Genomic DNA, 72,089 nt, shown 5'->3' on the forward strand with positions numbered 1-72,089 from the left:
GTGGGAGGGAAGGGAAAGTAGGGGGAAAACAATGGAGGAGGTAACAATGCTTGATAGGAAATGTACTCATGACCTTGCTCATGTAACAAACCCCTCTGTACAGTATTTTTTACAATAAAAATGTAAGCCAGGGGTGCAGATGAAGTGGTAGAGCACTTGCCTAGAAGTACTAGACCCTGAATTCAATCTCTAATACTGCCATAAACAAATAAATAAATAAGCAAATAAATAATTGCCACTCTGTAATTTCACACAATTGGCATACTGGTTATTTTTTATATTTTTGCCTTTCTTTTTGCATTTTATAACACAGAATTTTTTGGAAGCGCTGAATGTCATTTAATGGATTGAGATGAACTATAAAAGTCTGAATACTGCCCTAAGACATGTTACAAGGTAAGCTGACAGATCACTCTTGGCTTTTCATAGCTAAACCCTCCTGTGCCAGTAATTTTGGGTCTCTTAATCACCTATTTGAAATCTGCATTTAATTTTTCTAAAGACCTCTATCCCAATGTTTTTTTGGTTAGGAAACTGGTTAGCAATGTTCCCTCCAGGAGTTTTAGGGCATATCTTTTTCTTTATGTTACATACTGGTCATACCCTTGATCTGTCAACACTGCGGTCAATGAGCTGTGGGCTATGTCACAATGGCCATGACTCTACAATGCACAGAAAAGATTATCATCTGGAAATAATGACATGACTGTGCACAAGTTATACTGAAATAATGTAATGACCTATTTAGACAACTTTCATGTTCAGGGCAGGGTGTGACAAAAAGCCCATTTATCCAAAAATGGATACACTGAAGTTGCATTTTTTAATCTATCAAATAATAATTACAAGTCTTGGTAAGTACTTTCATTTTCCTGTACATCTATCCTGTTTATCTAAGGGACTTCCAAACCACATCGTTGAGTGAGGTCCCCATCCTTGACCATGATATTCAAGTCCATTTGGGAAATAAGTGGCCATTTGACTCAAAGAAATATTTGATAGATAACTAGTATAAGCTGTAGGAATTGAGAACATAATTTTCCAAGATACAGACATGTTTGGGCTCTACCTTCTATTGAGCTAATGAGGGAGGAGGGGGAGATAAAGATAATTAGACAGAAAAGCTCATTTTAACCCCAAGAAAGGGCTCATCCTTGTTTCCATCAACAATATCCCTGCCCTAGGTCCTGTCTTTCATGACACTTACTCTTCCTCCTCCTGGCTTCTCTATTACTCCTTTGCTTCTTTCTTTCTTTCTTTTTTTTTTATTGTGAGAATACCGTACAGAGGAGTTATAATTACATGAGCAAGATAAGGAGTACATTTCTTATCAAGCATTGTTGTCTCCTAGTTGTTTCCCCTTCCCATCCCTTCCCATACTCCTCCCCTCCCCCCACCAGATCCTCCTCCCACCCCCCCACCAAAGTTGTTAAGTTCATTTTTTCGATGTAACAACTTGTACATCTCCTTGTTCCTTTGCATCTTTCTATAGATATCTTCCTTGAATTGTACTTTGCCACTGAATAGCATGAGACATAAAAAAAGAGATCTAAATCAGGTGCCAATGTCTTATGCCTATTAATCCTAGCTACTCAGGAGGCTGAGACCTGAGAATCATGATTTGGAGCCAACCTATGTAGGCAAATTCTCAAGTGTCTTATTTCCAAATAATCAGCAAGAAGCCAGAATTGAAGATGTGGCTCAAGAGACAGAGTACCAGTCATGAATATAAAAGCCAAGTGAGAGCTCAAGGTCCTGAGTTTAAGCTCCAGTGCTAGCATGTATAAAAGGGGGTGGGGAGAAACCTCACATGCCCAATAAAAACCTTAGATATTCAGATTTACCCATTGTGTTTGCTTCCCTTGCTATACACAGGTTGACACATGACATTCATGCAGCAGACTAAATTACTCAATTCCCCAGAGTCTGGGTTTTCTTTCTTGCAAAGTAAAAAAGTATGAGGAGGTAAGGATATGAATGGATTTTGTGACTTAAAGTGTTGAGTGGATTGATTTACTCAGGACCATGTACCACAAGCAGTTTCTTGGGCCATGAAATCCATGACCCTTATTCCCTGCAGAGTTAGGGATCTTGCAAGAAAGATGGGCTTTCAACTCTGATTGGTTGGCTGTGGCTGTCTAGGGAACTCTGTTGAGATTCTGAGGACTCATCTGGAAGAATGTGAAAGTGTTGAGATTGATTGGTAATCTCTGTCAGGATGTGCAATCACACTTTTCCTCCGCACAGATGATTTGCCATCTCCGAAATGGAGTTCTTCTCATGGGGCTTCTAGACTTGCAAAGGTCTGACTTATAGACTTGGGTGTGGGAGGGAGAATCCCAATCAACTGACTGACTTTTCTCCTTAGTGGCGCAAAAGGCCAGACTGGAAGAAAGCAGAGCAACCGCTCAAAGGGGAACACATCACCTAGAGGCTAGGCCTCTCCACTTCAAAATGAGCAAACCCTGTTAGACTGGCTCTACTCTAACAGGTGCTTGAGATGTTGCTCTTCACTTTTCCTATAAACTTCCCTGTCAAGCATGATAGTGGAGGGCTGACACTGAGCCTGCCCTGAAACCCAGACATTCATCTGTTCCGTGGGCTCAGTGCCTTTGGAGACACTGGAGTCTCAGCAGCTAACAAGCTCTGACACAGGGCTGCCAGCACAGTCATTCAAAACCACAGCTCCTTCCCCCGCTCTGCTGGCCTTGCCTGGTCCTTGTTTATTTTCCTATGTAGAGATGAAAAGGCATCTACATGTCTCCAGGTGCAAAGCCCAAAGCTGTCTCCTCATACATTCTTGCTAAACTCGTGGATCGCAGTGTTTATTTTTTTCTTAATTTGGTTTCCTTATTTTACATTCTTTTTGCAAACCCTTCAGCAAGGTGCAAAGCAAGTCCTTTGTTTGTAAAACAACCAAACCCTAGTGGTTAGGCTGCCTGCCTTCATTATTTCAACCCTGAGATTGACAGTAAAAGACATAATAGTTCAATAAAAGTATTGTCAGAAAAAACAGGTATGATGACATACCAAGATGCAGCCCTATGATAAACTAGTAAAAAAAATTGATGAAAGCCAGAAACACATAAGACTGCAATTTAATCTTTTTATTTGAAATATAAATATTGTTACTATCAAGCTTGACAGTATAGAAAATGTGTGCCCTGCAGCCTTTTGACAAAACAAAATTTATATTTAAAACTTCCTGAAATAATACTTTTCATCCATAGGTTCTTGTCACCTTGCAATGGCTCTGTGTCTATTGTATGGCCCTGCACCTTTAATTATTTTATGCCTAGGAGACACATTTTAAATAGAAGAGGCGGGTTACAAGAGTTTTGACAGCTAAAGCTGATTAAAATACTGACAACACGCACTCTATAGAATTCCCTGAGGTTTTAGTCAAAGATCCATAAGAAAGTTAAAGATGAGATTCTAAAATTAAAAAAAAAAACAATTAAATATTTTTATCTACCAGAACAAATATTCAGGCAAAGCTCATGTTATTTGCTGCCTGGCCCTTGCTGGAGAAATGCTCAAAATTCCCTTTTTTCAAATGTTACAAGGCCAGGACTGGAAAGCTGGTCAATGGATTGAGTTTGCTAATCTGTTTCCAGTTAACAAAGCAGGGCCTCTGTCCAAAGCCAGCTGTTTCATCTCATTTGCCCGAGGAGAAGACAGGCTGGATGGCTTGCTTATTTATTTATCAGTCTCTTTTACAAGGGTGTTACCAGCTGGGCAGGTTTCCTGGGCCATGGCTGATCTAGTCCTCATGTTGTTTCTCATTAAGTCACATTAAGGAGTGTGACTTTTACAGCACCCAGTGAAAATCTTGTCTCTACCAGCTCAAATGTCCTTGTTGTCCAATACCAAGGCTAGTAAGCCAGAGGCCACCGCAGAAAAGAAACCAGAAAACTGAAAGTTATCTCCGAAAGCAAGATGGTCTCTTGATATCTGAGGCCCAGATTTCAGGGCTGGGTCTTCATGAGTGGGCTATACCTCATGTTCATGCATTCGTTCATTCACCATTCATTCATTGCACTGATGTTCAATGTATACCTATTTGGTCCCTGCCATAAAGAGGGTACCATATAAACATCATGGCCAAAGGAAACCCCACAGGTAGATATTTCTATGGTCATGCCCCAGAGAGAGAAGCAAGATGATTGGGGGAGACCAGTTTCAGCTCCATAGGCACACAAGGCCTTGGCTTTGGCTTCTGAATGATTTATGGAGACCCACGTAAGGTGACTGAAGGCAAAAGGTCACCACTAGACTCAAAGATCTTCTGACCTACAGAGCCAGGTCAGCTTCTAATAGAAATTCCTTATTTCTTCTAGAGTCCATACATCAGTCTGATACCTCTACCTTCCAGATGCACTAACACGTCTGTCTCATCACAGAGGGAAACAGTTATTCCTGAGAAGATAAAAGTAGACCAAGTACAAGTTAGGATACCATAAGGATGAACTAAAACCTGTGGCATTACTGCAACCTATGACCTTGGTGACGGAATTGGCTTTAGAAGCCAAGACCTGTGTCCTAGAGCTAGATAGATTCCTGGTCCAGGAGCTAGAGATGAAAAGGGAGTCTCAGGGGAGATAGTGTTGGCAGGATTGGTCTCTGCTTCATGCCAGCACAGTGAGTTGGCAGATCAAGGCTGAGTATGTGAGCTGCAGAATGGCTGGAGCACATCTGTTTCCCTCCATAGATCCTGAAGATCTCCTTATCCAAACCATCAGCATGCAAAGACAGTTGTGCAAGGGGTATTTCTACCTAGCCCTAGTGGACACATCACAAAGTTATAAGGACTCAAGAGATGCTCAGTACATCTGAAACAATGGAGAAGGAAGGAACAAGAAAAAGAAGGGAAGGAAGGGAAGGAAGAAGGAAGAGAGAGAGGGAGGGAAAGAAGGAAGAGGGGGGAGGGAGGAAGCAAAAGAAGGAAGGAAGAAAAGAAGGAAAGGGAAGGAGAGAAGGAAGAGGGAAGAGAAGGAGCACAAAGCAAGGCAACCAACATTGTTGTTCAAGACATTCTGTCTAAGCCCTGACTCTTACCCCCCACAAACTTCCTGAATTGGGTTGATTTTCTAACATCTTTGTGTCCCTTTCTTTCTACTTCAGGGAAGCCCACATTTAGAGTGTTAAATCCATACAATGAAACAAAGACAAACTAGAGTGTCAGTGAGCACCAAGATTCATCCCTAACATATGATACATATAACTTTCCTTGGGGTTAAAAAAGCAATGGAAGAGTGAGAAGTGGGCTACCAGGTCTCAGCCAGCTTAGATACCTCCTAGACCTAGGTCATGTCCAGAGATGACATCTGTGCACCAACTCTCCCATATACATTGCTCAGTGCAATGCGTAATAACACCTTCAGCTACTGCCTTATCTTCCCACAGAGGATACTATACAAGATGTTCTTAACTTTGTGATGGTCTGGTTTAGATCCAGACTTAGGGAAACTGGACCAGCAGATTCATTTGATGCCCAGCACTCCCAGTGTCCAATCATAATCAAAGCATGGCATGTCACCAGGAAAACATCACCACATCTAGATGCGGGAAATCTTATCCTACCTAAAATCTCATCCATCTTCAGGGTCCAATTCAAAATCAATAATCCCATCTAGACCTTCAAACCCCCTCTCTCCACAGGTAGGATCAGAAGTTCCCAGGATGTTTTATAAATCTTACTTCCATGAATTATTATATTACATTAACACAATAATAGTGTGGTCATGTATAGCTACAAGGTGTTGGACCATAAGCTACACACTTTCTGTCTAGATTCATATTCAGTCTTTACAACAAGGATTGTGGGAGATAAACCTCATTTCTCTCCATTTTACAGATGTAGAAACGGAGACTCAGATCCTTTAAATCAATTGAAATGCACACAGCTGGTACGGGGACAAGGCCACGTGTCTGGCAGTGGAGTTTTATCTCTTCAGTGCTTAACAAAATGTCTGATTCACAGCAGATGTTTGGAAAGAGTTTGGTAAATAAAGAAATATTGAATGAGCTGCTGAGATGTTAACTCTAATCTTTCCACATCAGCATGTTTACTTTCCTTTCTCTTTATGAACAAATCATCCAGAAATACAGACTTTGTAAAGAATTACACCCCCAGGGCCCCATTTAGGACTAGCTGTATACTTTGTGGGACTCAGGGCAAAATAAAAATACATGACCCCTTTTTAGAATTTATTAGGAAATTCAAGATGGCAAACACAATATCATTAAGCACTGGGCATGTGTATGCATGTGCACGTGTATGCAAACACACACACACACACACACACACCACAACCCTGGAGGCACTCCTACCCCCATCTCCCATCTGACATGTGAGAGATTTGGACAAGGGCCTTTCACATGGAACTAATTGGAGTCCTTAGCTGAGTCATACTTTCTCATTCTCATACTCTTTGTCCCTGACTAAAAATAACTTCCACATTCTGAGCCCAAGAGAAATCCACTATTATCCTCTTTATACTATGTCCAAATACACATGGTCTTAGCATTGCAAAGAAGTTTCTAGATAGCTCCAAAACTGGTTGAGTACCCATGCAAAAGATACAATGGGATCCATCCTCTTAGTGACCACTCTCATCTGATTGATTTCAATGCTTTATTTCTCAAGAAAAGACCCATCAAACTCATTGCTGAAATCTGGAACCTACCTTAGTAGTTTTGGTTTCTACCTTAGGGCCTAAGAAGAAAAATTTGACCTCCTCAGGCTGAGTTGAGTGGGACAGGGACTCAGACATCATCCAAAACTCACAGAAACAACCATGTCCTCCCAGAGGACCCATGGAAACAAGGCAAACAAGGGGAAAAAGACTACAAAAAAGGTTCACACTCAAGGAACCCAAGGCTGCTATTCTTCAAGATGGATGGCCCTCTTGCAACTTCCCATCAGTTCCTGAGAAAAGATGTCTTTTGAGTAGCAACGCTATGTCCTTCCAACACAACAAGATGACCTGCACACTCCAAAAAGAACAGTGACACACAACTTCACTTCAGCCAGGAATGGTGGCTCTAATCTTTAATCCCAGGCACTTTGGAGGGGAATTTGGGAATAGAGATTGAAGACAACCCTAGGAGTGAAAAGTTCACAAGAGTCTATCTCAGGCAATCCTGACCATCAATTGTTCCTAATCCAGGAGTCCCAACTTCCTCTGCCGCTTATCTGTGAAACCCCAGCAGTGTCCATGGTAACTCAGATACTGCCCCGTGTTGGCTTTTTCTCTTCTTTTCATCTGAAGATTAGTTTGCTTTTGGTTCCAATACTAAAAAAAAGATGAGCAAGGAGGGGAAATAAGATAATGGATGGATATGTGAGAAGAACTCATAATTGGCCTTTGAGGTCTTTAATTATTTTGGCATAATTTAAAATAAGTATTAAGTAGGTGAGGGAAGCTCTCAGGGGATTTATCCTAAAAAAAAAAACTCAGCTAATGTATAGGGGTGTTAAAGGGCTGGTTAATTGAGAACTCTCAGGCATAGTGAGACTGACTTCCTCCTTCCAGTCAACCCAGTTCTGCTGGCTTCCCACCGCAGTCCCTCCTGCCCCAGGAAACCTTTCAGTCCTAGACTCACTAGGATGCTTCGCCATCCTCTTGGGCTCACTGGAGATGGCGAGTCACCCTGATTAGACACACCAGTTGGTTAGACAACCATTTCGTGTCATTTTCAGATATGGGTTGTTATAAAATTTGCTCCCATGAATATGGCCCGACATGAATTCAGTGAACATTGGTCCCCGTATATCATAACAACTTTGCAAGTCTATGCCAGATACTTACCCATACACTAATGAAGGAGATGCACTTCATCCTATCTAGCTCTTTATAGAAAAGTAGATCATGGGCCCAGGTCTCAGTGAGAGGGGGAATTCAGAGGGCAAGGAGCTACACCTCAATGGGCAGGTGGACAAGATTCAGGGAAACAAACACCCTCTCCAACCTGAGTCAGGCAATCCAGCTCATTATTGCCTTATTGTGTTTTCATTAACACTTAATATCATTCTGAATCTCTCCTGTTAAGCTATTCTTCTCCCCCGTTAAGCTATTCTTCTATGTTTCCCCTGCATAATGCCCTAAATAGAAATAAATTGCAACATTAGTTAACGGCATTACATCATGTGAATTTTAAACACCACAACTTGGGGAAAATAAAGCTTTATTAGGATTCAAGTTATAAATCTGCATTAGACAAAGCTGCAGATATTTTTGGAAAGCATTGGCTATTTGAGCTACTGAAAGAAAATCAGTTTCTTTGAATTCTTCTAATGCTGTTGCGGCTTTCATTGATGCCACTGACAATATTCCAGGTCCTGTCTATGATACATGGCGGAATCTGGCTTCAGAAAAGTGGGAGGTTAGGGAAGAGAAGAGTGACAGGGTTGGAGTTTGATTAGGTTGAACTTAAAGCTGACCACAAAATATGAAAAGAAGAAGGTTCTGTCGTAAGGAAATTAAAGCTAAATTTTGTAAAATCTATTGTATGTACTATGTCACATTCAATATTTTTAAAATCTCAAACTGTCATTGTAGGGACACCATGAATTTTATTTATTAATCAGTAAGTCTTTTGTTAAAATAGGAACAGAATTCAGAGTCAAAACCTTGGTTTACAATTTGTGAGCTTGGGTAATTTTGTTGGCTTTGCTGAGGGTCATCATATAAAGTTGTACAGGTTTCGCAGTACACAAGAGCTGTCTAGCAGGCAGAACAAGTGAGGGTTGGATCTCACTTGTACCCCTCTTCGCAAGTCTACAGGACACCATTTTAACATAGTGAATCTTACCCTTTTGGTGGTGCTGTCTCTGATGGGGTGTCTCTGACCGGGCTACCATGTAGGAAGTAGACAGCTTGTCCATGTAAGTAACAGAGAGAGAATCACCAACATCACAGGATTACTGTGGAGATTTTTTTTAAAGCACACAATAAAGCATGTGACAAACTGTCTGATATCATATCCTTTATTCGCCGTATACTTTGCCTTCCCAAATATAACCTGAAAACAGAATATGTGTTATGAGCTTCACTTTGGGTGCATGCCTTGGACAATCTCCCATACAACCATTTATAATGAGTTCTGCAGGGATTTGGAGGTGGGGAGGGGGAGTATTACTTATAATCACACATCACATTATCATCCTAGCTGTGGATATGATGATAGGTGTTAGATGACATTATTTATCAAAAAAAAGCATCTTATAAATCAAGGCACAAATCACAACAAATGATTGTTAAAGGCATCCTTGCAATCTTATTGGAAAAGAGGACATTTAAAATAAGGACACAGTCTGGCTTTTACTAGATGACTGAACTGACTTCTTTAGGTCAAGTTCTATTCAGTGGATTGGATCCTAGGTATTCAATCTGATCCAGTTACAATCACTGAACTGTTAACAGCCACCAATGATGAGATACCATCTCATCTCTGCTATTCAAACTACTCACCTATTGTTCACCACTTGACAGTTGGACTAACTAATGTGATTAATATATGGTTGAGTGAGTGGCAGCAGAGAGATACCATCTATGATTGAATCAAGAGGAAAAGTATACAGAGTGCAGATGTACAAGACAGGAAACAAAACTGACAATGCCTGAGGCCCAGACTTTGCATTATATTAGCAGATGACCTGTCCATGGGACAAATCCTAGCCAATTAGGAAAGACTGCAAAGGGGTATCAAACAGAGATTTCCCTCCCACATCATCTGGAATTTCCTCATGCTAAAATCTGGGGCATGGAGCTGAAGTTTCAAGTCATAAACTCAGTGCATTTTGTTAGAGAAATGAGAGGAGAGATGGCATAGAAAATCCCAAAGGCAAAGAGAAAGCATGAGGGACTAGTAGATCAAAAGGGAGCCATTTGTTTCTGCTGTAATCTTACATCTGCTGTGTGTCTGTGGCCGACATCTGCCCGAGATTGATTTTATTGTAGCCCACGATGGATGGGTGAGAGTTTCAAGTGGGGAGATTTAAAAGGAAATAAATAAGTTATTTAAAAGAACAGTGTAACAACTGTTACAGAGTCAGGGTGTGGGTAAATGAGGACAGTAATAGAAAACAAGAAGAAAACTAAGCTCAAGAAAAAGGAGCTGTGTGTGTGTGTGTGTGTGTGTGTGTGTGTGTTGTGCCAATCTTTCATTTTATTTAAACCCTGGAGTGTTCCCCATGTTTACTTGTATTGATTTTATAATTAAAGAGTTGAGCTTTTGAGGTAAATACCAGACTGTAGAAATTATTCCCACCTTAGAACATATATGAACTTAGGAGAAGGGTTATTCTTGGTGAGAGAGGAGATTGACATTGTAAATGAGGTAGTGTAGGGTCAGGAAGTGAGCATTGCTGTTATTGTACTCAAATATCTAAAAATAAAACATTGAAAGAAATGATGGTTGGACTGGGAATATGGCTTATTGGTAGAGTGCTTGCCTAGCATGCATGAAGCCCTGGGTTCAATTCCTCAGTACTACATAAACAGAAAAAGCTGCAAGTGGAGCTGTGGCTCAAGCAGTAGAGCGCTAGCCTTGAACAAAAAGAAGCTCAGGGACAGTTCCCAGGCCCTGAGTTCGGGCCCCAGGACTGGCAACAACAAAAAACAAAAAAGAAAAGAAAAAGAAATGATTGTTGTACTTATTTTAAGACTTTTAAAAGATTTGTTTATAGTAAAATTGGCTTTTGGGGATGGACAGTGTATTTCTCCACATTTTTTTTTGGTCAGTTATGGGCTTGAACTCTGGGCCTGGGCGCTGTCCCTCAGCTCTTCAGCTCAAGGCTAGCACTCTACCACTTGAGCCACAGCAAACTTCCAGTTTTCTGGTGGTTAATTGGAGATGAGTCTCATGTCTCTTCTGCCCGGGCTGGCTTTGAACTGTGATCCTCAGATCTCAGCCTTCTGAGCAGCTAGGATGACAGGTGTGAACCACCAGTACCTGGTAGTTCTGTACATTTTTAACACATTCATGTTGTGGTTTCCACTACAGCAGTCAAGATGCACAACAGCTCCAACACCCCCTAAACACTCCCGTGCGCTCCTTTCGTAGCTGCTCCTCCTGCTCCCCTGGCAGCCATTGTTTACTCTTGGTCGCCATTCTTTTTTCAGGAATGTCACGTAAACAGATCATCATATTTTTCCCTGACATTTACTCGTGTGCAAACGTGCACATGCTGTTTGGTTTCACTTCCCTCGTCCCTATACGTGGCACTGTGTGGTCTTGTTTAGAACAGCAATGTAGAAGTGTCTGGCACAGAGCAGATGTACAACTCACTTACTGTATCCTCCTCCCCTTTGCCTCTTCATGTTGCTGTCCTACAGCAGTGAGGGCGTGACACTTCTTCTGGGGTGTGAGAAGCCTACATCTTACATCTGAGAACTGACACGAAGGGGGAAAAAAGGGTTCATAGCTGGATAAGTATTAGGTGACTCTAAATATGAAACCATTGGTACAAAGAATCATTAGAATGGAATAAAACTTTCCAAGGAATAAACCTTGGAGACCACCACGATGTTCAAGATACCAATGGCAAGATTGTCATTAATATACTATAGCACCTATTGAGATTTCATCATAATGTTTAAGCTGTAATAGCAAGAAAATTATGTGTTTACGTCTAGTCTCTGTTTTCTAGCCCTTGAAATTAAATGAATATAGAAGAAATTAATCATAGAGCTAGCTGACTTTTGAAAGGCAACCAAAAGCAAAAGAAATATAATACATAGCATAACAATAGTAAGCATTTCAAAACATAATGTGTCCAGACTGTGAAATTAGCTACTTCAAGATTAAGATGGAGTTTTTACTTAAGAATCATTCAGAAGCAGGCGCCGGTGGCTCATGCCTGTAATCCTAGCTATACAGGAGGCTGAGATCTGAGGATCATGCCAGCCCAGGCAGAAAAGTCCCCGTGAGACTCTTATCTCCAATTAACCACTCAAAACCTGTGGCTTTTTTATTCTGGCTTTTAAAATCTCCAATTAACTCCTCAAAAGACGTGGCACTGTGGTTCAAGTGATAGAGCAGAAGCCTTGAACACAAGGAGGCACCCGGAAAGCACCCAGGCCCTGGGTTCAACCCCACAAACAACAACAACAACAACAAAAGAATCATTCAGAACCAGGCATGGGGTGCACATCAGTAATCCCAGCTACTCAGAAGGCAGAACTAAGAGGATCTCAGTTCAAGAGTGGCCTAGGCCAAAGGGGAAAACAAAGGAGGAGACAACAACGCTGGATAAGAAATGTGCTCATGCCGGGCGCTGGTGGCTCACGCCTGCAATCCTAGCTACTCAGGAGGTTGAGATCTGAGGATTGCGGTTCAAAGCCAGCCTGGGCAGGAGAGACCATGAGACTCCTATCTCCAATAAACCACCAGAAAACCGGAAGTGGCGCTGTAGCTCAAGTGGTAGAGCGCTCGCCTTGAGCTGAAGAGCTGAGGGACAACGCCCAGGCCCAGAGTTCAAGCCCCACACCGACAAAAAAAAAAAATGTGCTCATTACCTTGCTCATGTAACTGTAACCCCTCTGTAACCCCCTCTGTACAGTATTTTCACAATAAAAAACTTATTTAAAAAAAGAAAATAAACTAAAAAACCCATTGCAACAATGAGCTATACAAGACGCTTTGTCGAAAAAATGAACTTTGCAATTTGTGGGGGGTGGGGGGTGTTGTGTAATTGTGGAGATGGAAGGGAAGGGATGGTAGGGGAAAAACAAACAAGGAAGTAACCGTGCTTGATAAGAAATGTACTCATTACCTTGCTCATGTAACTGTAACCCTTCTGTACAGTATTTTCACAATAAAAAACTTATTTTTTAAAAAAAAAGAAAATAAACTAAAAGCCAAAGTACTGGGAACTCAAATAGTAGAGTACCCACTTGGTAAGTGTGAAGGCTTGAGTTCAATCCTTAGTATTGCCAAAGAACAAAACAAAAGAACACTCAGGAAACAGGAAGTAGGGCCATCAACTGCTCTGTTCAGTCTTCCCCAGGAGTTCTAACTTCCAAAACCACTGGGTGAATTTGTCCACTGAGGTCAGTGACAGCAGTTCTGTCAAGCTCTGAAAATCTCCTGCATGAACATTCTGTTTTCCTTTTATAACTTCTGTGAATCACATGCTCTTCTCTGTATTGGCTGCCAGAACACTCAGATGCCAGTCTTTCCAGGGGGCTAGAACGCTCGGCGCGAATTTGTATACTTTGTGTGCTGACCTTAGAGCTGGCTTGTTTGTCTGTGGTAAGTGTGTGTGTCACTCACCCTCTTCTAGAAGGAAGATTCTGGCAAGAACCCTTCTGCTGATATTGAGTTTCATCCCCCTAGAGGCAGCTTTCCTCCTCCCAACCACCAAGATGATTGTTCTGTAAGGTCTGCAGGGGCTCTGTCCATCTGTCTACAATTGTCTCTCAGGTTTAAGGCCCCCAGGAGACAGGGACGTTGCAGCTTGATGTTAGGAGAGTTACCTGAGCCACCTTCAAATCCCACCAACTATGGGCAAGGGTCTCCACTTCCATAACAAAGGAGCCGGTACAGTTAACTCTCTAACATCCTCTTTCACCAGTCTATCTCCATGCTGTTCCCTACATCCAACACTCCATCCAAATAGGTATTCTTTTTCTTCAGTTTATACTTAACAGTATCTCCTCTGAATTTGATCAAAGCAACCTCTCCCAACTTCGCCAAATGGCCATTCTCACTTCCCTCCACACAACACAAGTTACTCTGCAAGTGTCAAGTCACAAGTTCACTGCCACTCTCTGGCCACGCTTGTCACACGATGCTGTGACTATCCCTCCATGAAAACATTTCTGCTACTTATAAATACTAGGGGCGCAGTGCCTATGATACACACAGAGCTCTGGATAAATCTTTGGGAGACTCAAAGAAAAGACAAAAGCATCATTTTGATATAGCTTATAGTCAAGAATGGAAAAGATAAAAGTGCTTGAGGGGAGGAGATTGTGCGAATCTCGTCATGAAATAAAATGAAGGATGACTCAGGATGCTCTTGTCTCTTTCTGTATATGAGTGGATACTATTGCTTTTTTCTAATTGTGTGTTTTTCATCTCATAGAGGGATGAATGATGATGTCATGCTTTGTGTCAGGCTTCAGGCTATTTGCTTCATATTAGATGTTCTCTACCTTTGCTACATATTACAAAAACATGGGAAGCCTGTAGGCATTGCCATCCATACCCCACCTATTAAGACAGGCACTTTGGGGTCCCAGTCACTCACCGGCATCCTGAAAACACCCCCAGCAACTTCAATGTACAACCAAGGCTGAGAGTCATTACTTCCTCTGTACTACCCCTGTATGGCTGCAAACCATCATCGGGAATATGGTCAAAACAACAGAACAAAGTCTTGGGCCCTACAGGCACTGAACTAGAATTTCCCAGGGAGAAGATCTGGGAAGATCTTCTTAATGTGTTGCTTATCAGCAAAGAATCACAGAACAGTCCTTTACTGACATTATCGTTTTTTTGTTTGCACAATAATCCCTTTCATACCTTTTTTTGTATTAACAGTATACTTGCACAGATGGAAAAGTGAGAGATACTAGCCCATGGTAATTCTGAGCCGGGTTCAGACTCAGGTGGGTTTATATTAGCCCTTATATCCTGAACCTCTATGGGGTCAGATTGAGACACATTGAAGTAGAAGGAAGCAGATGTCCAAGTGACAAGAGCAGAAATCTTTTAGACCTGGCCATGTCTTATTCCCCAGACAATTGACCTAATAATGTCCCTAAGATCCTGTAAGCACTTCATGTTAGTTGAATTCATAAAAGGAACAATGGGTGAAGTATAACCCAGTGACTATTTCCAGGAAACATTGGCCTCAGCAGAGGATCAAATCACTTCCATGTCCATTGAAGGGTACAATAGTCTGGCTTCTCCACTTGGGCCTCTGAAGTGCCTGTCATCTGACTGTGTGACTTGAGGCCACCAGTTAGCTTGCTTCAGCCCCAAATCTATGCAACTGGAGAGATGCCGTTCATCCACCTCCTTGGGTAGCATTTTGGAAATCTCAAGTCGCATGCAGACACCAAACAATGCTACAAATGTGCCAAAGGCAGACGGCGCTGCAGAATCTCCGCACATGTGCACCGTGCACTGCTAAATTGCTCATTAGGAGCATTGTTGGGAAACCAGTGCGCCTCTCCCACCCTGTGATTTCCGCAAGTTCTGGAGAACATCTTGTAACTTATCATCCAGTCTCACTCCCCATCTCTCTGGGCTGTCTGGGAGAATTCTTGGGGGGAGGTGTAGATGAGAAGAATTTTGATATGTACTGGAGAGAGAAGGTCCAGGCATTTGATTTAAATCTCCAGCTGGTTTGCCTCGGCTAGGCTTTCAACCCTAGAGTCTCCTGGCTGTCCTTGTCAGGCACCAGCAATACTTCACTCTTGCTGCTAGAAGAATCTGATCATCAGACTGCATTTTCTCCAGAAAATCTACACAGCTCCCATGTAGATGGAAGAGGATTCTTCCTACCAGCCCTGAAATACCAGCACATATCCTCACACGTACCTCAAAAAACCCCAATATTCTCAGCCTCTTCATCTTCAGCATCATTACATAAATCATTGTCTTCATCTTCATTATCATTAAGAATCAAATCCAAGAAGGGAAACTGGTTTTAACTTCTAGGCTTAACCTCCTTCAATGGTGTTTTACTACACCTACTGCACAGTTTCAATCAAAGGTGCTACAGCATTTCATCCCTGCTAACTGGTCCTCCCTTTGGCCCATCAAGTCCCGGCCCACTAGACTTCAAGTCTTTTGAACTCAGAACACTTATTTTGACTGCAAGCCTTTGTTCTTACTCCTCCATCTTCCTGGAATGCTCTATCCACAGGCCATTCATTTTGTCCTTCACATCTCTGCAGAAACTCCCAAGTTCCAGCCATAAAATATCCAGCCCAAAGCTATATGCAATCCCACTCATAGTTCAATAAGAGGTTCTATCATATGACTGCTTTCTCTAAAATATGAGCTAATATATTATCTTCTATGCTTGTATCTACTTTTTAATCCTCTTATTGCTAGAATATCAAGGGAAGGAGAATGTATGGTGTGTTTGCCACATACCCTCATGAGTCTAATAAACCACTTTTGTGTGTGTGTGTGTGTGTGTGTGTGAAAATACCGTACAGAGAGGTTACAATTACATGGGCAAGGTAATGAGTACATTTCTTATCAAACATAGTTGCCTCCTCCTTTGTTTCCCCTTCCCATCCCTTCCCCCTGCCCCCCTCCACACTTCCCCATCCCCCCCTCCCAGCCAAAGTTGTAAAGTTCATTTTTCGACATAACATCTTGTACATCTCATTGCTGCAATGGGTCCACCTGTATCCCTATTTAAGCAATTTATAAACCACTTATTCTATAACAAGTGTTCAATAAATACTTACTGAATGAATATGAAAGCCTCTGGCTGCCTCAAGTCTATTATTTAGTTACTATTATTTTTATTTTTTAGGTGGTACTAGGTTTGAACTCAGAGCTTAACACTTGCTAAGCAAGTGTTGTACCATTGGAGCCATACTTCCTGCTTGTTTTACTTTACTTTTGAATGTAACGTCTCATGTTTTTGTGCAGACTAGCCTATGATCCTCCTACATAAGTACCATGTTGCTGGGATCATAGACACACCACTTTTGCTAGCTTTTTGGTTGAGATGATATCTCACCAACATTTTTCCAGTCTGGCCACAGACCATGATCTTCCTAAGCTCTGTTTCTTGAGTGGCTGAGCCACCATGCCCAAAATGCTGACTCAATTCTATATTGAAAATAAATATCTGATGCTAGATGTCTGTAATTGAAGAAAATGGCAGCCATGGTTCCTCACTCATTAATTTTATATTTCCAAAGCCTCCACGGGATCTTGGGAATAAACAGATGAGGAAGTTCATCGGCTAAAAACATGGGGTGAATCCAGGTTACTGAGCCTCAACCAGGTGTCAGGTACTGCCTTTTGTGGTCTCCATGGATTAACTATAATATACTTTAGAGCTTATGAGAAGGAATTGCTGCTTTCTTTATTTGATCACAGTCACCACTGAAGCCTAAGACATTGAGAAACTTCACCAAGATTTGACAATGAGCATCAAAGACAGCAAAACACAGACTCCAGAAATCCACCTCTATTTCTCTTGCTCTGCAACTATCCGATTGTGATGCTCTATCTGATGGTACTAAAGTCCTGGGAAAGCAAGGGTGACTTTCAAAGGAAATCAACAACATCTTCAGAGAGAGAATATCCTACGTGTACCTTGTTGTCTGTATAAACCACCAGCTCCTCCCATCTAGAGAGCATGTGCCACAGGCTGCAGGAAGACTTGGAAGAGGGTGGCCCTGTTCCTGAATCGTGATCTTGCTGTGACTAATGGAGTGTGACAGAGTGATGTGTAAGTTTTGGAATCTGGTTCTTAAGAGGCCTGGAAGTTTCTAGTGCCATTTCTCTTGGGACCTATCTGTCATATAAAGAAGTTCAAACTGGATTCTTCAGTGAAAGAACACAGAGACAGAGTCCAGCCACTCCCAGTCATTTCAGTCCCCCAGTAGAGTATTACTGAGTCACAGGACAGCAACACCACCTGGGGCAGAGATGAGCCACCCCCACCCAACCTTAGTGAAACTGCAGAGCTCTCAGGCAGTACATGCTTGTTGTCATAAGTCACCAGATTGTAAGTGGTTGAATGTAGATTCCAGTTTAGTAGATAACTGAACTGAGAACATGTCTATCTTAGCCAAATCTATTAAGCAGAGACCCATGTTTTGGGCTGAGAACTAGTGACCTAAACATGAAGCATAGCATTTGCTTCTGTATTTCCCTAAACAGTATCTTAGAGGCAGATATTGCCTTAACCACTGCTTATATTATATGATATCTTTTTAGCTCCTTTCTCTTGCCCTTCCACATACAAGCTCCAGGAAGACAGTACTATGGAATATGGCTATATTGAATCATGGACATTGACAGGTTCCATACAAAACTGGCTACATCTATAGGTGAGATACAAGTCAGCTGAAAAGAAAATAGGTTTGTAAAAGGAATTAATGTTCTTTCATTTTTTTTTGGCCCCTGGAACTCTCAGCTCAGATTCTAATACTTCCCTTCCCCAGGTGGAGGAAAATGACTGATGTGCTGCTTATGCAACAGACGTGTACTGGTTAACCAATCCACACTGCACATTACAGTGAGGGCCATAGGGTGCTTATTTCAGAAAGGAATATAATACACATTAGAGTTTTCAGCTGGAAAAACAGCCCCATGCTTAGACAGCTCTAAATATCAGGCCTAACAGCTGCCTCGCCAAGTCTACCCATAAAAGCCAAATGGTTCAGAAATTACACTAAATTATCCATATTGACTAAACTAATTCAGAATCATAAACTAGGACTTGGAAATCTTCAGTGTCTGGATCTGTGCGATTCATATCAAGTTCACTATAATCTTTATTATCTAGAAGATGCCAATTGGACAAACTCAGACTCACATTTAATTCATGCATAATATTACTTAGCTTTGGAAACTTCTTTGCTTTAACAAAGGTATAATTGAGAGGTATAATTTCAAGCCAAAAAAGAAATGATGCCACTATAATTCAAATAGCTAGGTGTACAAAAAGAAAAGCCAGGTTTGAAAGCTGAGTCCATGAGTTGTTTTTCAGTTACTTGTAAAGGATACAAATTTGTTCAAGTATTTCAATATTTCTGAGTATGTCAGGCAGGAGTGGTTGAGTGACCCAAGCCTGTTCCACAGCTCCCTCTCTCTGGCCACTTCCTAGCTAGTGGTGTCCAAGTAATACGCTCAGACCAACAAAATGAATGAAGAAAGTCTGTACTCTAGGCTGTGGAGAAAAATTGGTTTGAAGATATAAAAGGACACACTCTGCAAGCCTGGCTCCTCACTCCCTCACCCTTCATCCTTTCTTCTTTTGGAAAAACTACAAGATGGCAGCAAGGAAAGAGAAAGGAGGATGTATTTTTGACAGATTTGCCACCAGACTTCTTTGTTATGGAGGACAAAGAAATCCCTGTCTGTTTCATCACTTCAATTCAGATGTCTATTTCTTATACCTGAAAGGCTATGTGCCCTAATGATACAGAAAATTTCTCAACTTTACCAGTCTGTAAAATGGGCATGGAGATTTCAGCTCTGCAGAGACAGTTCATGGGAAGTAAATGAGATGGCAGCAAGGAAGAAATGCACAACCACAGGAACGCAAGTCACTGTGTTATACTCCTAGATGAGATTAGAGAGGACATGTTTGTTGTGTTTTAGTTGTGTTCCCACTACTGTAACGACCTTTACAAAACAAATACAAATAATTTCATTTTAGGAAAGGAAGTATAAAGAGTAAGTATTGATGAGAAGAAGGAAATGGAATTTTTTAAAATTAATATTCCACATAATACATTTATATTTTCCTATCTTTTTTGTTAATGCTGAGCTTTTCTGGTAAATTATCTCTGTATATATACATATAATATACATATACATATAGTATTAATATATAATATGTACATAATATACATTTAGCCCCATAACTTTATTATCACTAAAACACACACAAAAAATATATGGATACAATGTGCATGCACACACATACTAATTGGACACAGGGAAGACGTTGGAAGCCGAATTCATCAGTAAAACTCCCCCCAAAAGGTTTTTAAGATATTAAAGCTTGCTATTCCTGTTCAAATACTCTGGCAACCTCACAGAAGGGTGGTAACCATCTACATCTCTAAGACTTCGTCACATCAATTTACACTCACAAGCTTAACAGTATGTGGACTGACCACGGAGGATACTGGTGGGTTTTATTTTTACCAGCAAATGGGAAATCAGCCTATTCTATAAGCTTGGCTTTCGGGAGAGTATTTCATTAGATTGCAAGGTAATGTTATTAGCAGGCAGAAAATTCTTTTTGGCTTCTGAACGTTCTTAATCTAACTCTGGGACTATAATACATTCCTAAGGTAGTTTGCATTGTGCTCGATATACTAAAAACATTGACTTCAACTTGTAAAGTCATAAAACACTTGCAGTTATTTTCATGTAACAATACCAGAAAGCCTGCATCGTGCTGGGTTAATTCTTATTTTATTCTATTTGGCTTCATTTTCTCCCTCTCTACCCCCCAAAAGTAGAGTCTGAGACAAGCTCAAACTCCCAGCTGCAGGGGGCAATCAATACACAATGTGCTCTCATGTTCACTTAGCGGTGTGTGTGAAAGATTCAAGGAGCTCTTCTGAGAAAAGAAGCCATTCATCCTCCAAGGACCCAGTAAAAGACCCAACAGTGCAGTCCAAGAGCCAGTCGCCTCACTGGGGATCAACCTCAACCATTTCCAAGGCAAACCAAAGCCCAATGTCACTTGGACAAGTTCCCTGTCCTTGAATTGAATTATTGCCCTGTGCAACCAGGAAGGCAATTATTGGTCACATTCTGTATTCCCAGAGCTCAAGACATTTTGGTAATTCTCCAAGGGAAAAAATCAAAACAAAGCTTTGTGCAAATGTAAACACCCTCTGCGGAATTCTTGAGAGCCTGGGTATTTAGGGTCACAATGTCAGCATGCCCCTTGGACCCGCCGCTATCATTTTCCTCTGGTTTCCTGTTCCTGGAAGCCTGCTCTCTAGATTGTTTTGATTAAGCCTAGTTTGGGGAGCCGGATTCTCAGTGCATTCTCCACCGTATTTTATGATAAATCTCATTCAATTTCCCGTGTAGGGTGGCAAGCTTTATTGCTTAACAAACATTGCATCTCCTCTGCCATAATTTATATCTGAATGGGTTTATTATAGGCATTGCATTTCATTCATTGTGCAGCTAATTCCATAACATGCTTCCTGCCTTCTGTATGGCTGTTTGGCCATTATCAGCTTCCAAGACAATTGAATCTTTCCCTTGCAGTTTCACAAAATGGTTTATGAATATGTAATACAAACTGTGTTAACAAGGCAAATATACTTCATTTCTTTTATGGCTATTTCCAGGCAGAGGCAGGGAAGAGGAGGCATAGCAGTGTGTCTCACTTAGAATATGCTACGGCCTTAATAGAGAAACGTGCTCCCCTTCGCAGCTCCCTTCGAAGGCCTGTATTGTCTTGGAGGGAGCCATGTGCTATTGTGCGGTTCTCTGTGAAATGAGCCCCAGTCGACCTCCCATGGATTCAATTATCTTCTCTACACGGATGGCACGCTCTTCCCCTGGCTTCCCCCAAGCTTATTCTCCTAGAGTGGTCCTACGCGGTATTGTGACTACAAAATAGCTCCATTTGGGCGCCCTGCCGTCATAGTGGAAACAGAATTGCTCATTTTCTGCATATGGTTTTTCTCTTAGTACTTTTTCTTATGACCTTCACACCCCAGGTTGCTCAAGAGCAAGGACCTGTCCAGCTGCATGGGAGATGCTTGGGAGAGATGGCTTACCTGGTCAGTAGGTATTTCTGATGCTGACGTGACTCTAGCTCAAATTCATCCTCTCCAGAGTATCCAAAGACCATTCTATGTTGGAGAGTTACAAAGAGGATAAACCATATGCTTTGTTGAAATCCTACTATGCCAAGGACATCACCTCGTAATATCCCTTTGGCAAGAGGAATGACCCACTCACAAGTGGGAGAAATGAAGCTTAGAGAAATGAAGAAAAGGGCCCGAGTGAGACCGAAACTTCCCTATGTCTGAACGCCAAATTCCATGTGACTTCTTAAATGGACTTCAAATCCATTCACTTAGGTACATGTCCACTGCCACCACCCCACACTAATGAATGATCATGATTCAGAGCTACTTGCAAGTGCAGATGCAGGCTAGCACTTGCAAGTAGCTCTGAATCATGATCATCCTCCGTTTATGCCATCTATAGCCAGGCACCTCTTCCACGGATGCTCTGGGCCCCGCAACTACCACAGGCCGAAAATGTGCTAGGCTCATGCTGCCTAGGTGGCACTTGTCCTGCGTTTGATGTGACTGAGGAGCGTCCATCTGGAAAGCATGGGCCTTTTAGTCACTTCAGTTCATGCAGCCTCACAAAGCCAGTGGCTAGACAGCACAGTTCTAAAGTATCCCTTTGGGTTAACACCATTCAAAATACTTCCCGCTCTTCTGGGTTAAGAAACAAGGTTTCTAACCCAGTGTAAGAGGGCTGTTCATGATCCAACTTCTGTAGACATTTCCCAGGCTAAGTTTGTATGATTTCTTCCTTACAACTCTGGGCACCAGGCTCTCTACACTTCTGACACTTTCTAAATTGGATCACATTCCTTCCCAGCTTGGAGTTCACTTAGAGAATACATTCCACAAGGCATGCTCCCCCCTACCCCGGCTCCTGTAGCAGAACCCAACTGCCTCCTCCCTCAGGGTAACCAGTGCCAACCAGTTGACTCTAGATAAGAATCTACTTTCTTGCCTTTTCCTGGATGTCGCCTGCACTCCACAGCCTTCTGGTGTTTCTCCTCTCCCCTTTTATCTTATAGAGCCTTATGAATTCAGTGTGCCTACCAGGGTCATTCAGGAGACTCTCCATCTCAGGATCCTCCACATCTACAAAGTCTTAGAACAACAACAAAAAAATGAGACAGGATCTTGCTATGTGACCCAGGCAGGCCTGGAACTTACGATGCACTCCAAGCTGGCCACAAAGGCCTAACTCATGGTCCTCTTCCTGCACCATTCCACAGACTCCTTCAGCACCCTGCCAGAGGACCCGTAGTGTTTCATGCTGAGCTGATTGCTTCCTTGAGTAAGAAGGGAGCACAATGAAATGGACAGCGTGCCCCATCAGCCTCTGGTCTTATTTCAGACAGCAGCACTGCTGGAAAGCTTTGCAAGTTTGCAAATAGCTGTGGCAGGTTGTAAAGGTCACCCCAGCACAGTTGCTATTCTATAGATCAGGGGCTTCAATGGATGCACACACACACACACACACACACACACACACACACACACACACACGTATCATGTATGCATACATACAAACACAAATTTCTGTAAAATCTATTTTAAGACTTGCAAGAGAAACCTCATGCTGGCATCTGTTCCCTCAATCACTGACTTTCAAAATATATGTTTTTCATAAATTCTATAAAATTTCAGGAGGAGGCTACAATGCTTGATAAGAAATGTACTCATTATCTTGCCCATGTAATTGTAACTCCTCTGTACAGTATTTTCACAATAAAAAAAGACACACACAAAAAATTTCAGTGTATTTGGGGAGTTGAATGGTCATGGCAATCACTTACTCGATGCTAGTGTGTCCAGCCCCTTCACAAGCAGATGAAGAACTTCAACCAGAGCTGGGGCTGGTTTGTCTCAGGCCTGCCCAGGCATGGATGGCTGTGTGGATAACTGGTCTCTGACTGTTGCACTGTTCAACAATCTCATTCCCAAGAGTTATTCCCTAAGATTGTGTTTCTTAGATTTCTCATATCCCAACCTTGCTATGGGTCTGGCTGAACAAATCTAAACCAAATTCCTGGGCCTTCTGGTTTAATATGCATTTGCCACTGGACAAGGTAACATCTATGACCACTCCTCCATGTGTCAGAGAAAGGGAGAGGCGGCGGGAGAGAGCACTGGCTTTCTCACATAGTTGTGGGGACAAAATGGCTGATATTGTAAAATCACGTTCTCCATCCTGTCATTGAGCATTCTCTTTCTTCTCTTCTTGCTTCCCTTGGTGTCTGCCACTCTTGAGTGTTTCTTCTCTCAGAAATGTGTTAATTCTTTCAACAAACATTTGTAAAGAATGCCATGAGCAGAATACTCTGCCAAGCCCTATGGAAAGAAGTATCTTGCCTCAAGTGGAGAGGGAAGTAAACAGGTGGTGGGGTGGTCAATCAGAGGGAGTCAGGAAGCACAGATGAGCTTGAGGATGCAGAACTGACCATAGCAAAATATCTAGGGAAAAGTTGGTGTCTGGCCTGACACCTGAAGGACGTGTAGAGGATTTCCTGAAGAACAGGTCAGGTGTTCCCGAGGGGGAAGAGGCAGGACACACGGGAAAGCCACAGAGGCTAACTGTGGCTGGTTCATGGGTTGTGGGCTTGAGCTGAGAGGTAAGACTCAAGAGAGAGCAGTGGTGTATGAGGCAGGACAAGATGGTTGGGCACAGACCAGGGAGGTTCTGAGGCTAGTTCATTCACACCTCTTGGCCCTGAGCCTGCAGCAAGGGGAAACAGACCTGCTCCCATGGTAGTATATAGATGGAGCTGTGTGGATAGGAGCTCCCAGGGAGCAACGTGTGAGGCTCTGAGCCACAGAACCCACTGGACACAGGGATTTTCCTGGAGTAACCCCTCTCGGCTGCCCCGGTGCTTTACAACAGTCTGAGGGATGCAGCTCAGTGGGCCCCGACATCAGTGCTCGTAGAGCCAGGAATGTGGGGTTTTCAATAAAAGTGCAGGCAATGGGCCCAAGGGGAGCTCCGGCTCAAATGAGCTTTTATATTTTTATGTGGAATGTAATCATGTTTGGTCATGATGGAGGCGGCCCCGTTACTGCTATTAGAGTGTTTATGGTTCTAAGGGGGATAGGAGACTGTGGCAGTACGTGCTCGCAACTGAAAGCAACAGGGTGTACTGATTTTAGAAACCACAGAGAAATCCCAAGAACACATAGCTTGAGATGATGGGTGAGGCTTCTGAGAGCCTGTGATGACTGATTGTCCACAGGTCCAAAGAGGATCATTTTCAGAGGGAGAGTGGAAGTTTTCCATTATGCCAATAATCATAGCTGCCTACTAGGCATGGCGGCTCATGCCTGTAATCCTAGTTACTGTGGAGGCAGAGATCAGGAAAATCACAATTCCAGGCCAGCTGGGGAAACATTAGTGAGACTCCCCATCTCAACTAGCTGGGTATGGTGGCCCACCTGTCACCCAAACTACAAAGACAGCAGACATAAGAACACCACAGTCCAAGTAAACCCAGGCACAAAGATGAGACCACATCTAAAAGAGAAATAAAGTTAAAGACAGGGAGCCTGGGTGCTGGTAGCTCACACTTATTATCTTAGCCACTCAGAAGGCTGAGATTTGAGGATCACAATTCAAAGCCAGCATGGGCAGAAAAGTCCGCAAGACTCTTATCTCCAAGTAACCAGTAAAAAGCAGGAAGTATAGGTATAGGTCAAGTAGAAGAGTTCCAGCCTTGAGTGAAAAAGCTAAGAACGAGCTTAGGCCCTGAGTTCAAGTCCCAAGTAGAGCACAAAGAATTTTTTAAAGGGCTAGAGGTATGGCTTAAGTTGTAGAGCATCTGTCTTACAAGCACAAGGACTTCAGGTCAATGTGTGTATGCTCTTACTCACCATCCTTAGAACCTCACAAGATGCCTCCTAATGGTTAACCCCATTGGCCTATTTTGCATGTTTTCAACCTCAAAAGTGCTGAAGCCAGTCAGCAAATGTATTAGTTTTCTATAACTAATAAACTGGAGAGTTATCACTATCAAAATGTAAAAATGTATTTGTTCATAGTGGTAGGGGCCAGAAGTCCCAAATCTAGGAGTGGGCAGAGTTGGTCCTCCTGGAGTCCTGGATCACCCCCTCCTCGCCCCCAGCACTGGCCAGCCCTGGTGCTCCTTGGCCTGGGAGATGTGTCCCCAGCCTCTCCTCCCACCTCACATGGCCTCTTTCCTGTCTCTGCATTCTCCTCCTCTTAGGCAGGACACCTGCCACTGGATTTTTAGGCTCCTCCCACACACATCCAGCATGGCCTCATCTCAAAATCCTTAACTGTATCTCTAAGGGAACACACCGAGGTTCTGGATAGACATGGATTTAAGAGGACATGTTTTAACCTACAACAGTAAGAAACTGAGACAGGAGCTGGGGCCAGTTCTCCCTGGGTACAAAGGTACTCACCCATCATGGCACAGGGCTATACGAAGGCTCACAGCATCTCAGTGCATTCATTTATTTCCTGCCTGCAGGCTGGCTCCAAACCACTTCTCACAAGTACTGACAAGCCTCTGTGAAAAAGTACAGAAAAGCCTCTGCCTATCCAGGAACATGCAGAACTCTAGAAGAATCACAGACATCGAGTCTCTACAGGGATGCAGCATGGTGCAGGAAGCAAGGGAATTGCACTGGTCTTAGAGCGTGAATCTGCTTTTCATCTCTGCTTGTAATAAACTGGTAACTTTGGGTAATGTCCCTTCATCTCTCTGAGTCTCACTGTCCCTATCTGTAAACTGTGCATACAATCCTTCAGGTTTAGTTAGGGGAAATGAATAGGAAGTTCTAGGCAAGCCTGGGCTGTTAGCAAGATGTTGTCTTAAAGAAAAACACAAACTGCACCTGAGTTCCTAAGAACTAAGTGGCAGATTGGAGACACCCCCCCCCAGCCAGGTCTGTATGGTATGGAGCCACTTCTTCCGGCACTCACTCTCTGTAAGAGAGGCCACAGGACATCCTGAGCAGAAGGCAGGCACAGTAGATCCTTCCTGACCACCTGGGGAAGGAATGATGGGAGAGGAGGTATTGAATGAGAGGGGCCTTGACAAAACAACAATCCATAGCTAACGAGACATCCAGAGGTCATTAAGTGATCTGGAGAGCCTAGGCAGTTGGAACCAGACAAATCCAAGGTCATTCCCTGGTTTTGCAGCTAGCTCAGTGACCTTGAGATGCTGACTATGCCCACCATTGGAGCTAAAAGGAGATAAAATCATCAAGATCAAAAGAACAATGTGAAAGGCCAAGGAATAAGTAAGTATAGGCGAATATAAAAATAAAAAACCGCTAGGAGCTGCTAAATCAGAACAAGAAATAACATGTGTATGTGTGAATACATATGTGTAGAGATGTGTGCTGACCCATTACCACATCATTCACAGTAAATCTACACTTACATTAACCTAATAACCCTCTAAAGTAAAAATGACACATTGTGCTATATTTGCACAGTGGTATACTTTAGAATCATTAAAAAAAAAAACCCTGAAGTACAATGAGCAAAACACATGGATCTCACAATGAAATGTTAAGAAAAAGAAGTAAGTACATACTGAATGACTCCATATGTATGAAGTTCAAAAACAGGCTACACTGACCTATGGGGTTAGAATCTGGGAGGATGTTTTTAGAGTTCTGACCACCTTTTCCTTTTTTTTGGGGGGGGGGTGGTTCGGTCATGGGGCCTGAACTCTAGGCCTGGGCGCTGTCCCTCAGCTCTTCAGCTCAAGGCTAGCGCTCTACCACTTGAGCCACAGCGCCACTTCCTGCTTTTTTTTCTTTTTGCTTATGTGGTGCTGAGGAATAGAACCCAGGGCCTCAGGCATGCAAGGCAAGGCTCTACCATGAGCTACCTTCCCAGCCCCACCTTTGCCTTTTTAACCTGGGTAACCTGGGTACTGCTCAGAGTTCACCCGGTGGAATCCCTCAGCCCATAGTTACAATCTGCGAGCTTCATGGGCACTACACATTGATAAAAGCTTTCTGAACTATCACAGGACAGAGCCACCACTGGCTTTAGAACCTGCTCAACATGAACTAGTTTTCTTTAGCAAGATGACTCAATCACAAGGATAGAAGGAAGGTCTTCCAGAAACCTGGGGACTGTGAAGGAGAGCCCACAGGAAGAGACCATGGGTGTATTCACAGAAAGAAGGAGTGAGTGTGAGGAGGGCTGGTCCCATTCAAGTTTTAGCAATTTCTCTAAGCAGAGACTCCTTGATCTGTGTAAACACAGGTGTTCGTTCAGGGCACTATTTTTGCCCAAAAGCTTTGAAAATTCAAGCTGGCCTCCCCAATGATGCCCTCCAAACTACTGGTCAGGTGGCTGCCTCCCTGGGCAACTTCTCCTCTGTGTGCTGCTTCTAGTCACACTGACCTTTGCGGATTCCTGCCCATCTTCCCTCTTACCCCTCCCCCCCAATCTCAGATTCACTGACAGATCCTTGGCTTAAAGTCATTTGTTCCAAATGATTCTTTCCTGTATCTGTTCTTTTATTACCTAGTAATTATCCCTGATAGTAATTTTATTAGCATTAATTTGTCTGTTTGCTTGTTTATTTTTCCTCCTATCAAGTGTATGCTTACCACCCTGTTCAGCATTCTACCCTCAACATCTAATGATGAGAGCTTGCTTATCTACCAGCCAGCTCTTTTCCCATAGCGAACTTGTAAGATGCAGTTCTGGGATAAATGGGATCAGGAAGGGACATCTGAAGTCTGTTAGTAGATGAATAATAGATTTTCCTTCCTAAAACATTTATCTAGCAAGAGTATTTTTGCACAAACTATTTTAGTCATTCAAGAAGCCTTTGCAACACAGAAATTTCAAAGTATATAACATGAGAACGAGAACAGATATGAATGAATCATGGAAGCCAGATGTCGCAGTCAGGAGTGGTGGGAACAGTAGTGCACTGAAAGGCCACCACATGACCAAGCGCCACTCTCTCCAAGGGATGCCACTCTGCAATGCAGGTGTCTTGTCACCTGACACTTTGGTTTTCCCCAGTGTCTTTTAATGCAGCCTGTCCCTATTTGTTAGAAGTGTCAATAAACTTAACATTTCTTGGCAATGTACAGCCATTGTGTACAAGCTATTCTCTGGGCTAGCTGCAGTTGACACTTTCCAGTGGGATGCTACACAGACACTTTTAAAAGAGACAAGATAACTATCTCCTCCGATGGCACTGTTAGTATATGACAAGACGGCCTGGAAGGAAGGCCCAGTTGCTGTTTCCACTTCATCCATGCTAAGACCTCTGTGTACACACTCAACTTAATTGAGATAAACCAGCCATCATAAAATTAAATTCTGTCTTGAATTAAACCTCATGATATTGAGTAGGTCTTATATGTCCTTTTATATTAGCCTTAAATGAAAGCCCACAGCCCCATTGTGAAGATCCACCATGTCAATCTCAGAAAAGAAGAGCTAGGCTATTTTAACAACTGACATTAATTTTCTGCCAACCTAGAGCAAGAATGTCCGCAATAGGTGCAGAGTTGGAAAATGCTTCTTTGTGAAGGCCAGAGTCCTTGCTGCTGGCAGCAGCCCCTTTTAATTCTGTCTCAGCAGCTTGGGCCTAACCCTGTTATAGAAAGAGTAATCGTAAATCTGCATGAAGTTTCTGATGATTAGTTTTGCTTGGAATTGGGCCAAAGAGCCAGACTTTTGCCAATTCCATATGCACATGTAAGTTCTTTCAAGAAAGAATTCATTAATCCTCCCACTAGGCCGGGGATAAGGAGTTTTGGGGCCTCGTGGTAGAGAGAGCCCAGGTTTAGTTATATGTTGAAAGGGTGTGTGTGGAGCCCATGATAGCACTTTAATAAGCAGTCTAATGACAATTGCATTTAACAAGTTGTCTCCGTTCATTCTCATCTTAGCACTGATGAGCATGGATTATGAAATTTTTTGTCAGATAAGGAAACTGAGAGTCAGATTTCAAGCAATTCGCCTAAATGTATGCAATGAGTGAGCTGTTAAGCTGGGTTAACCCTGTCCTGTCTCATTCCTAAGTCCCCATGGCATGGACAAGCAGCTGGCCTAGACATCATGTCTCCCAAAAAAATAAAACAAGTGTCCACTTCTGCACTGTGCCAATTAGCCAGTGGTAAATGTCTGTGCTGCTAATACCCATCTACCTGGATTTCTTCTTCCATCAGTGTAAGGAATAGAATATGACCTTCCTGACCATATGCAAGCCACACTAGCCACCACACAGGAGTAGAAAAGTGTCACCAGGAAGAGGATGAGAAGGGAGTGATAGTGATTTCAGAGTAGTGGTTCACCTTCTGACAATCTGATTGTGCCTCACGATAAGCAAGGGAAACGTAGGTGCTCATTCCATGATGACCAGTATTTGGAGTGTTGTCACAACTCTTCAGCAGTCACCTTTCACCCTTTCAGAAAAAGGACACCAAGAGCTTTTAAAGAGATCTAGGCATCCATTTACCATTTGGGCCTGTTTCCATGCCCTTGCTAAAGGGCATGACAAATTTAGAAATAGTGTTTGTTGTCATAACTAGAGAAGAAGTGATGACACTACTCTAAGCATATGAAGAGAAGAAGCAGGGATGCTTTTAAAAGCATCCTATAATGCACAGGACAACCATAGCACACTGAATGATCCAGCCCAGAGAGATGATTGTCCAGGTTGGAAAAATGTGGATTAAAATGACATTTGATTTGTTACACAAAGCCATTTAACCCCTCAAAGTACTCTCAGATTATGGTCAACTAAAATCCCATTCCAAGTGTCCCTTTCCTCTGTGGTTTGAGTTCACCAGATTGGCTTCTATGGAACACAGTGTAGGACCCTCCAATTTTGCCTGCAGAGTTAAAACAATGTTAGAAGATGTTTGAGCATCATGACTTCTGGATAGAAGTTTGTGGCTGCATTATGAAGTAAAAAGTCCAACTGAGAAAATCCCTGAAAAAAAGTAATTAATAGGAAAATGAGATATTCAGAAGGATGTTACGAGTTTAAATAAAGTGTGAGCTAAAATAAACTGGCTTGGTCATTGAACACAAATGGCAATTGTGGGTTGAATGTGGTCGAACTATACTGCAGTTGTAGGTAAATACACTGAATGCTAATGGTTTTATAATAGTCTTATTAATTCACCCTTCATAGTTAATGTTTAAGATAAACTCTGTGTCTTTAGAGTAATTTATGCATTCCACTTTTACAGAATTCCAATTGAATGAATATGAACATAATCATTTTACACAAATGTTCTCCAAGGAGGGAGCAGAAAGTATGAACCCGGCAAAGACTCCCTACTGCTTTATTCATAATGGATCAGCCGATTCATTCCTTATTAATTTAATGGAGTACAAGTAAGCAGCGTAACAGCTTGAGTTTAGGAGTGTTTCACAAATGGGCCTTTTTGTCTGTAATCGCTTAATCCTGCAGGCTAGGCCTCATAAATTGGATAAAAGAGGGAGCTGGGTTTTAATTAAGTCCACAGAACAAGGCTGCATCAAAGCCACAACCACCCCTGACAAAAACAGGGTTAAAGTATGATTGGTTAATACCCCATGCTAACAGCATCTTGGCCCCAGAAACCTCTGACCAGAACCTTCTGATGTCAGGAGGGAAGGGAAATCCTCCCCCTTGATGAGCTTGCTCCTTGAAGTGCACTATGAGAGCAGATTGCTGTGAGTTCTTGCCATCCTGGACCTCCCTTCGAAGCTGGAGTTGGAGGAGAAAGCACATCAGTGTTCCTTGTCTTGTATCTGTACACCCCTGGCTGGAAAGAAAAGTGCTGATGAGTCCTATCCATAGAGAAGAATTTCTTCCCAGGAAATTATGCACCCCACAGGGAAGAGTCTGGGTGTTCTAGCAAAAATGAGTCTGATTCAAATCTCAGCTGCACATCATAGAGGCTATATGTCCTTGAAAAGGATGGAGATACTTTGCTTGGCTATTAAAAGACGATGCAGGCACTTGGCACAATGAGTAACTGTGGAGGGCAATGGAGGGCAGGGGATAGCATGCGGATCACCTCCTATCTAAAGCAGTAATTTCCTTTCTTCCAAAGGTTATGATACCAGTAAACAGAAAACTTTCTTCCGTGATCCCTTACACATGTGCTCACAAAGTCCCTGTGTATCAAAGCCTTCAGTGCATCACTTCTGCAGACTCCCCCCTGGGAGTCCCTTGTGGGAGTTTTTGTCTGTCCCATGGTCTCACATGGATCAGGTCTTCTGGGTTCCTAATCCATAGGGTGTGTTCCTTCCAAATGGGAGTTACATTCTAGGATTATGTTGGTTTACCTGGTTTGGCACAGAATTATCATATGGGTCCTCTTATGTGAATGAGGCAGGCAGGAGAGTTGGACTCAAAAGGACGTAGCCTGGGAAATTAGCCATCTCTGGCTTTGAAAATGAAGGAAGGCACCATTAGCTAAGGAATGTGGGCAGCCTCTAGAAACTGGAAATGGATTTATAAGGCTTCCAAAAGAAAGGCATCTCAGCTGACACCTGATTTCAGTACAGTAAGACAGTTAAGAGACTATAGTATAGTAAATTTGTGGGAATTTGCTACAGCCACAATTAAGAGTCTGATACAGCACACAAACCAGATGATCTACCTCCCGCAGTGCACCTGCGAACTGTCCTTTCGGAACCAGACCCTCTGTCTGATGAGTTCAACCTTGTCCTGGGCACAATATACCAAGAGTTATTTCTAGTTTTGTCATTTTGGATTATGAGCTTCTCTGTGGCAAGCAAGCATCAGGCTCTGTGTATAGGACTAGGCTCAGCACATGCGCAAGGAATTTTGCTATGCTGCTAATTTTCTGATATGTATATTCCTTGAAGGATAGAAACTACTGTGATAGAACAGCCTCTGTTGTCTTTACTGTTTAATATCATAATTATTAACTAAATTACTAATTACTCACTTTAAATAATAACAAATTATTACTTCATAGAAACAACAGACACAGTGATAGCAACAATGCCTGCTCCAATAACAATGTGATATCCCACATTGAACAATTGAGATAGACCATGCTTTCTCCATCACTTACTTTAATGTTTCCAAACAGCCTCACAGGGTAGGGATTTTGAATGCCAGTACTCTAGTAATCACATGGAGAGGTGAAATGGATTTCAAGTCACAATTCAAACCTAGCTCCTTCTCATTCAAAAGACCCTCATCTTTTCACTGTCCAAAAAGCAATAACAGATCCTAGTTTTGCTCAGAGCTGCTGTTTATCTACTTTATGGGATGATGATATTCTCCTTGTTAGTATTGTTAATTCTGTTAAAGAAAAATAAGAACATTATTTTAAATTCCACCAGCTATTACCACCCTACTTCCTTCTACTTCTCTTTGCCTTTTTCCTTCCAACTCATATTCAAGATATGCTGCTGTGCCATCAAGCTATTAAAGATTGTGTGGTGAAAGGCTGGCTGATCTCTGATATCAGTGGGGACATGGTCACATAAGAGATAGAAGACTGGGCTGCCCTACATCCAGGCAAACTATAGAAGCCTTTTCTCTCAAGTCATGCCAGCAGTCAATGGAAGTGTGGACAATGCATCACACACTTTAGTCACATGCAAGTGCAGACTTGGCAAAGACAGGTGTACCCATGGATGTGTATTCCCAAAGGAAGGCACAGGGGAATCATGTGTCCCTCACAGGCTTTCTCATGCTGTGCCTACTCTTGGAGTTGAATGCTCATGTCTAGCTCTACACCTGGCCCTGGAATGAACAACCTTGACCGTACTTGCATGTTCCCTATTGATTTTCCAGGCTCCTTCCAAGGCTTTCAGGGATTGTAGCTTCCATTGGTTCACCAGGACCACAAGAGGAAATGTGAATTTGAGACACAGGGTCAGATGCACTGTGCAACTCCATTCAAGAGCTGTGCTTGCCTCTTTCCTCAGTTGTCCATGCAGAGCTCTTTTAAAAACCTATGTCATAGCCAGTGCCGGTGGCTCACGCCTGTAATCCTAGCTACTCAGGAGGCTGAGATCTGAGGATCGTGGTTCAAAGTCAGCCCTGGCAGAAAAGTCCGTGAGACTCTGATCTCCAATAAACCACTAGAAAACCGGAAGTGGTGCTGTGGCTCAAGAGCTAGAGTGCTCGTCTTGAGCTGAAGAGTGCAGGGACAGCGCCAAGGCCCAGAGTTCAAGCCCCACAATCAACAACAAAAACAACAACTCTATGTCACAATCCAGATGCCAGTGGCTCACATTTGTAATCCTAGCTACTCAGGAGGCTGAGATCTGAGGATCATGGTTCAAAGCCAGCCTGGATAAGAAAGTCCATGAGCCTCTTATCGCCAATAAACCACTCAGAAAACTGTAAGTGGCGCAGTGGCTCAAGTGGTAGAGCTTGAGCTGAAGAGTTGAGGGATAGCGTTCAGGCCCAGAGTTCAAGCCCCATGACCACCACCACCACCAACAACAACAACAAAAACCTATGTCACACATTTTGTTGTTAAAATAACATTTGGTAAATGAGCTTTCTCTTTGATGCTGAGATTTCCAGAATTTGAGTCACCTGTTTGGGGTGTAGAAACTTGAGACTTTGTCTACACATTTATACTGAACAAACCAACCCTGACACACTTTCCCATTTCATAGTCTAGCCACTAGCCATCATCCTGAGAGTGAAGTCTTTTACACACTAAAGCATTGTAATCACACTAGGATTGTAGTAAGGGACACTGAAAAGGAAGTTTCATGGAGGACCTTCTAAATGATGTTTGCACTGCTAGGCCTCAAGCTCTTCAAATACAAATTTGAAAAAGAATGCTTTAAAGAGTTTTAAGTAGAAAAGATAATTATACCATTAATAACTAGCATTGAACAATTGATCAAAATCCTGCCTTCCAGATACTGTGCTAATTGATTTCTGTGCCTTACAAAATCCCTGAGGGACAGGTACCACTTTACAGGTGAGGAGACTGAGGAACAGAGAGGTGAAGGGAATTGATCAGGATTGCACAGTTTCTGAATGACACTGATGTGCTTTTACTCTTGGATCATTTGTCTTCCTGAACATGCATACATAAATGCTCTATAGAGTCCAGATAGATTGGTACACACTAGAAGACAATGACTCTGGAAAGGAAACCCTCCATAACTGTTAACAAAGCTCCTTTTATTGCCAGCAAACCCCTTTAGTGATGCCCTTCTTTCTGCCAAAAAAAAAAAAGAAAAGCAAAAAAAAAATCCACTGGCTTTCATTCAAGTACAATTAAAATTCAACCACCAAAGAGTAAGAGAGAGAGACCTACCTACCTACCTTTTCCAAACACTGACTTTCAGACAGATTCTAGAACCTTAAACCAAATTAAGCAAAAGACCAGGAGAATAAAAACATGCTCTGAAAATAGGCACTGCCTCTTTAATATCTCAGGTTTCTTTAAACATGAAATTATAGCACAATACACAGAAGGATAGCAGCATTATCCTTTATCACAATAGCCGGCCAAATTTAACTCGTCTCAAGTGTTATTATAAGAAATAGAATTTACGGCTATGGACTTCTCCTCAATGCTACTTCTTCCCTGTTTAATGAAATGTCATTATTCCAATACAAACCCTTTCTTTTGGCGGCTTGTTCCCGCATCCCACCACTATATTTCATTTCCTGCAGTTACGTGATATTATTGCCTTTTTTCCACAGTTATTGATTTAGGTGTGTATGGTTATTACAATGCAAAATAAAACAGCTCCCCCATCCATTCTACCTTGTACCAGTGAACATTAACTTAATTTGTTTCAAATCTGCATTTGATTTGGCAAAGAAACCATTTATCTTTATGAAGAAAGCCCTCATAAAGTAGAGAGTTTAGGAGATCACTGCTTTAAAATTTTAATAGCCTTGTGTCTTATACACTAGAAAAATGAATTAAACCTTCAAATAGTATATGTCTCAATGTAACCTTTTTGCATTTCACACTATGTTTAATTTATTATATTCTGGAGGAGGAAAAAAATTAGAGGACAGATCTCAGGATGTGGCTTGCTTTCGCAATGTGTGAATAAAGTGAAGGTCTACCATACACGACAGCTGTGATTTGCTGCAAATCATCCTTCAGCTCAAGCTGAAGTTGACTGTGGAATTTGAGATAGGTTTGGTCCAGGGTTTATATGTAGTTGGTAGAAGGGCTCTATCTCTGGAGCATGAGGAATGAAGCCAGGGTGTAGAAGGGGGAAAGAAAGAAGGCAGAATCAACAGAAACACAACAACAAGATTCAGAAATGAATTCAGACATGCTTTCACTCAGAAATACCAAGTTTCTTGTCCATACTAACTGTACAAGAAATAACAGTGGAGCATAGGTTTCTCAAAGGTCCAGAAGACATTGTTTCAGTGTCAAAAACATTATCTTATACAGAGTTGGGGCCCTTGCTTTCCTCCCTATGGTGAATCTCCATTACTCTCTTGATGCCTCCTATGAATGTGGGAAACACTAAACACTGGGTCAATGAAGATAATACATGAAGAGTAGAAAACAATGATCTTCCCAGTCTCCACTAAGATAAAAAGATGTGTCAATCTATGCTTTAACATTTAGAGTCAGTCTGCATATTGCTGTCTAAGCTTCTTCTGCCTCCATTGTCATTACTACCACCACTATCATCACCACCACATCACCACCACATCACTATTACCCTTTAACACCACCATCATAATCATTATTATCCTCCTCCATCAACACCAACAATGTAACAATCATCTCCCACCAGTATCATCCTCATCACCACCACCACCACCATTATCAACACCAACACCATCTCCACTACCAACAACCTCACCCTACAACTACTATCCCTTAACACAACCATTGCCTCAATCCACTTTTGGGAAACGTGGCATGTGATCTGTCATACTCAATACAAAGATTAGAGACTCAATTTATCTAGATTGTAAAGGGATCAGCGTATTTGGGGATATGAGTGTTCTTACTGCCTCGTGATTGAAAATATTAGTACTGTATTTCCATATTCTTTTCTTTCTTTCTTTCTTATTGTGAAAATACTGTACAGAGGGGTTACAATTACATGGGCAAGATAATGAGTACATTTCTTATCAAGCATTGTTGCCTCCTCCTTTGTTTCCCCTTCCCATCCCTTCCCATCTCCCACCTCCCCATTCCCTCCTCGCCCCCTGCCAAAGTTGTAAAGTTCATTTTTTGACATAACGACTTACACATCTCATTGCTGCAATGGGTCCACCTGTTTCCCTATTTAAATGATTTGTTTTTTCCCTTCCCCTCCACAATCCATATTCTTTTCTACTGAACCCACATAGAACCTCAAAGTCCTTAACCCAAAGCTCACAGCAGCCATTAGAAATTAATCGTAGTGAGAATATAAAAAGAAACTCATGTGTTTAGACCAAAACTGATTTAAAATGGTTAACAAGAGCTTAGAGGAAACTAGTCATTTTGAGGGCTGGTGTCCACAATTGTAATCATAAAAGCAATAATGGATTGACTAGTTGCTGAGCACTGTCCAAAGGCTTGATAAACAATATCACATCTAGTGCCGTTTTTATTTCATTTCTGTAAATGTGAAAACTGTGTCTTAAGAAGTTAAGTACTTTTCCGAGTCACGCAATTAGTGAGTGGCAGAGCAGGTATCTATCTAAAACTCGAAGTTATGGACACCTCCGTGTGTGTGTGTGTGTGTGTGTGTGTGTTTATACACGGTCTTGGATATAGAATGTGCACTCTCTTCCTTTGAATATTTGAAGGGCTGCCAAATATAAAACATTAAAGCTGCTCTATATGGCACCAAGGGCACTGAGGCAATCCCTCCCATTTGCATAATACACTCCCATAATTCACAATTTAATCTTCAGAACAACACCATGTAGTTGCTATAAAGACATGGGAATTTGTGACTGGGAGAGGAAAATGGTTTTGCCTATTTCATGCAATTCAAAAATCGCATGGTCAAAACTCAAACCTAGTTCTCTTTACTGGATGTCCTGACTGTCCCATTTTGTTCAATTTCCTGTAGGATTAATTCAACCAAACCTACTTTGTCTGTACTATAGCTCTTGAACTTGGCTCAACTCAGAGAATTCCAAGATAAAACAAACCTCCTTTTAAGAAAATCTGGAAGAGATTCACAAGCATCTCCTGGTAGTCTGACTGACATTATAGAGGCCACAGGAATCATGAGGATATATAGGAGGAGAGAGACAGTCATTTGTCTAGTGGTGAAAAGCCTACTGAAGACTTAAAGGGTAGGAGATGTATGAGACAGAGAATACTTGATGGACAAGCTCTTCAGAGAGAGAATTTTGGTTCATTATAAGGAAGAAATTCACATAAAATTTGCTAAGTATAGAATAGTCATGAATTCCAATGTTTATAGAAGAATTTTGGTGAATAGCTCCATGTACTGGCTGGAATGTTGAATTTGATGACCTCTGAAACATATCTTAGCCCAAAACTTGCACAATATTTTTGGTTTTTCCATTAATTATTTGATTTGACAATTCAATCCTATCCCACAAGTTTTTGATGGATACTTTGGAGCTTTGGACACTGAAGACTGTGTTTGAAAATTCCTCAGCCCAAGGGAAAAAGAGACTCATGAACCAACATAACATTTTCTTGCTAAATGAATCCCTAGAGGTCTATGCTTGTTGATATGCATTGTTCTTCTGGTACAAAGAATTGTCTCTAAAGTATTGTTTGTCTTTAAAAATTACCCTAGAAGGTAAAACTATTGTCTTTTAAACATTCATTTACTTACTCTTTCTGCAAACAGCAAATAATTTTTTTCTGCCAGTTCCTAAGAGAAACTTTTTCATTTGAAACAAATGTCCTCCCACTTCCAAATGTAAGTGAGCTAACTCACCATCAGGTAAGCCCTGAAAGGGCTTGGCTACCACCCTTGCCATGGGAAACAGGAGACCAGAGTTCTTCTGCTACCTGTTATGAAAGTCCTCAGCAAGAACTTGCAGCTAAGTAATAAAGCAAAATGCTAGTAAGAAACAGGGGAGGTTTAATTCTATAATAGATATATTTGTAATATACAGAACTACATCCTCCGAAGATGCTTGTGTCCTAGCCTCAAGAATCTATAAATACATTACTTTAAGGGACATACAGGACATTGCAATTGCAATTAAATTAAGGATCTTGAGATAGGAAGACTGCCCTGGATTATCCATTGTACTCAAAAGAATCACGAAGGTTCTTGTACGAGGGAAGCAGTAGGGAGAAGGTCAAGGTCAGACAGAGGCTTGAAGTTGCTGTTGCTAAGCTTTCAAGATGGAGAAAGGATAGGGCCAGGAGCCAAGAAATGCAGGTGGCTCCTAGAAGCTGGGAAAGGCAAGGAAATTTATTCTCCCTTAGAGCCTTTACAAAAAGCTAAAGCCTGCCAACACCTTGATTTTAGAACATCCAATCTGCCAAACAATTAGATAAGAGAGTTATGTTGTTTTAAGCCACAAATTCTGTGGCAATTTATTAGAACAATACAAAAATAATACAATACTAAGTGTTGAGTCACAGGTCAAGTGATTAATATTTGGTTATTTAAAAAAATACTCATGAGTACATAGGATGCTCCAGGAACTGGGCCAAATTCCAAGGATACTCCAACAGTCTGTACAATTTCAGTCTCTTCTTGAAAGAAACCTACTATCATCTAATGAGTAATAAAAGAAAAGATACCTCCAATAAGCTGGACATAGCTTTGTCCATCCTAGAACTAAGAAAACCAAGCCCACAGGGGCAACTTCCCCAAAGTCTTTTGCATTCTAAACAGCCCAACCAGGATCCAAACCCATCTGCCTCACAGACCAGCCAAGGAAGGCCATTTTCACTGCAATCTCATTTCCTGGGGGACAGCTCAACATTGCACATGTAAAATTCTTTCACATGCCTAACTCTCTCATTTTCCTCTCAATTCCCCCAAGAAGCTGCATACATCCTTTCCTCTGATGGGACAGTGGCCATTTCTAAAGCTTCTTAGAGCCATGGTACTTCCCAGCTCCCTTCTCTTGGGAATCACAGACATGTATCTTATTATATGCAGCCCCTAATATTTTGATTATTTTGATGCAAATCCATCACCCATAACACATTCCCTTGCCTTCCAAATGCAATCGATTTTAGAAGCATGAAAGGAAAAATGAAGTAATCTCTGACAATCTTTACTAGTGTCTGTGACAGAAGAGACCTAAGTGACTGAAAGCTATTGTCCTGTATGTCAATCGGTCCAATTTTTTTCCTTGCACAAACACATATCCATACAGCCTTTTTGGGCATAGGTGAGCAAATAAATGTAATCACAAGCAAGATGTAATCATGGTTGCTTTGCTATTAAAGCTGTTGTATGCTCTCATAGCTTGGTTAACAATATATGCAGAAGGGTAGAATTGCTTGCTACTCTCCCAGGAAGAAAAACATGCTAGAAGTATGGCCTCTTTTATATTATATCTGCGAAAATACAACATTTAAATGCAGAATTTGACTTTCCAAGAATCACACCAAAAAACCTTTTAACAGAAACAGCAGGGAGAGAAAGCTTTTTAAATCATGATACTCCATGAAGGATTATGAAAATGGAGGTCATTGCACAAGACGGAATTGCAAATACAATGAGGAGAATCTTCTCCTCTGTGTAAATACATGAAGACAATTTATTCTTCTCTGTTGAGCTATCAGGGGATGTTTGCAGTTTCTGGAAAAGGATAAAGGAAAGAAGGCACCATATCCAAATGGATCTATTCATAGTAATGTGCTCAGCTGCTTGGCTTGGACTATGTCTACATTTATCTGTCAGAAATACCTAATCCAACCAACATGTGGCCTATCCAATGAGGCTATTGGGAGGAAAATGAATGCTAAACAATGTATCTAATTTATAGATCTACAAAACAGTATCTCCCTGTTGCCATTTATTTATGTGGGTCATGGTGTGCTCTAACATTGATGTGCCTTGTTCAGGAGTCAGGATAAACAGGTCAGATAGATAAAGTGATAAACACCTGATGGTAAACCAGATAGACAAGTATAAAAACAATAGACGACAATGATGGAAGATTCATATACCATATATATCACACATGCATATATACATACATATGTTTATGTCAATATCAATAACACACAAGTGGAGGGAGCAAAAAGGGGGTTGCTTTCCTGGCTTTCCCACACTACGTCCCAAAATAGTGCCTCAGATTATGAATTGAGCTCACCAAGTTTTGTTAAACTTCAAAAATTTGATTGATATTGCTTTGAAACAAAACTTAGAATTCTGTAACTAGAACTATTTATTTTATGTAAATGACTATTACATAAAATAATTCAACTATAGAGTATTTTCTGAATAATAAACTTATCTAATGCTATATTGTTTATATATGCAGTATATAAAGACCAGGTTTTTTTCATATTTCAGCATAACTGAAATCAGAAGTGTCCCCACAAAGTAGATCTCAAAATTATAATTTTCAGAATATTTTTTTCTTTGTTCCAGGCACTGTAGCTCACGCCTGTAATCCTAGCTAGGAGGCTGGGATCTGAGATATGAGGATTGTGGTTCAAAGCCAGTTTGGGAAGGAAAGTTTATGAGACTCATCTCCAATTAACCACCAGAAAACTGGAAGTGGGGCTGTGGTTCAAAATGGTGGCTCACTAGCCTTGAGCAAAAGAGTTAAGAGGTAGAACAGAGGCCCTGAGTTCAAACCCCACGACTGACCAAAAAAAAAAAAAAAAGAAGAAGAATATTTCCTTTCTTAATCAATATATTAATATACCTTAATTATAATTACACAGAAATTACTGCTTATTTAGTGCTCTGGTGATCAGTCCTAGTTATGTAGTGGTGTGTTTATCATCAAGATTTAGCAACAATTCTATGGATGAAGAGTTGTTCTCTGATTTGAGCTTTTGCCATTCCCTTGGTGTAAATACTTTGTCTGTGGTTGATTTCAAATTGCCAAAGTGACATCATGGAATGCAGGTGAGGTAAAGAGAGCAGAGCTGACTTCAGAGAGCCTGCAGCCTACCATGAGGCATATGTAGATCTACAGATACTGTCAACTCCTGAACCAGTGCCGCTGTGATCCCAGACCAGACCTCAATTTTATTTACTCTCACCCCCTAATATCAAATTATAAATAATTCATAGTGTAATTCTGTTAGCTTATAATTCCTTCTCATTAGGCTCTTAGCTTCTCTTTTTTTTGGGGGGGGGGAAGGGCAAGTATTTTTTGTACTTCAGTCCTTTATCTTCTTATACCATTTAGCCATCTTCTACTTTGATGTATGGAATGTTCTTCTCCCAAACCTTGGACAACTGGTTCCTTCTCATTATTTAAGGTATCACCTCTCATGAGATTACCCTCCAGAGATAGCTAGTCTAAATTATTACCTCTCTTCAGTCATTCTCTCTCACTCAGACAGAGAAAGAGACTCAAAACAATCTCTGCTACGTGAGGTTATTTTACTGTATGTTCATTTGTGTAGTTTCTGCTCTGTCCTGCACCACTCTGTGAATTCTACTCCAGCAGAAACCTGTTCTTTGTCTTTAGTCAAATCTCTAGGGATAGAAGTGTACTACATAATGGATGTATAATAAATAGCTGTCAAATGACCTGATCAATCATTCAGTTCATGATTTTACTATCAATTATATCTATGCACTCTGTACCTTTATGTTCTTATTTTTATAAGAGGAACAAAATTTTCTTTATTTAGTAAAATAAACTAATCAATCATGTGGATGTTAAAAGAGTCTAAGTCCTTCTATTTTCAGGAAATTATTTAGTGTAGACCTAGGAACTTCCACTTCTACACAAGGTAGAATGATAGAAACTTGATTTCTCTTCCTTCTTGAAACAATCGAAGAACAGGCATACCTGAAGACACTACTTATTAAGCAATGAAGGACAGTGATCCTTGAGAGGTGGAAAACAAGTGAGGTGAACCCTGTTATTGCTCCGGCTTCCTCACTTCAATAAAGGGCATCTATAAATAATGTATATTCAATGTTTCACTTAACTATTGAATTCTTTCCACTCCGCAGCTAGGAATAAAGAAAAGGATATATACTCTCACCATTTGAATTTGTTAGTACACTGGATTTACTGAAATGAAACAAGTCACAAAAGTAGTCTCACTTGGAAAAAATAATTTAAATTTGTCTTACCCATATATGACATAACCCCCTTCTATGAAGAAAACTTGAGGCTGAGTATATGTGTAGCAGTAGCATACTTGACTGGCATGTATAAGACCTTGGGTTCAACTCATAGCACCTCAAAAATGGAAAAGAAAATATACTGGAGTCCACTAAGAGACATTAAAACTTAAAAAAAGATAGGAGTTTATCAAGGTTGCAGAAAAGAAATGTACAATACAAATGTATTGTATTTCTATATATTCTCAACAAACAACTGAATTCCCAGAGAAATATAGCCTGCTCACATCTGAATCATAAAGGAACAGAAAACCTAATAATCAGTAAGAAGACTGAATCAGTAATTTTTTAAAATTACAACAAAGAATATTCTAAAACCTGTTATCTTTACCAAGCATGAAAGGGAAATTCCAATCCTCAAGTGCTTCCAAAAAACTGGACAGGAAATATTCCCAAGTTCATGTTATAAGAGTAGTGATACCCAGATACTAAACACAGACAGGAACGCTACTACAAAAAGAAAACTATAGGTCACTATCCCTGATAAGCAAAACTGCAATAATCCTCAACAAAATGCAATCAAGCCCAGTTCTATTCAATAACAGACAAGGACTACAGCAGAATTTAGTTGGATTTATCCCTGGGACATGGGTATCACATACTGTGATACACATGAACAGAATGAAGGGTTAAAGAACATGATTATCTCAATGGGTACAGAAAAGCCATTTGACAAAGTTCAATGTCCTTTCATGATTTTTTTTAAAAAAGTCAACAAATTAGATATAAAAGCTCAATAAAACTAACAACAAACTGATGAAAAGTTGAAAGCTTTTCCTGGAAGACCAGCAATAAGACAAGGAGGTCCACTCTTATTTATATTCAATATAGCATTACATTTCTTAGCTGTATTTCTTTTTTTTTGGAGAAAAAAAATACAAGAAAAATTAAATTGAAAAGGAAATAACAAAATTGTAATTTGAGTAGATGATATGATCAAATACATAGGAAAATTTAAGGAGTTCACAAAATACTTAGACCTAATAGATATTTTCAGCAAAGTTACAGGCTACTGAATAAGTATGCAAAAAGTCAGTGGCATTTCTATGTACTAACCATTAAGAAAAATTCAAGAAAGCAATACTATTTACAATATCATTGAAAAGGAAGAGCTCTATACTAAAAACACAGATAAATGAAATTGAAAACAGCCCTAATAAGTAGAAAGGCAGCTCATATTCATGGATGAGAGGATTTAGTATTGTTAAAATGTGCTATATAATCTGTAGAATCAGTGCAATCCTTGTCAAAATTCCATAGATACTTTTCAAGTAATCCAAATACAATCCTAAAATTCATATGGAACCAAAAAAAGATCCTCAGTGATCAAATCAAAGTTGATGTATCACACTACTTTATTTTAACAAAGCTATAATCATCAAAATAGTATGACACTAGTATAAAAACAGACATGTAGGCCACTAGAACAGAACAGAGGGCCCACATAATCCATACTGTTGCAGTTAATTGATCTTTAATGAAGATTCCAAGAGCACACAACAAAGAAAGGTTAATGTTGCTGGAAGAGGCTGGGAAGGTGGCTCAGTGGTGGAGCGCTTGCCTTGCATGCAAGAGGCCCTGGGTTCGATTCCTCAGCACCACATAAGCAAAAAGAAAAAAGCCGGAAGTGGCGCTGTGGCTCAAGTGGTAGAGTGCTAGCCTTGAACTGAAGAGCTGAGGACAGCGCCCAGGCCCAGAGTTCAGGCCCCACTACCGGACCCAAAAGAAATGTTGCTGGAGAAAACATATCTACAAGCAGTATAGTAAACTGGACCCTATTACATACAGAATAGAAAAATAAATTCTGAATTAGATTAAATATATTTATACTAAAAAAAACCCAAAGTACAAACAACGAAAGTCAAACATAGACAGATGGCATTATATCAAATGAGAACTCTTCTGCACAGCAAAGGAAGCAATAAGCAGAGTGAAGGAATAACCTGTGGAGTATAAGGCAATGTTCATGAATCACATACATGCTAAGGGAGTGATGTCCAGAAGACTGAAGGAATTCAAATGACGCCACACCAAGAAAACAAACAGTCAGACATGTAAAAGTAGGCAAAGGATGTGAATAGATATTTCTCACATGAAGACAGAAATATATAAAAATTTCTCACCATCATTAGTCACTAGAGAACCACAAATTAAAACTACAATGAGAAACAATTTCCTGCTTGTTTGAAAGGCTCTCTCTAAAAAGACAAAAGACAAGAGAAGGCGACAGGAACTTCTAAAACTACTACAAAACCTCATAGAGAAACGATGGCTAATCTGTATAGAGCTTCACTTAGGCATCAAGATTAAGTGCTGGATGTCTACTGTAGAGGACAGCACTATGGTTGATAATACTGTATTATACACTTAAAACGTTTAGAAAAAAGATCTAAAATTGTCTCACCACCAAAAAGATGCTAAGGATGTGAGGACATCGTTATGTAAATTATTTTGATTTAATCATTTCACAACAGATAATACATCAAAATAGCATGTTACATAACATAAATTATACAATACTTTGTCATTTATGCCTTATTAATCTGGGTAAAAACTGGAAATTAAAATTTTTAAACACCATTCACAATACATACTAAATATAAAATACTCAGAAACAAATGTGATAGATATAAAAGATTTGCACCTTGAAATCTACAAGAAATTTCTGGAGAAATTAAAAATCAAAATTAAGAAAGATGTTCTATATTCATTAGTCAGAGGCCTCAGGAAGACTTAGATGTCCATTCTCTTTCATCAGAACCCCAGTGGCTTTTGTGTGTGTATAGATATAGAAGAAACTTACCAAACTCATTCTAAAAGACATAAAGAAATGCACAGGCCTAAACCTAATTAACTTTTTTTTTTTTTTGGTGGTGGTAAGGCTTGAACTCTGGGCTTGGGAGCTGTCCTGCACTCTTCAGCTCAAGGTAAGCACTCTACCGCATGAGCCGTAGCGCCACTTCCAATTTTCTAATGGTTTACTAGAGATAAGAGTCTCACGGACTTTCCTGCCCGGGCTGGCTTTGAACCGAGATCCTCAGATCTCAGCCTCTTGAGTAGCTAGGATTACAGGCATGGGCCACCAGCGCCCGGCACAACATTTTTAAAAGCTAAAGTTGAAGAGCTAGAGCTCACTCTCCCAAGATTTGAGACTTAACAACAAAAGCTCCTCTAACTGAGACACTGACAACTATGAACCCTATGCCATTTTATAGACAGAATTTTATCACTTACAGAGTTTATTGTCTGTGGGTATCTAGAAACTCATTTCCCCGCAGGGGTCAAGGCGTGACCTCCTCATTTTACAGATGAGAAAAGTAAAACCCAGAGAATTAGGACTTCCTTCAACATTCAATAAATACCTGTAATTTCTGTGTGCACATTGAATCCCCCACAATGCTCAGAAGTGAGAATTAGGATAATTTTAGATGAGAAAAATAACACTAAGAACATATTATAAGTAGTCTAAGCTACTGCTCCACATATCAGACTTCAAACCCAGAAGACTTCCGGTTCAACGATTTCTTCAGCACAATTCCTCAGACTGATGTCAGATGTGTACCTTAGGTGTTAGTCCACATTGCCACCACCAAGCCTTAGGCTTTGTGTGCTTGCCAGTGGCCTGTGTCTGGGGCCTTGAATGTTAGGAGGCCTGTCATGGCTGTCTGCTCTTAGTTGTGATCCTTTTTACATGGGTTTTTGCTGCAGCTTCTAATATTGCCGAATTAGGATAAGTAAAGCAGAAAGGATGGTGGGAAAGGTCAAAATGGAAGTTTGTAGCTGTTGTCAGGTCTGTTTCTGGGCAAAGAAGTATTGCCTTCAAGGTCTACAAGCTCATGGGCTATGTGCATCAGATCCCAGAGAATCAGTTACCTATAATGAGGCCGTCTGGTTCCACCTCTCCCAGCTTAGCCTTTTTCCTTAGTATGAGGTCCTCTCTCATTAACAGAGCTTACAAAGTGCTTTCTGATATGACCTGTATCCCTCCATTTGTATCCCTTTTTTGTTCATATGTGCCTGTCCTGGGATTCGTATTCAGGAACTCATGCTCTAGCTGGGCTTTTGTGATCAAAGCTGGAACTTTATCACTTGAACCATACCTCCAGTTCCATTTTCACATTGGTCAATTGGGATAAGACTCTCTTGGGTTTGTCTGCCTGAGCTGGCTTCAAACTGCAGTCCTCAGATTTCAGCCTCCTGAGTAGCTCGGGTTATAAGCATAAGCCACTGGGCAGGCAGTCCATGTCCCTTCTTGACAACCTGTTCTGCTCTCCTCATAGATGCAAAGCCACAACTTTCCCAGCCTCCATGCACTGCTTGCCCCACCTCCAGAGCCTGATAAGATTCCTCCAGCCAGTGAAGGCCCTGTCAATCTCAGCCCCCACCCCCAGAGGTCCTGTAATTCTCCCTGAGAATTCTGCAAGAAATGTACTTACGACCAATCTCTATTGTACAGATCATAGCCCTTCTCACAAAGAAAGGGAACCGTCTGTTTAGTTTTGCCAATCCCTCAGTGCATTAGACACTCGCCATCAAATCCAATGCTAAGATTTGTGTCTGTGTACCCAATAGGTACACAATAATTATGCTGAATCAATGAATGATCATGCTATGATTTGATCTATAAAGAGTTACATAAAAGTTGCTTCAATGGAAGGCAACAAGGAATGACAGCAAGTTTAAACCTGCCTTTCCAAGTCATTCCTTTGGAGAGTTCCTGGGGTCAGTCCGATACAGCGATCTGCATCCAAAGACCACGCAGAGGCACAGAGGATGCCCATTTGCCTGAGCGCCAGACAGGCTCCGGGAGGCTCCAGCCTGCTCTTAAGAATCACCCATCAACAAAAGAGGTAACTCTAAAAGCAACTGCACCGTGAATGTCTGCCGCGGAATGGATTCCTCATTGCTACTTAAATAGGACCCAAGATAGACAGAAGCCTAATGAACAAAGACTCCAGAAGAGGCAGCCTGTCCATGAGAAAAATGAAATCACTCCTGATTACCTCCGATGGACAACAGTTATGGGCTCCTGTACACAATTTAAAGGTAATCTTGTAATTCAAAAGGAAAAAAAAAACTTGCCAATTGACCCTAATGCCAAGTGACATTTTGGCTCAGCCTCCATTAGACTTGAGCAGCTTTTCCTGCAGGTTGCCAGCAGTGGCTTCCCTGGGTTCACAGAGGGTTAATTCAGGCGTCCTTGGGGATGCTGTGTAATGGCCCTGGTTACCCCAACTTTGATTCACAACAGAGGACACCGATTATGTTTTCTCTGAACATCCACAGACACATTAGGATGTGAAGCAAGAACGACAGGAGGGGAACATTTCCTTTCTCTCCCAAAATGCCCCTGGAGAGTTTTCTCAAGCAACCTCCTCAGACCCTGGCTTTGCATTAGAGTTATTGTCCTGAGAGAAGAGTTAGTTAGTGTATCAGCTTCTCTTTATAGTGTTCTCTGGTTTATTCTTGGTGGCAGCTAACTTGTAAAATTTTATTATGATTTTTTTCTTAGTTTTTGTCAAGGAAATGTTTTTAAAAAAAACAATGATTCTATCATCAATCCTAAATACAGTACTATAAATCCACGCCCAGGCTGTATGCTTACAGGGAAACAGGATAACAAGCTGTTTTCATCCTGGCAGTTGTTCCCCAGGTCTAGATTCTGTGATTCTAACAGCCCAGAGACAGAGAGAGGGGAGGAAGAGAGAGAAGGAGCAATGGAAACAAAAGGTAGGAAGGGACCATTGGTAATGTCCCACTAATTTGGATTCTAAAGTCTCTCTCTTCTCCGCACTTGTATTTGATGCTCTTAACAAGTACAATATGAGTAAATCACCTCTGCCCTTCACCACTAGCCTTCAGCAACATTACTGACTCAGTGTGACTGCCACACGGAGGGATTTCCATAACCCATGGACCCAGCCTAAAACTGCCTGTGTCCAAAACGCCCAAAGAAGGCATTGCAGGTCCCCTCTCCCCTGACTTTGTGCCTTGCTTATACAGTTCCTTGTGTTGGAAGGGCCTCTATGATCTCCTTCTAGCCTTTCCCTCTGACTTCTACTACTCAGTTGTTCAGATGGTGGTTAACTCTGATACTATCTCTAACAATCTCATCCAAAAACATCCTGTTGAAATTCTTCCACCTATTGAAACACTCTGTTGTCTTTATCCCTTGTCAAAACTACACTCTGAATGTTCAGAGCATGCTCTAACCATTCTTTTATCTCTAAAGCCTCACACAGTGCTTGATACATAGAAGCATTCTGTGCCTCTCCACCGAGCCATTCATGTGTTAGTATAGACATCATTACCTCCATGATGTGATCTCATTCTTCAAAGCTAGGTGGCCATTCTCCTGTTCACCCATGTGGCTGTTTAATCCTATTTGCAGCATTCACTGACAATTTTTGAAACTTCCCACTTACATATTTCTCCCTCTAGAGCAGGAGCCTCTCAAGGGAAGAAAGTCCATCTCTAATCACTACAGTATGCTTGACTCCACACAGTGTCTAGAAAAAAAAATAAATGTGTGGTGAGACATACTTAATAAATAAAAATACAAATGTCTCCCTTCTCAAAGGCTCTCTAAAGTTTCATATTTGAAACATATTGATTGTCCCTAAAATAAAAAATCAGAAAACCACATCTGAATAAATAAAAATAAAAATCACAGGCCCGGTGCCAGTGGCTCACACCTATAATCCTAGCTGCTACTCAGGAGGCTGCGATCTGAGGATCACAGTTCAAAGCTAGTTCAGACAAGAAGATCCATGAGATTCATCTCCAATTAACCACCAGAAAACTGGAAGTGGCTCTGTAGCTCAAGTGGTAGAGCTCTAGCCTTAAGCTGGAGAGCTGAGGGACAGCACCCAGGCCCAGAGTTCAAGCCCCACAACCAACAGAAAAACATCACTTCTGAAAATCAGAAGTGATGAAAATGAAGAAAGAAGGAAACTAGTATCTTTAAATGACTGATCAAGTGCAGACCACATGCTAGGAACCTGGTACTTGTGATTTGCTTCACCTCCACAATCTTGTAATAAGGAACACTGTTTCTATTTAGAGGGATGAGAAAGGCTCATGGAAATAAGAGGTTGGGGTCATTGTGGGAAGGAATTTCTGGAAAGAGCATTCCCTCCATCCTTTAGTACCCTCCTCGCTTTGTAACTCTCAGACTCCAAGAACAGCAAAGAGCTACCATGAAGTCAATCACTCATCACATCAGTACCAACTCTGTCCCAACTTCCACAAGTTCCACGAGGTATTTCGGTTCTTCTCATCCTGGCCACCACCTCCCCGAATCCTCAGAGTATCTAAAACACAGCTCCTCCCAGTTCCACTGAGATGGAATCCTACATTTGTTTAACAAGAGGCCACACTTTCATATTCACTGTTTGGCTAATGATGTTGTCAATCAAGTTTCCTCCATCCTATCAAATTCCTGAATGCTACCGTCATCTTCTCAGTATGTTTATAGACTTGGGGAAACCTCCCAGTAAGATTTCTTCTTCACTTCCAAATATCTCTGTCCTATGAGTTTGGATGTTTAAGTGTCCTCCTTCTGGAATCAATAACCTGTATTTCCATTGGCAGAGTTTGTGTCAAAGAGATAGGGAAAGACTGAGAGAAACAAGGGCATTAAATTTCAGTCTATACTTCATTTTACTTGGGCGGGAACAATATGGGTTTGGTTTGCAATTTATTTTGTTTTGTTTTGAGATGGATATGGTTCATTTTAACACAGTTTTCCCCCTTCTCTATATTTGTGCATTCATCCAGCCCAGGAAGAAAAGGCACTAAGTTGTTCCCTTTTACTCTCTGAAGACCCTAAGTTTTCATTTGATTTCTAGACAGAGACCTACCTTACCAAAGTCAGCATTATTGTGAATCTTAGTATGCTGACAAGTCTCCTTGCTGACTTTCCACCTGAGCCATGATCCTGAGAAAGCATCTAGAATGGGCAGGCTGATGTCAATGAACTGGGAATAAGCTGGACTGTGAAGTGTGGGACAGGATTTGCTTTAAAATCTGGTTGGGGAGAGAGCTGAATGTGATGTAATATGCAAAAATCAAGGCTCTACAATCAGTTCAACTTGAACCTATAATTTATACTTTGGCAAGTTCTTTCCTTCAAGTAGACATTTTATGGAAGCATAGCATCTATAAAGCAATACCCCAAATTATAAGTGTGCAACTAGATGAATCTCCACAAACAGAACATACCATATAACTAGTATCTAGATAAATGAAATGTTGCAGCAAACACAGACGCTCTGCTCAAGCACCCTCTCACTTACCACTAAATTTCAAAGTAACCCTATCCAGTAAGCCTACATACATTTTGCTTGCTTTGCGTCATATGGTATGGAAGCATACATTACAGACTCTTCAGTGTGGCTTCCTATGCTCTACATATTGGTAAGATCTATCTGTGTAAGTGTAGCTATAATTAATTTGTTGCTGGTACTGTATAATATTTCACTAGGCAGTTCATTGTATTTTGATAGGTATTGGGTTGTTTCCAGTAAAGAGGGCTTCTATGGATACTCTATGATGATATTTTAGGTAAACAAACACGTGCATTTCTGGAAAAGTACCCAGGAGTGGAACTACTGAATCACGGCAAATCTTCTCATCACTTAAACTTTCAAATTTACCCTTCAAATTCTTGGTTGAGACATGTAAATAAGTCACTCTAAATTCCAGAAGTTTCCCCTATCAGCATATGGAGGAAATTTCACATTATAAAAGATTTTAAAGATTATATCAACTAATGTAAAATATCCAACACAATCCTTACGTAACATTTGTCCCAGAGGGATTTGGTATTCATCAAATATCTATCTTGTGCTCTTCTGTCTTTCCAGCCTGTGTCTCAGACCAGGTGGAAAAGAGAATGGCTTCAATTGAGCCAGTAGGGTATAAGTGGCAATGAACAGTAATGGACCACACCAAGTTTCCTTCCAAACCCCTCTGCCTCTGAAGGACTCTGAAAAAACTGAGTGTTAAATGGCTGTATCACAAGAAAATCCACCTTTCTAAGGCCCCTGAGTCACTGTATGGAACAGAAATTCCACCAACTGCTATGCACATGTTGCAAGAACAAGGAGGAATCAATTGTTGATGGGCACAATACCTCATGCCTACAATCCCTGCTACTCAGAAAGCTAGAATTGGGAAGATCGCTGTTTGAGACCAGCCAGGGAAAAATGCTCATGGACCCCATCTTAACCAGTAACTGAGCAAAGTACTACACGCTTGTCATACCAGCTATGCAAGAGGCAGGTATTGGGAGGAGCACGGTTCCTCTGCAAAAGTGTTCACAGGATCCCCTCTCGAGAGAAAACAGCAGAAAGCATAAATAGGAAGATTATGGTCCAGGCCAGCTCAGGCAAAAAAATAAAACTCAAGCTCAAAAATAACCAAAGCAAAAAGGGGTGGAGGAGTGGCTCAAGCCCTGGAACATCTGCCTAGGCAGTTACATTGTTTCTGTAGAACTCCATAGGAGCTCTAGATAAACACAATGCTCCGATGACGAGGTATCATTACAACCCAATGAACCCACGACTTCTCTTCCAAGAGTTGTGTGACTCAGGCTCAGCATAGGCATTCCATATTATTTATTTCTGAATGACAAGGTAGTCATTTCTGGCTGTTTCTAAATAGAAATGTTTGAGTGATCTTTTCCTAGAATATGTTAATTGAGAAATCTTTCTTCTTTATTGAAAAACCAGATCATAATTCCACAACTGTGTCTGAAGCATGCCGAGCACGGCATCGCTTTCCGAGGAGAAGGCCCTTGATGATTATTAGTTTAAAAAATAATAATAAAATCCTCTCCCACCAGGTTCAAAGCCAGCCTCGTTCTTTTGTTCCTGTAAAGACCTTCTTTTTATTTCATGTTCCCTGGTGTCTACACGCCTATGAGCTTTCTCCTAATGATTAAACTCCTAAAAATACTACAAAGAATTCTTAATAAGGCTTTTGTGTTTTTCCAGTTGCTATAGAGACTATTTAGTGTAGGACTTTAAGTACGTGTAAATATGTATTTTGGACAGTGTTTAAAAACACGTATAATTTACCCAGCCATAACAGCTGCTTCGGAGCACTGCAGTTCAGTGCGATAAGACATATGTAAAATATTTTACAGTATGTTATTTATAGTTATTTACTTAATAGCCTATAAGAGCTCCTTCCATTGTGTAAAGGAAATAAGCATTTACCCCATTTTAACAATGAATATCATTTACTCCATTGTAGCAATTGATAGTCATGGGTCCCATGTAGGCTGGGAAATATGCAATTGGTATAATGTTGATGCAAGAAAGAAACTGTGTTGACAGACTTACTAGGAAAATAAAAGGTCTCCCCCTCCTCCTCTCCATGAAGTCTTGAGCTCATTAGGGAAGTTGTTGACAGAACTACTCTGGCAGAATAGGAAACCTCTGGAAAGAGGTCACTATCTGCTTTGAAGATACCACCAGGGATGGCCCCATGGGTGGAATACACAGATAATAATAGCATCAACGACTAATAATTATTAGGCAAACTTGACTCTGGGCCATGGGCATGGTACTAGGTGAGTGAATGCATGGTCTTATTTAAACCTCATGGCCCCACACCTCTATGTCTGATTCCCTGGAAAAACTAGAAAGTGGCTCCAGGTGAACTCACTTTCCCCATCCCTCTCTCCTCATCGTTTTCTTGAATCTCTCACAATTAATTAAGTCCATTGGTCAGCCAAAAACCATCTACTACCTGTGTGTTGCCATTGGGCTGGCACCTGTTTTAGTAATCATCTGAATTCCTGACTAAGTGAACACTAATGCCACTTTTCAAGCTGCATTTGAGATCTATAAAGAAAGGGCTTTTTTTTCTGGCTTGTTCTACCTATATCCTAACATGGACAGTGTCTTTGAATATTGTCTGGCATATTAGGGATGCCCACTAAACATTTATTGGCTAAGTAAGTTAAAAAATTACCATATTCTAGAATGTCAGAAAAACTCAAAAGACAGAAATAAAAATCAAGATAATCTGGGCTACTTAGACAATATGTTAAGATGAAACTAATTCTAACTAAGTTTTGGGTGGGGTACACAGGTACAAGTCACACCCACAGCAGGAAGACTGGAAAGGCATCATTGGGAAGAAAGAAGTCTAGGAGTAGAGACCCTGACAACTTTCTTTTCAGCTAGGTCCATGGTCCACATCTTCTCATCCCAGTGTCTACCTTGTGGGTTTTGGACCTTGTCTTTTTGCTGTCTTATAAGTCTATACTTTAATCCCCATTGTACCCAACCTTCTATCAATTATTAGATGCATAGGAACAATTCCCTAGATTTTAGAGTCCATCCTTTAGAATTAAAAAGGTAAAGAACTCTCCTTAAGAACCATTTTCCTGGTATCAGATCCTGAGCTAAGGAGAATGCTTCTTTTCTATCATAGGTAAATCTTATTAAAACCCCACATGGAGGATACAACATTCCCATTTTACAGTTGAGGAAACTGAGATCAGATAGTTTGCATAATGGCTAATGGCTTTTGGCTTTTTAAAAATGCATTCTAAGGAGGCAGTGCCAAGTTTCTGGGTGGGAACTCCGGCTAAGAGATGGGTGATGATCTTACAATGCAGTACTTGCCCTTTATGTCATCACTGGCCCGACTCCAACTCCAACCACAGAGCTTTGCTACAATTTCCAACCAAGAAAGTAGGAAGGTGCTAAGAGGTTCAGGAAAATTTAGCCAAACTAGAAGAGCTGTAATAACAAAAGGCCAATGATGTCCATCATTGAGAGGATATAAGGGTCCCTACAATCAAAATCATGTTGGCTTGGCTCATGGGCGAGATGGAGAACACCACAATCATCAATGGAAAGAAGACTTCGATTAAGAGAGGACCACAAACAAGGAACTAAAGGACAGTGCCTAGGCCAAAAGTTCAAAGCCCCGTTCCTGCTTGCTTGCTTGCTCACACCCATACACACACACAAAATAAACTGATGAGAGGTAGGTCAGCTTCTGCTTAGCCCTGTTCCAAAATTCACCAATAGAGGAGACACCGCTGAACACTGACAGTTTCACTACTCCAAATGTGGCCCTCAGACCAGAAGCATCGGCATCACCTGGGAGCTTATTAGGAGAATAATATCTATTCTTAGGCCTCAACCCAGACATCCTGAATCAGAGACTGCATGGTGGCACCAGGTCCCTTAGTGCTCAATGAAGACTGAGCAGCAGTGGTTGGAAGGCCTTCTTCCAGAGCAGGGTCTCTGGCATATTCCACCAAACACTCAGGAGATTGTCACTTTCTGCCACAGACATCCTTGGAGATAGGATGGTCACACCCACTTCAATTGAGAACAGGCAGAAAGGAAGTAGAGTGTATTCTCAGGAGCTTCTGGAAATAATTACCGTTCTCTTAATAATAAATGAATAGGCTGCAGTCCCAGAACACATGGAGAACAAAGCAAAACATGTCAATACCAAATCCAGCAAATAAAACAATCAATTTAAAATAGATTTTTCTAAATGGTTTGCCTGCTTGGGCTGAGTGCCCCACCTCCAGACTCCCTAGCATACTGCACTTAGCCTCGGCCGTTTGTTCGCAAGCCTTTCTGTTTGTGTGCCTTCCTTCCATTTTGACTGCAAGTTATTATAGCACTCTATTCCCTGAGAAAGGTAAGAAAAGGGTTCTGACCCTAAAAAGAAGGATCAGAGACAATTGTGAAATACTAAAAGAACAAAGTTCTGTGAAATGCTGTAAAGATACAAATAACATGCGCAGTTCTAAATTCCTTTGCAAGGAGAGGCTGAAAGATTTACCTACCACCATTCCCTGATCTCTCCCAATTACTCCCTTGGGTAGTTCTAGATTCCTTAGTGTCTTCAACACCTCATGTCAGCAATCAGTAACCCAGTGAGTGATACCTGTTTCCTCCTAAGATTTTCTGAACATTTACCAAAGACATCAGAAGTTGTTCACGTGTTCACTCCCCTGAGTAGGGCTCAGTTGAGGCTGGTTAAGCCATGTAGCTTGCTTCAACAGTGAGACTAAAAGAACGTTGGTAGAAACAGCAGATTAAAGAACTATTTCTATTTCCTCTCTGTTGTGCCTATGCTTTCAGCATAAAAACAAGCCTAGACTCGCCTGCTAAAGAATGAAAAAAAAATGACCTGAAGAGCCCACCGGACATCAGCTGTCTAAAGAACCTGCAGCTAACCACAGAAAAATGGACGCGCTCTATCAAGCCCCACTCAAGACAGTAAAAATGCCTATCCAACCGTACATTTGGAACCAAAGAAATACCACTTTACTGCATGTGAGATGACTGGTTACACAGTATTAGCTAACTGCCACAGCCACCTTCTAGATGATGCTTACAGTCAGAGGATATTTAATTCTCTTCACAAAAAAATTTTATTTTACATCTAAATTCTCTACTCTCTAAATTTTCTCCTGGCTTTTACCAAAGCGCTGGTATGGGAGAAGAAAGAAATAGAAACAGGCCCTGCTTTTATATATATATATGCTCACCTTTTGGTGACACCTAGAATGTCAACTTAGAAACTGTCAAGGAATTATTTCCAGAGGTAACAATAAATTGCAAGAACATTTTCTGATAACCCACCGAGGAAAACTGCCTATGTTAAAATAGTGTGTTCTCAGGAGCTCCTGGGAATGTTTTTGCCTGCCAGGGAGGTCTCTGATTAGCCCAACATGGCCCAATCATCACTGAAACATTTGTGATGGGCAGAAAGGCAGTTCCACCATCTCTAATAAAAGATAATGGATGAGAGGCAGCTCTTCAAATGGGAGTCCTGGGGAAACTGTATCCCCTGACTGAAGGGAATGCTATGGAAGTCGAGGGAAAGTTGAAAAGGTAGGCCTTGAAAATGAGGATGCCATGAACATAATTCCGCTCCCAAATCCCAAGTTCTGGGCTCTTATTCCAAGTTCCAAAAGCCCTATGAGAAGAACCTGGCTGTCCTGCCACAGGCTGGGTTTGCAGCCCACCTCCATCTCCTGAAACACAGTAATCACAGCCTGTGGTGGATCCAGCCTATCTAGGTTGGGAACATTGTTCATACATCCCCTAAAGCTAGTGATACTACCCACAGCTTCTTTTCTTCCTCCCCTCCTCCCATGACTATTCTATTCCCCTACAGTTCTCAAATATTCATTTCTCACATATAAGAAGATGTAAAAAATGCTTGTAAACTTTAATAAAAATATGGCAGTCTTACCATTTTATTTCTCACTTATATCAGGTTTGCCTCTAAGTTAATAGATTTGGCTCATAGAATGAATGGAAGAGAAGGAATGAAAATACTCAACAATGGATAGTTAATAAACTCCTGAACTCTGTTCCTAACCAGCTGTGTGACTTTCTCAAAGTGACTTGACTTATTAGAGCATCCATTTTCTGAGCCATTTAACATAAGACATTGTGAAGTCTCTGGGAGAATCCTGGGAAAGATCTGCAAAGCTCTAGACAAAAGCAGGCTCTACCACTGCTCTCATTGCTTCTCCTCTTGCTGTTTAGTGAGGACAGAGCCATGTAAGATATGGGGCCTGGCTTCCCACAAAGCTCTGATGGGTCAATAGGGAACCGGGAAAGCCAAATCTCCCAATTCCCTTGATCCCAGCTCCATGGCCTTATTTCTGCCTTGGTTTTTACTTTGTGCGGATGTGCAGGGTCCTGCCTTCTATTTCTCTCTCTTCTCTTCTCTAGTGCATCCTCTTTCTTCCCTCTCTCTGTAGAACTGTCTTCCATTTTCCCTCCTGCTCTCCTTTCCTCCTTTTCTCCTCTTACTACCCCCTCCCTTCCTCCCTTCTTCCTTTCCCCTTTCCTAATTTATTTTTGGCAGTATTCAGGCTTGAACTGAGGGCCTTGCATTGGCTGAGCAGAGGCACTACAATGTTAGCCACGCCCCTGGCCCTCTCATCCTCTTTTAGCTTCCCGTTCTCTCAGGTATTCCATCTAGTTTCTTTTCCCTGCCTTTTTTTCAGACTACACTCTCAGTGGCCTTGCTACTTCCAGAACAGATTCCCTCCTTTATTTTGCCACCCAACCCCAATTGCCTGGTGCTTCCTTTCCTGTCACAGGCAGCTGAGTCCTGTGTCTTGATTGCTTAAACAATTTTTTAATGGAGCGTATGCCAACTTCTAGATGCTCAAGCCAACCCAGTCCTGCTGATACCCTGCAAAGGACAAGCTGGCCCAGCTTGCCAAGCCCGAGGCCCTGTGTGGGTACACAAACCCTGCAGGGGTTGCCCGGCTCTGGTATGCAGCCAACGATCCTATCCACCCTCAGAAACCCGAGGAGCAAGGATGTTAATGCAAGTACCATGCTCACTGGCAGATAAGAGCTGTTGGGGAAATCTCCACGCTTTGCTTTGATGAAACTGAAAAGATTCATTAAATGTTTAGAAAATGCGTAGCTGGCATCCTGTCCTGTGTTTTCTATAATGTCTATTATTCACGGAGATGCTGCTGGCTGGGCTGGAGGGTGCCCAGGAAGAAGAAAGTATTTCCAGCTCACCTCTTGGCTGTATACATCATACTGCCGGGATACAGAACCAGATGGGAGGTCTTCAGAAGATTGAAGGGACAGGGAATGGGCTGCCCTACCTGGGGTAGGGGGGAAGGGGGTGAACATGAAACAACAGAAATGACAAAGGCCAGGTAGGCCAAGTAAGGCCACGCATGGCAGACAGACCTCCCAGAAGCACGGGCTGTGGATGGATAGTCCTTGCTTATAAATTACTGAATGTTTCTCTGAAGAGCATAATTATTACTTTTCATTGGAGGACACATTGCCCGGGTCAACACCCTCGATTCCTTTTTACAGATGTGAATCTTGACCCTGGGTTTCCAGGTCAGACATCTCCTCAAGGTCTCCTAATCTCAGAATCCTATTCCTGATCACCTTCTCACAACATCCTTTGTGATGTATACCAAAGAGACTTCAGGCTCCATGTGCCCGTCCTGCCATAGGTTTGGTAAGCACCCCCAAATCCATCTCCTCACACATGGTAAGCAGAGCCTGTGGTGGACCTGACCTCTCTAGATTGTGCACACTGTTCATACATACCCCAAAGCTAGTGAAATGTCTTCCCTCCCTCCATTCCCGCCATGCCTTCCTCTCTACCCCAGTTCTCATTCACTTCTCACACATAGGATAGAGTAGAAAATGTTTGGGAACTGAAGGATCTAGCCTCTTCCCAGGGTCTCACATCACTCATAGCTCTATTATTGTTTCCCCCACCCATCAAATGAGGGTGCTTGGAGGTAACTCCCCCAGCTTTCATAGGATGGTAAAAGGTCCTATGTAAATTAAGTGCTTAGCACCTAAGATATCTTTCAGTAAGCTATTTTCAGCTTCAATACCCATCCAGAAGACAGGTCCAAAGGTGGCCAAGGAAATAGCAGTTTTCGGTTTGTTTCATTTCTTTTTTCCTAAGTGAACTTCCTCTGTTTTCCTCCTGCACTTTGGACATAGACACACCCTCTAAAAGAACAAAAATCTGCAGCATTTTCCTTTTTGCTCAGCCAATGTTCTGGGCCAAGTGGAATCCACAGCTGGGGCCCAAGCCCTGCCCAGTCAGCCCCAGCAGCCATGGCTCTAATTCACTGTGAAAGGGCCTTCACACCACCCTGCGAGCTCCTTAAATGTTTTATGAGCTCCCTGAAATGCTCAGATAATTAAAAACACTTTCTTAATTTAATAGCCTGGCTTAATGAAACCAGGACTTTATGTTTTATTTGGAAAGGGGTGAACATCCCAGTCACACTTATTAATTTTTTTAAGACTATGCCCAATTGTGTCCAGGGATGGAGGGAAACCATGGCTGCAAGGGGGAAATGGGCTTTCCTGAGTCTGTGACAAGTCTTGGGCTTATTAGAGCTCATTACATCCAGGAAGCCTGAAGACCTAAATTAGCAATCATCACATATGACATGGCAGGCTATTATTAAGGAGGCCACTTATTATAGAAACATGGAATTATCAATTAAAAAGTAGTCCTCACAGGCCCCAAAGGTCTGATTGGATTACCAGGTCCATCTAGACAGACACTTCCAAGGCCAGCATGCAGAGACAGAATCCTCTGAGAGCAGCTTCTGCTGTCAAGTCAAATAACCATGATCCTCTGAGAAAGAAAACCCCATCATTCAAACACGTTGAATATAAAAAACCAATCTGGTTTCTTCCCAGGAGTGGCATGTGGTTCAGTAGGATGGGTCTGACTTCAAGGTCAGAGGCAATGGTGCACAGAAGATGTCTGCCACTCGTTCATGGAGACAGATTGTGCGCATTTCTTCCCAACTCCTAGGGTCATTAATGACATCATGCTTGTAGTATGATGTAGAAAAATAGGCAAACACTACAAACCAGTATTTCATTTCTTTCCTTCAAAGAACTAGATGTAGCTTCAAGTCCCATTTGGTCAACTGTGAGTATGATCATGGGCATTTTATTTTATTTATTTATTTTTTATTGTGAAAATACTGTACAGAGGGGTTGCAATTACATGGGCAAGATAATGAGTACATTTCTTATCAAGCATTGTAGCCTCCTCCTTTATTTATTTATTTCTGCCAGTCCTGGGGCTTGGACTCAGGGCCTGGGCACTGTCGTTGAGCTTCTTTTGCTCAAGGCTAGAGCTCTACCACTTGAGCCACAGAACCACTTCTGGCTTTTTCTGTACATGTAGTATTGAAGAATTGAACCCATGGTTTCATGCATGCTAGGCAAGCTCTCTACCACTAAACCACATTCCCAGCCCCTCATGAGCAATTTTTTAACTTCCCTAAACCTCAATTACTCTATTAAAAATGGAGGTCAAATACTTTCTATCTACAGTAATGCAATTTGGGTTTTATTTTTTCCTCCGTAGCATATCGTTCCCACCTCATATTATAAGCATGCATATGTTGATGCGTGGTATTTGTGTAAATGTGTGTTTCTCTATAAAGCTCTACATTCATTCTGAGTATGTATGAATATGCATAGTATAGGTATGTATATGCATATAAAGATCAAAATCTCCATCCTGTGGGATATACCAGGGTAAACAAATGTGCGTACCTTGCATGTACGTCAGATAATGGTAAATACCATGGAGAAAACACAGTACAATGGAAAAGTTGGTGCTAGAATCCTAGCAGGCAGTTCCATTTTATGCCAGCTACAAGGGTATCTCCAAGAGGGGGAGACCGGAGAAAAGAGCAGCAAGAAGGGAGGGAACCTGCCAGGCGGGCATGTGAGAAGGCTATCTCGGGCAAGAAGAAGGCAGGTAGTGGGAAAACCACCTCTGGAATGTTTGGGGAAGCACTCAGAGGCAGTGTGGTTAGAACAGAGGGGTAAAATTCTAGAGAAGCAGGGTCACCACTTCACGGGCTTCAATAGAACTTGAGAGAGAGAGAGAGAGCATAAATGTTCTATGTCAGTGTCACTCCTATGGTAGTCACTAGCCATGTGTAGCTATAGACTACTTGAAATGTGGCTAGTGCAACCATAATAAAATGCAATTTTTTATTTTATTTCATTTTAAATAAATGTAACTCAAATGGCTGCATGTCATGGCAGCAGAGTTACAGACTATTACAAATACCTTTGGCTTTTACTCTGCAGATGAACAGCCATTAGCAAACAAAACCAAGCAGCTCTGATCTGCCTGAGCTCTTCAAGGCCTGCTCTAGATGATCTGGAAGAAAAAGTTGCAGGGCGGGGCCAGGGAAGAAGCAATTGCAGCCTTCCAGAAGACAGGCCAGTGGCAATGGGATGTGCTCTCCTTCTACCCCAACACCTAGACCATAGTAGATTCGGAATGATAGGTGGAGGGTTGCAAAATTTTAACAAGCATATTGTTTGTGTGCTCAGTTATTTCTGTTTTGCCTAAATTCTGTGGCATGACAGTGATCTGACCACCCCATGACCACTTTTAAACCACCGTAAACTACTCTGTGCTTGCAGGACCATGGGTAGACTTGGGTAAGTCTGCACAGGAAAGGGGATGCCTGTGCAGCACATTAAGAAAGGATGCCTCTTCACTTGGTAACAGGAGGAGACGGAGGGCATCATGAGCAGAAGGCACAGCATGGGAAAAGGTATGGCAGCATGACACAGCATACTTGTTCCCAATCACAGGCAAAAGCCAATCTCCCAATTCATGTTTGAGTGACTATCTGAATATTCAAATTGATGCTTAAGAAAGCACTGACTACCAGATCTCTCAGGGGTCATAAAAAAATTATTTCTTCAGGATGTCCTGGCAACCAAAACCCAATTAAAACCCCAGGAGTCCCGGGAGTCAGTGACTGTGAACACAAAACCCCATTCTCTCCAAGGCGGCAACTCTGGTACTCTGGGGTCTTTCTCCTCATTGATCGTATTTAATTGGAAGAAGTGGCCATGGGTAAAGAGATGGCAAGAGCAAGTATCTAGCTTGAAATGGGTCCCATAATAATTATTGACTGTACCTTCTATAACAAGCCATATAATTTATTGCTCCAGCCTCATTTCCTGGCCTTCATATCAATACCACTCATGGGTGGTGGTAGTAAGGGCACAAATACAACGCACTGAGCACAGACTTCTTTTAACACTTTGTCACGTAAGCTCACTTTCTTGCAGTGTCTTTGCCTCTTTCAGGGGCCTAAATCATTCCTGACCAAGACAGAAGATGGCATATGATTTAGGACAGAGCAGGGGTGATATCAGGCTAATGCGTGTTTGAATAGGTACCAATCCAACTGATTCTTCCCCTTACTAAGGGTCCCTGACTCTATTTTACCATCTCCAAAATATGAATAACACTTTTTAGTGTTGTTGAAGAAATGAAAATCAAGGAAAAGAACCTAACCTGAGACCTAGAATACAGGAAGCATTCAGTATATGCTTGCTTCCTTCACACCTCTGTACCTTATGTTGCTGTGCATGAGATGAGCCACCATTGGTCTCTCTTGGGGCCTCAATCATGTTCTACTCTGAGACAAGCATGACGAAGGCTACACAAGATGAAAAGCCAGGACATTGTCTATCAATAACCACTGAAGGTGGTTATTGGTAGTATAAATGTGATAGAATAAGATAGAGACATTCAAAGCTGGCTTTTAGGATTATCTTAATGGAAAACTCTAGAATAGATAATCTCAAGAATTTGAGTTGGTAGAAAAAGTAAAGCCCATGGGTAAATGTCTGAAGTAAAATGTTTTTCAGATGAATAAGAACATTTTAATTATTAAATTATTAAATCTGTATTCAATTTGCTAACAGAGAGGCCTCTAGCAAATTCTAGAAGGCACTGATCTGAAGTAGAAAGATGACTCCTCAGATGTCAAAGTGATATTTTGTTGGGGGTTGGAATTCTCTTGATGTAGTTGTGTGTGCATAGCTGAGATGGGGCCATTAACCTTTGAATCTTCACATAAACATTAGTCATTTTAATGAAGCAAACCCTAAGGATGGCTTGCTGGCTTCATTTCAAAGTCATGCTTCAGCCCTCCCAGGGGAGAGGAAAGTTACCCCCCAAGCTACTAATCATTTCAACATTTCCTAATGCCACCAAAGGCATGCCTGAACTGAAAAAACACAGGATTTAATGACAGAGTGCATGTAAAAGATGCTTATATCTTAAGTTTATCTTTCTTTCAGGACTTCACATGACTCCAAGAAGAACAGGTGCACACTGGAGCAAAGAGGCCACCAAGTGCCTCCGTGATCTGGATTTTGCTGAATGCAATGATTAATAAGAAACTCTGGGAAGACAAGATTGAACAGACCAATGTGAGGCTCAGGCAGTAATGTATCACTAAGTCATCACCCGTCTATGCAGAATGGACGGCAACTCAAAACTTGAACAACCATTCCAGACATTCTCCCCTAGCTCTTCACAGAACCCCCTGCCAGCTAAAGGCAGAATTGTTTCTCCTGAAAGTTCCTGAGCCTACCCTCTGTGTCTTACACTTCCCAACCAAAGACTTCTGGACTCAATACATTCTTTTTCATTGAGGCATAGTCTATTGTCAAATAAACACAACTGGTACCTATTCACCACCAGTTTCCACAAATATCAGTTGTTACATTACTCTCTTCTAAGGTCAGTTACAAATACACTTCAAGAAAGTCTAATGAGTACCAGTATGCTCCATGTTCTGGACAAAAGGGAAACCAAGAGTTCAAAAGACATTTATTGAGCACTTGTTGTATGCTTTCCTGGGTGTGAAGAGATAAAGTTCTTTCCTCAAACTGCTTGATATATTAAACCACAAGACATATTTCTTGTCCTCCATGGACTGAACTGAAAATAGCTATTATTGTGAAGTGATTTGAAAAAGGAAGGGAAATCTCTGAATGCCCATTGTCATTGTGTTGTCTCAGTTTTCCACCTAGAACATTCCAAATAACTGATCCATTTAAAAGAATATCTGAGGTCCTGCACGGCTTGGTTAAACCAGAAAGTTCTTACTCCCTCTTCTGTGGTGTTGCTTTGCTCACATTTACTTTTCTCACAAACTTAATCTTTCCATTGTGAACATTTTGACTTTACTAGATTTGAGCTGTTCCTGGTGTTCTAGACTCTGACTTCCTCCTTTCTACACGCCAGCAACTGAACCCATGTGTGTCTGTTAGAAGTCCCATGAATAAACAAGTCTATTACTATAGTACACATATATTCCTCTAAATGAGCACATACATTCACTCAATTCTTCCAACTCAAGTCCCACTTTTTATTCAGGTGCATCTCAAACTCATTGGCCTCACCTATGCCACTGGGGTATTTATTTAAAATTCCTGGGGAGAGAGGAAGTGGGAGGTGTGTAGTAAAATCACCTATATGCATACACATCTTGTTTGCATGTATCCTTGGAATCTGTCATTTTTTTGTTGTACTATCTCTTCAAAACAATCATCTTTTCACTAAAAACCTAATACTACTGTTGTCATGTCTATTATTTTGACAAATAAACTGCTTGTTCGAACATCAACCACTTATTAAGTAATGACTTCATTTTTTTAAACCAATATCAGGATTTGAACTAAGATTCGTGCTTACTTGGCCCTCTACTATTTGAACCCCCTCCAACAGATGTTTTTGCTGGTTATTTGGGTGCTTAGTTATGACTTTACTCTTCTCACTGCTACTGGACAACCAGGATCACTGTTCTAACTTAACAGCATCTTTTGCAATCCAGAGAAAATTAGCATGCTTTGTTAAAATGTGAAATCTTTTTGTACATGATATGAATTAGTGTGTTTGATATATTATAATGGATTTAGAAACTGAGTGCAGGTGACTTACATATAGAATGCTAGCTTCTCAGGAGGCTAAGACCTGGAAGATTGGGGTTCTCAGTCAGCCCAGGTAGAAACATCTGTGAGGCTTCATATTCAAAATAACCAGAAAAAAAAACTGTGCTTGAGGAGTGATTCTAATGGTAGAGCACTAGCCAAGCAAACAAACCAAGTAAGTATGAAGTCTTGAGTTCAAATACCACTATCACCAAAAAAAATAGAAACCCAAAAGATGCCTTTTCAGACCCTTAAAAGTAGGCAGAGCATACTATCCAATCATTGCCTGGAAAAGATGAGTAATTAGAAATAAGCAATGGTCTCAACAATTGTAAGGGACAGTTATCATGAGTAATATAACTGCTAACTATGTATCAGATGCTTTTATTGTCACAATTCTGCCTTAGAAACACTGTCTCTCCTCATCTCGGCTTCCTATAAGAATAGAGAGTCCTCTCCTCTTTGAATAGACAAAGATACATAAGGACATACTGGATAAACTTTGAAGTGTCTCATGCATGCTTGGGCATGATACTTCCCAATCAGAGATAGAAGCTATTACTATTTTCAGAGTTTCCTCGGCTTGCTCTCTTTTCCAATTGTCTTTCTGTATAACAAACCCATAGCATTTGAGAAGAGGGAGCACTATATTTTAAGGTAGAAATTTAATAAGATTGTATGGCCAGGAGAGGGAAGAATTAAGGCAGGTAAGCTTGTGGGTTTCCATAAATCATGCAGATTTTAATTGGAAGCAGCGGTGTTTTCTATGGCTAGAAGACAAGACAGAGGCAGTTCATTACATTGGCATGTCAGCAGGATCAGGTGGGCCTGGGAATGTGGCAAGCACGCCAGCAGAGACTGATCATCCATTACTGAGACTTAAGTAAATCAATTAGTTGTTGATGGAGGCTCATGAGGAATCTATACTGTGCTATGTTCATAAGCAGGATTACTGGGGAAGGTGCTGCTGCTCAGATGAGTTTAGACTGATTTTTCCAGTGAAGTGTAATACTCCAGGTCTCTGGGGTTCATAGACAGAGGAAGAAATAAAAAAGACAAAAATTAATGCTCCACCAATCCAGGTTCATGAAAATCTGTGGGGGAAGAAGCCAGTGTCTACTTGGTTTGTTTTACTCCAAGCCTCCTGGCTCTATCATAAATGGAATTTATAGCTGGCTCTAAGAAGTGATGAGACCCCATCCATTCTGATTTTACCCTCATAATATTGTAGCCTCTCACCAGCTTCCTTCAGCCTTTCCCTTGCTCATTCATTTTCTCCCTGGAGGAGACTGGCAGCCACTGGGTCACCGTTATAATGCTGTGTTGGATCACTTTCTATCATCTTGTGGCCTGTGGATTGCCTGGGTTAGAAGCTTTATGCAGCACTAGTGAACAATTTATGTGAGGAGCAAAGACTTGAGGAAAATCTCTCCTCATACCCAGCCAGGACTCTAGACCATGAACTTCATGCAATTGTAAAATGAGAATATCACACAATAGCGGGTAGATATGCACACATGCTGGTTACCACGGACTGTGAATCTCCTGGGGTGACCCATTCCTTGGAAAATGGAAATTCTGGACCTCAGCTTTGCCTTTGTATTTCTAAGCTGCATGACTTCAAAGTGAAAAAGCTGGCTTCAATTCCATTTTGCAGGAACATAGTCCCTGCAGTACATTAAATGCCTTTAGAATCATATTAATCTATTAAAATCTTTACTAATGTATAAATAATCTTAACATGTAGCTAATTGCCACCTGTATCTATATCCTTAGGAACCATTTTTTACAAGTTATCTAACAGGCATGGGAAAACAGGAGCCTTTTCTTTAAAACCGTATATCTTCAGGGAAAACATGTATTATATTTATATAATGAAGCAGTTGTCTGGCTATATAACAACTCAGGTACTTTTAAATAAGTAGAAAAATTGTAGCATGGAAACTTAATTCTGCTTCTGGAGCAGGTTGATAAATCTAGCCAAACATCTTTATTTTTTTACAGTACATTAAGGGACCATTTTTATTTAGTACAGTCATAGATCTTCACATTATTAGAAAGTGTGTTCATATATTGCTTTTTTATCTTCAGAATTGCTTTAGGAAGACATCTTTTCACTGGAAAGTTCCTTGATGCTTTCTGGAGGAGAAAACTGTGCCCAAACTTCATCTGAATTCATTGAAACTATGGCCTGGCATCCTAATATTCTATAATGTGTCCTAATATTCTATAATGTCAAAGGCTTTGTCTATAGAAGGGGAGGCATGCTGCGTTCAAAAGGATTGACCAAGGTTTTGTTGTTGTTGCTGTTCTGTGACAGTCTTGGGGTTTGGACTCAAGGCCTGGGTACTGTGCCTAAGCTTTGCTGTTCAAAGTTAGTGCTCTGCCACTTGAGCCGCAGATCCACTTCTAGCCCTTTGGTGGTTAACTGGAGACAAGAGTCTCACAGGCTTTCTGGCCTGGGCTGGCTTTGAACTGTGATCCTCAAATCTCAGCCTCCAGAGTGCTAGGATTACAGGCATGAGTCATTCGCCCAGGTCGGCCACCATTTTTTGAAATTGTATGATGGCAACACATCATTCTTCAATAAAAATCTGTACAATAAAATGTCCATAATAAGTATTTATTTAGAAGGAACTAGAAATAAAAAGAAGGAAAGGATAGCTATAGGAAACCATTAAAATTCATTCTGGTGGATGCAATAGCATCTGTGGTGTCTCAGACTCTGAAAATAAAAGCCTAGACCAGAGATAAGAAAGCATCTTCTGGGAATCTCATTTTCTAGTTGTAGTGGTAGATACATTCTATGTACTGTACAAAGAACTAAAGAACCAAGGACCATGGATCCATTCCTAGAGAGAATAAAAAGACCCTATTAAAAATGATTCTCAGTTCGAGAATAGGAAGATGTGGGAGCAACGCCTGGATGGATTTCCCTACCAATGACTTCTTTTATCTCTGTTTTTTCCATTGTACATGGTAGTCTTTGGTGCTTTTCTCTTGTATTTGTTGCATTAATATGTAATAAGATACAAAACTAACTTGCCCTTTTAGCTCAAATTTTTTTGGATTATGAAGACTCGCATCCAAAAATCCATATCCCAAGTGCCTAGTCTGTTACTGAACAAGATGAGATTATGAGAAAATTGCCTTTGAGCCTGGTGTTATAACTAGTCAAGTTTTGGGAATTTTGAGAGGAATGGGATATAATTTGCTTATAGGATAAACAGATAATTTTGGCTAGTGTAGATTAAGTGTGGCATAAATATTTCACAATGAAATATTTTCTTCTTTTTTTTCTTTGTCTTTTTTTTGTAAAGGCAGTAAGGATTATGTCACACACATGGGGAAAATCCTTTCATTCATGGTCCCATTCTACCAACACATTTAAAATCTCAACAATTACCTAGCATAGTCCTTAGCTCTAGGGCAAAAAAACAAATTGAACCAAAGTCTTGCCCTCATGGGACTTCTGTTTAAATGGAAGAATTGGATAAACAGCATCGAATTAGGTAGTGAAGACCATGTAGGACATAGGAATTGAAAGCAAGGGGGCACGGGTTTCAAAAAGTGTTATAAAGCCACTCTGAAGACAGTATGGGAAGAGAGATGTGAAGGGGGAAAGCACCAAGGGGGAAAGGGCATCACAAGAAGGAATTGTATTCTAGGATAAACTGAGCCTTGACAGGGTGGATCTTGAAAAGCAAGATCCACAATCTGTGACAGAATGAACACAGGGGACAGACTGAGACATGAGACATGGCAGCCGTCTCACACTGTGCAATGACACCGCTGTTGTCACTGGCTATTTGGAGATGCAGACCTAAGGTTACAGACAGGTTTTCAGAGGCTGTCACCTCTAAATGGCCCACAAAGAAGGAGGCAATGTTTCTAAGCCATGTGCTAGATACAGTGCACAAAAAGCCAGGCTGTTAGAATGATAGGCTTTATAAACAGAGGGTCCCTGAATTTACAGTCCTACTACAGTATGTTAGTGGAAGGATTATTTATTCTTAAAAGCTGTGGACTAGGGTAATCTACATTACTACATATCCACTTAATCATTCTAGATCAGAGTACATCCGTATCTCTTGGCATTAAAATTATTTTTTAACCAGGTATGATGATACACAACTATAACCACAGCACTGAGTCTGTCATTATAATGAGAGGCTAAGACAGGAGAATCGTAAGTTTGGGGTCGGCCTGGGTTAAATAGTAAAAACCCTGTCTCAAAAATAAAATGCTATGATTAAAAATTTAAAACAAAAAAGAATCTTCATCAGACCATATTCAGAACAAAGAATGCTGTCTGAACGTATTTTCAGAGTTGAAATTCAGCACTGTGACTCTCACTGTCTCCTGATGGTCAACAGGAAGTGCTAAGTCTGGTTGCAAATGACAGAGGTCCTCAGATTTGTAGCAGGGCACCCAGTCACATTGTGTGGCCAGAGTCAAGTTCAAGAACCCCTCCGTGGTTGGAAAGAGTTCATTCTAACCAAAGAAGCTAGGGGTCGATGGCCTCTCAAATGAAACAGATAAGGCAAACAGAGGGTTCTTGTCAGAAACAAATGTTATGTCTCTGCCTCCAGAAAAGCTGACAGATGTTATCAGTAGGAGTCTACGTGGGCCTAAAACAAGCCTCTGAGAAGTAATATTAGCCAGATGCCAGGCAGATCGTTTTATTTATCTCCCACTAAATTCAATAAAGACACCCGTATATAAATAAGTGAAAATAATGTGAGTCAGTAATTTGTAACTGGATAGAAAGCTATTGTTACCCTTATCTCTTCAGTGATGTTCTATTTCAAAATGGCAATGAATTACAGGGTTGTCACATCCATTCCTGTGACAGGTCACTGAGCCAGCTGCGTACTACAGCTCACATCCCTGGTCCAGAGACCCAGTGACAGCCATTTTGGTCCCATATCCTCTGCCTTTGGGTTCTCCAGGGCTGTACAGCTCTTATCACTGTCCTGAGAAAAAAATAGGAAGAATAATACATCTGTGTGTGTGTGTGTGTATGTGTGTTTGCACACACGCACGCATACCCATGTCTGCCAGTACTGGGACTTGGATCCCAGGCCTTGTGCTCTCATGTGGCCTTTTCACTCCAGGCTGGTGCTGGTACCATTTGAGCCACACCTCCTCTTCTGGCTTTTTGCTTGTTAATTGGAGGTAAGAGTTTTCTTATCCTTTTTTGGACTTTTCTTCCCAGTCTGTCTTTGAACTCTGATCTTAGATCTCAGCCTCCTGAGTGGCTGGGATTACAGGCATGAGCCATCAACTATATCTTCTGAGTTACTATTACATAATATGAGTAAATTTGAAAGGAATATCAATTATTGCACATCCACTGTATGCAGGCACAGGATCACAGGGGGGCTCCTTGTGCTTTGTTAGACTACATGGTGAATTCTCATCTACTTCCAATGAAAGCTATGAATATGCAAGTAAATTCAGACTATAAAAAACGTATGCACAGCCACAGTGGCTCAAAAGAAGGGCAGCAAGAGCTACCTTAGTCCAAAGCTCAAGATCCAAAGCTTTGCAAGTCCTGACAGGATCCCGCAGGTGGGAAATACTGTATAAAAAACTTGGTTTATGCACAAATTATTTAAATTAATAGCTAGAAATTACCCAATGTGTAAAAAATATATATGAAACAAAATGGGTCCTAGCTCCAAAATATGTTACTAAACTATACTCCCAGATATAAAAGTTTTCCATAACCAAAACACTTCTTGGCCAAGCATTTCTGGGAAGGATACTAAACCTGTGTCACTGGACAAACAGATGACAGTTCCTAGACCTGACAAGAAGCAGTTCTTCTCAAGGACCCACAAGCTCCCAAGATGAGACATAGAACACCTTCCCTGACACCTTCCCAATTCTCCTGCCCAATGTGCTGAAGACTGCAACTTACCCTCCACTTTACCCATCTGGACAATGGGAAATGGAACTCAACTTTGATCTGAATTTTGGATAACTGGTGAGTCCCCTTTTCTTTCTATAAAGATACATTCAATGATGAAATACCTGTTCAATTTTTCCATCCTTATTTGTCATTCCCTAAAGATAACCAAGAAATAGTCTACAAGTGGTTTCTCCCTTCCTCCCTCAGCAGAGTCAGAATGCAGACTCTGAACACCCAGCTTCTGGTGTGACCCGGGGCTTTCCTTACAGCTGTTACTTGTCTGAATGTGTCAACACATATGATTTCAAGAAGTCATGTCACAGGGTGACCCCACGGAAATAATGAGGAAGAAGGGAATGTAATTTATCCTGACCCAGGGATGAATACACGAGAACTGTTCATAATTCAGCTGCCACGTGGCCTGAGTAGAATGACCTTGTCATTGATCTGGGTGCCATGAACCATGTGCTATGGGTTCTCACTGACATTGGCCTAACTATGGCCTTGAAACAGACATCTCTGTGACCTGGACACTTCCCCAAGATGCTAGGCATACACTTCCTGTGTATGGGGTGAGGTGGTATACACTGGAAGATGGTTACTCCACCACTTGAGCCACATCTCCAGCTGATGATTTTACTGGTGATTTTGAAGGCATTTGTGCCTAGACTACAATCCTCTTGATCTTAGCCTGCTGAGTGATTAGGAGGGTGTGAGCCATCAGCTCCTGGCAAGTATCTTAACAGCCTTTTCAGAAAGTTGTGGGCAATATTCTTAAATACTATCCCATAATTTGACAAGTGACAGTTTTCCAATGGTTAGGTACAATGTATAATCTGCTCTATTATCAATGAACTTCTTGTACTATGTTATATCTTGCACTTTGAGTCATTTATCCATGCAGGACAGCTTAACATCATGGATTGGCCATTTGGAAAATATTTCTTCTTTGAACTTGGCAAACCTACCATTTTTCAACATATTTTCTTATACAATACAAAAAATGCATTTGGTAAAATCAGCATGGATTTCATTAGAAAGGTATGTAGGCATCGGAAAAGTCAACATAATAAATTAAAATTTCCACTTGATAGCTCAAATTTTACAAAATTTTAAACACTCAGATGTTTTCCTTGAAATGATCAGCTCACTTTACTCCCTGGTCA

The sequence above is a fragment of the Dipodomys ordii genome, unplaced genomic scaffold (assembly GCF_000151885.1).
Source record: "Dipodomys ordii isolate 6190 unplaced genomic scaffold, Dord_2.0 Scaffold18, whole genome shotgun sequence".
Lineage (NCBI taxonomy): Eukaryota > Metazoa > Chordata > Mammalia > Rodentia > Heteromyidae > Dipodomys > Dipodomys ordii.